The sequence below is a fragment of the Panicum virgatum genome, chromosome 5N (genome assembly GCF_016808335.1).
Source record: "Panicum virgatum strain AP13 chromosome 5N, P.virgatum_v5, whole genome shotgun sequence".
NCBI classification, from domain to species: domain Eukaryota; kingdom Viridiplantae; phylum Streptophyta; class Magnoliopsida; order Poales; family Poaceae; genus Panicum; species Panicum virgatum.
The window spans coordinates 63,067,344-63,124,057 of record NC_053149.1 but is presented as its reverse complement, the minus strand read 5'-3'; the positions used below and the strand labels follow the sequence as shown (position 1 = coordinate 63,124,057).

The window sequence follows — 56,714 nt, the reverse complement described above, 5'->3', positions numbered from 1 at the left end:
ATATATACATAAGACCTGATGCAACCATGCATGACCTGGACAAATTTACTTACTACTCGAGCACCCGTCCGGGTCGTGCGTCGTCATAGACTAATCTTTTTTTTTTTTGAAGAAACGTCATAGATTAATCCAAAGAGAACGAGAGCAAAAGAGTTGGGTGAATCGTGCCGCGCGCGCTTATCGTTGGCGGCCTTGCCCTTGCGTTTGCTGAGTCAGCTGATGAGCCCCAGTCCAAGATCTGGTTCAATCTTTATTAGATCGAGGCACTCGTGATTCGTGGTGTTCGTGTGGAAAATTAAGCGGATGCGTAATTGGAATAGTGGTTGGCGCAGCTCGGACTCGCGCACACGCATGAGTCTTGCAGAGTACTACAAAGCATAGCTTTTGGGGCACCGGATTTCAAGACATGCATGGTAGCTTGTGCTGACCGGCAGCAGCAGTGCCTCAATCATGCTTAATTAGAGCAAGGCTAATGATTTAGCCTGCTGCTGGCTGTAAAAACTTTTGCATCTCATCTCTCAGCACACTTGTATAATGGTTTAGCTCTCCACTATAAATACATGGCTCACTTGTCTATCTCACAAAATTTCTTGATTCTAGCCTCGAAGCTGGCTGTAAACTAACAGTCCACTTCCCCTCTCTCTCCTCTTCTCTCTACTTCACATCATCATTTAGCCTATTTTTAGCTCACCATAATAATTGCTCTTAGTATGACCTTTTTTTTTAGTTTCGGGCGCCTTTCAAAACCAAACACCTGCTACGAAAACGTGCACGTGTTTTGATTTGATCACATGTAGTACGTACTACTTTTAAAAGTTTGGCCAAGTGTGATTGGAGAAATATGTAATGGGGAAATGCACAGGGATCGATCGAGCCATTCCCTGGTCATCTTTTTTTCAGTTTCGTCCCCAAAATAATTGGTCAGATCGATCAAGACCCGGGCTGCACTCTCTAGTCTCTACCTAACGATGGGTGCGTGATGCAAGCGTCAGCACTCCTGTTTCAGTATACCACGCACTGCGCTACCGAACTCTCGTAGTCGTCGTAGCTCTCGGGTTCAGATTCCCCGCGTGCTTAATTATCTACGTGGCCCAGATTAGTTGGCCCAAATACAATTAGCGTCTGGACTCTGGAGAATGGAGTTTAATTTGGTGCCTCACCTACTACTGATCTTCGCAACTCCGTCCCAAGGTTGATTTAGTTTTACGACTGTTTTAGGCACCTGGTGGCCGGTAAAGTTAAACACGACGGCTAGCGCGTTGACATTTGACTCGACCGGCTACCTTTTTTGAGCTGATGGTCGATGCAAAAAACAGAAAAGAGAAAGGATTGCACATTCGCGGAAGCAACTGGCTGGCTGCTGGTTGCTGAAAGGCTGCTTTTTTTTTGCGAGGAAATGGGGGAGGGCTTATAGATCAACCTGCTAATGGTCCAGAAATTGAACCGAAACCACCCAACTCTAAATAAATAATTATCTCTCCATGGAACCACACCTATCCACTTCGTTTGATGCACCAAGAACCAAGCCAATGCATTAACCTCAATCAAAACCAACAAACCGCCTTCTCAAATGGTTTTTACCAGTTCACCGCAGTGACCAAGGCTACAACCCTACTAGCATGCGTGGGCAAAGACAGAACACATGTACACTGCACGATCCAGTTGTCGATGTCCAGTTAAGCTAATCACTTCTGAGCATGGTGATTGGCGGCATGTGACGACAAATCGGACGTAGTGCCGTGCCAACGAGCCACGTAGACCGACATCTAGCATCCGGCGCCGCCGTTGGGGCGTTGGCGAATCCTCGAATAGGGCCGCGATGGCGATGAGCCCTCAGGACAAGACTTTAGATGCGGTAGCCAGCATGTGGTTTGAAGAAATTTATAACAGAACCATTCAAACCCAATTCAAATTGGTCCAAACTGTTTTTACCTTGAAACCAAACTATTTTCTAATGCTAGCCCATTTCCAACGGACCGAAGACCAACTGGATGAAGCCCAAACCAGTAAAACCAGTTGCAAACTAGACCATTACCAGCTTGACTTATAGGTTGGAGTACGCTCAAAAATACGATCACTACTACATAAGTACTACGTTCATTTTCCAAATAAACAACCCCGGGCCAACGATGAACTGATAAATTAATCAAAGTCCGAACGTGTGATTGATTACGGATTGGAACAAAACTCCGATCCCTGTCAAGCGAAGTTAGTTGAAAGATATTATTTTCACCCAAATTCTTTTGCCTCACCTTTAGACACATGCATGGAGCATTAAATATAGTTAAAAAATAAAACTAATTGCACAGTTTAGATGTATACGACGAGATGAATCTTCTGAGCCTAATTAGTGCATGATTAGCCATAAGTGCTACAGTAATCCACATGTGCTAATGATGCGGTCAAAGGCCTCAAAAGATTAGACTCGTAGTTTCCAAGCGAGTTTTGAAATTAGTTTTTTAATTAGTGCCCAAAAATCTATTCCGACATCTGGTCAAACATTTAATGTGACATTTGTACCAAAAATTTTCATCAACTAAACACCCTCTATATAGTCATATTAGAAGATGCCTACAATTAGCCGGCATCCCATTCAATGAAAGGAATTGAACAGCAGTAATAATGTAATAAACTCGTGGATCATGACAGGAGGATTATCGCAGGCGCAGCACATGCAGTCTGTAGTCAGACACTGACGCCACCCGTACGTTCTAGACGATCACGATTCCGGCTGCCCCGGACAGCCGACCCAATAAATAATGGGATTGAATTGAACGGCACTGTACCCCCAGTAGAGGAGTCACCGTGACACCATCACCAACACCAACCGGCCCTCCCATAATAAAAAAAAGAAAAGAAAAAAACACCAACCGCCCCGATCGACGGAAGTAAAACATGCATGGCGAACGGAAGGGACGCGTCCGGCAGGTCGCGGACGCCACCCACGTACTAGCGCGCACGTCACTCTCGCGGCGCAGCCTCATCTAGAAAGAGTCACTACCGGAAAACCGACATATGCCGAGTGCCCGGATATTTGCCGAGTGCATAATCTCGAGCACTCGGCAAAGATACTATTTGCCGAGTGCCAAAAAACATGCACTCGGCGAATAAATAACACTCGGCGGACTATCTCTTTGCCGAGTGCCAGCCATATGGCACTCGGCAAAGACACACTTTGCCGAGTGCTAGTCAGTTGACACTCGGCAAAGAGCGTCACTTGCACCAATAGACGACCCGCAGACGACCGTTACGGTGGCGATGCTTTTGTTTGCCGAGTGCCTACATGGGGACACTCGGCAAAAAGATCTTTGCCGAGTGCCTACATGGGGACACTCGGCAACAAGATCTTTGCCGAGTGCCCTACAGTCGACACTCGGCAAACGCTGTCACGTGCACCGCACCCACCAGCTCCCCAAGGCCGTTACGCTGTTGCCACGAACGTTCCCATTTTTCCACGGCCGTTACCATTATGCTTCGCCGAGTGCCAAATTGGGGCACTCGGCAAACATATTTTAATGCCGAGTGTAATGGAACAGGCACTCGGCATTTAATAAACTTTGCCGAGTGTCGTCTTTGGCACTCGGCAAACAAATACAAAAACTTTCTCCAACGACCTCCAAACTTTTTCCTCCGTTCTCATACTATGTGAAAGACATCATATTTAAATTTGGCAAATTATCCTTTATGTTTACTATATTTAGATTATTTACTTGATTACAAGAATATTTTGTGTATAATTCAAATTTGAACTGCCAAATGTTGTCAAAAGTGTTGATAATTAATGGAAAAATTATATTCATGTTATTGAGTCAAATTTGAGGGTTTGTACAAGAATTTAAAGGAAAAAAATCAAATATCTTATTCAGGAAACATAGCAATGAATTTGTGGCCGAATAGATTTTAAATTCTATAAAACACAAATGAAGTCCGAAAATTATGAAATTTGTAGTGAAAGCATGATAACATAAGTAGAGGCTGTGGAAAAAATTTGAGAAGATTTCAAAAAAGTTATCACATACGTTGGTTACAGGATGAGAAATCCTGAAGAGGATCCAATGACATTTGAATGAGTCAGTTAAGTTTTTGAGTCCAACGGACCATCCAATTGAGTTTTGACTTCAAAATTTTTTGTGTAGGCAATGGACATGATGGATAGGTTTATGGTAAATATTCATTATTTTTTGAGCCCATTTGATAATATTAAAGTTTTTTTAGTACTATGTAAATTGAATTTGAACTTATACTGCATGAAATAATGGAATTTTTTTGGCTAAAGTATGTTAAATTTTTTATATACGCAATAGACCTCATAAATTGGTTTATGTTAAAGTTTGGTTATTTTGCGAAATGTTTTCGTATTTTTTATTTTTTTTTGAAAAATGTAGTGAATTAGTTCATACAAATTGAAATATAGCTAAAAGTGATTGAAATAATATAATTTTTATCATTGAAGCATGATATATTTGTCTGAAATATATGTTTAGTAATGAAATGTTAAATTATAATCAAAGAAATATGTTTAAATAAATTTTGAATTGAAGGATTTTGAAATGAAATCCTGGCTTTGCCGAGTGCTGCAAGCATGGCACTTTGCTCCATCTGGCGCTACACGCACTCCTGTGAGTATGATATATAGATTTACTTTGCTTGCACATATATATTCAAATTTTGAGATACTTTATGTCAATATATCATGTGCTATATCTGAAAGAACATCTAGACTCACTTAGTGGAGTGTTGAGATACTTAGTGGTTGGCTGATCGAACACGTGTGCTACATGATCCTTCCCAAGATCTCTCGTGCTATATACTAGAGATTAGCTAGACTGCCAATGTAATTTCCCACAAATTAGACAGTAAATTCGTGACTATATATTGCTGTTTAATTACATATGATTAGGAGGCACCAGGACTGATCTTTCAGCCACACTTGGAAAATTAGTGGAAGTTTAGAACGATCGTACATGATGGACAAGTAGTATAATCTCAGTACTCCTTTTATTTTTTCCTTCTTTTATCAAGCTAATACTGGTTCAGATGCATTGCAAATAATACTTGTGTTTGATGCAATATATACAGCCTGCATTTTTATTGTATTTTACCTTGTTCAGATAGTGGCTCTATGCATCACCATGCCAAAAGTTAAAATATATTTTTTTTGCAGAATCAATCGATTGGGGGGTCAAATGAGCCTCCGGACGAGCATTCACCGGCACGTGCAGCGTCGTAGTGGCCACCTAGCTGATTTAGAGTTGTTTATGATATTTGTTCTACGGGCTTGTTGTTGTTGGACTAGACTTGTTTAATTAGTTGGATTTGTGCTTGTTGAACGTTACACTTATACCATCGATGTTGGACTTATGCTATTTGTGATATTCATGCGACACAGCGTGAGATATTTGTGTTATTATGTGATGGATGTGCCATATATATGTAACGCTTGTCTGGAATGTATATATGTTTTTTTTTGTGACGATGAATGTGGTTAATACATAAAAACAGAAAACATATAAAAAAACAGCAACAATTTGCCGAGTGTTTTTACCCTGACACTCGGCAAAGCAATCATTTTTCGATTTCCTGGAAAACGTATTTGCCGAGTGTAATTACGTTGGCACTCGGCGAAGTTTCAAACTTCGCCGAGTGCCAGAAGACTGGCACTTGGCAAAGACCCAAACTTCGCCGAGTGCCAGACGCCTGACACTCGGCAAAAACCCAAACTTCGCCGAGTGCGGCCAGGTTGGCACTCGGCGAAGTTTGAATCTTTGCCGAGTGCCGAGCATATGGCACTCGGCAAAGTTTTCGACCCGTCCCGTTCGGCCGTCCCGTTCGCCAGTTCGCCGTCCCGTTCGCCAGTTCAACTGTCCGTCCGTCCGTCCCGTTTCAACTTTTTTTGCCGAGTGCGACTTGGCACACGGCAAAGGTTTGCCGAGTGCCCGAGAAAAGGCACTCGGCAAAGCCGGCTTCGCCGGTAGAAGAAAGGCCGTGTGCGCTTTGCCGAGTGCTACACTCGGCCAACAATTTGCCGAGTGTTTTTCTGCCTTTGCCGAGTGTCTGTGACACTCGGCAAAGTACCTGAGTCCGGTAGTGAGTAGCTCCAGTGTGGCGAGGTATTAGCCACCCACAGGTAGCGCGCGCACAGCTGTGGTCAAAGGTGTCGAGAGCGCCCGGAATAGCACACACAACCACGTCTAGAAACTGAGCAGATGGGAGATCGGGTCGTTTCAGTCGAACGTTCACCATGTGTGGACGCTACTAGCCACTAGGCGATCGAGTAGATAGTCGTGCCCCGTTTCTTTCGCGGAGTACGTGCAGGGCAGGCGGTCTGAAGCGGGCCCGACCGGGCTGCTAGGCTGTTCTGTTGGCATCCAACTCCAACGCCGCCATGCGCTGCCGGCGCGTGCTGCTGCTATATATACCACTATACCAGCGCCCTTGCCCCCATGCCCGGCACATTCGCTGCTATATAGCGCATAGCTGGTCATGGCCAAGAGGGACAGAGCGGCGTGGGAGGTGGAGGCGGGCGTCGCGGACACGGCCCGCCTGCTCGTGCTCCTCGCGCAAGCGCAGCAGCAGCAGCGGCGGCGCCTCCTGCAGCTCGGGCACGGGGCGGCGCCGTTCCCAACGGGGATGGTGGCGGCGGGGCGCGGCGGGCACGGGCGCGTGTTCGAGTGCAAGACGTGCAGCCGGCAGTTCCCCACGTTCCAGGCGCTCGGGGGCCACCGTGCCAGCCACAAGCGGCCCAGGCTGCTCCACCAGCCGCCGCCGCCGCCGCCGCCGCAGGATCGACCGGCCGACCACGCGGAGCTCTGCCTCGGGCGCCAGCCGCTGCTGCCGCCGGCGCCACAGCGGCCCGCGGCCAAGCCGAGGGTGCACGAGTGCCCCGTCTGCGGGCTCGAGTTCGCCATCGGCCAGGCGCTCGGCGGCCACATGCGCCGGCACCGCGCCGAGGCCGAGGCCGACACCGAGGCGCACAGCAAGGCGCGGCCGCCGGCGCTGGAGAAGGCCTGCGACGTCGCCGGTGGCATCTGCCTGGACCTCAACCTCACGCCGTCGGAGAACTGCGCCAAGTGCCGGAGCGTGGTGGTGCTGGGCGCCGCCGGCCAGCAGGGTGTACATAAGGCGCTCGCCATGTTAGATTGATCGCTCTAGTTGAGCCTTTGATTTACCTTAGCCAGGCTGCACATAGTTTTTCTTTCATGGTCGTTGTTGACTGTTGAGTTCATCTTGGTATACTGTTCCTTTGTTACTTTCTGGGTGTACCCAAATTCTTTCCAAAAGAGCCATGTTAGATTTTCCCCTAGTTTCCTGTAAAATTCTCGGTTCCTCCCACGTACATGTTAGGTATATTTATAGACCAGGGTAGTTTGAAGGAAATAGAGATGAACTCTTCTTCCTTGGTGTAAACAGTAATAAATCATGCTATGCATTTCATTTGACCAAGCAGTGACAATTTTACCGAAGTAACAGTTCTGTACCGTACCACGTTGTAGTAATTAATGCTGTTTAAACAGCTGTTAATGGCCAAGTTCGATATCAACCTTCTTTTCAATTTTAATGCCCCTTACCCTTTTTTTAACAAATGCTATATATTTTGATAACCGCAGTAGTGCATGCAGACTAATTGCAAGGCTGTCGCCTGTCAGGATTTCCCAGTATCTTCAGCAGGTCAGAATACACCCAAAAAAAACCACAAGAATATGAACCAAACAAAACAGAATGAGTTTAACAGTTTCTACGCACATGGAAGAATAACCCAGCTTGCCTTTATAAACAATTTCACAAAACAAAATGAGATGGGCAAACTAACTACCTCTCATGAAAACAATTACAATAATAGGATGAATGGGAACGTATCAGGTGTAATCAACATTCACGGCACAACCATATATTCCTTCACAGTTTCAACTTAAAAGTTAAAACTCAAATGAAATACTGACTTTCTTTCCACTTTCCTCTTGATTTATAATGTCAGGTTTCTCAATTTTTATAACTACATACGGAATCATATGAACTTAAAAATTTATATAAAGAGTAAATTGAAGAAGTGCATGTGTATACTCCTTCCAGAAAACTTCATGTTGATTTGGTGCTAAAATCAAAGTTGTATTGCAATTCTCATGATGTATTGCCCCTACGAAAAATCCACATCATTCAATTATTATTTCTGATTAACTAGAAAAAACAGACTGTGTATTGGTTGAAACTTGAAAGATATCCCTTTTTTTAAATAAAAAAACTTGTACTAGTTGTTCCATCAGTTGCTACGATCATGCACCATACGCAACTACCAATTGCAAGTATCATTTTCAACAATCATGAAGTCAAAAGTTTTAGCTTGTCAATGGTCCAGAAAACTGGAATACTCACTGCAATAGTTATAATAACTGCTCTTAGAACATGTGCAGTCAAATTATTTTAAATATGACCTGTGATATTCTTTTGTAAACAGTCAGACAAACCATACAAAAAGATGGATCTGACTATATATAATATCATAGAACTTTAGATTTTACAAATGATAACTATGACAGTATGACTATTAATGTTCATGCAAAACTTATTTGCGACTTGACGTACTATTACAATATACCACTAGACCTGTAAACCAGAAGATAGAATTATTTAAATTTGATTACACAGTGTTGCAAAAGTAGGTGTGCCGATTGATTTCAACAAAAATGCCACCCCCACCCCCCTCCAAAAAAAAACACCAGCAGCAACCCAAAAGAGAGGCTGCGACAGTAAACTAAAAAGACGAGCAATCGTTGCACAGACTGAAAACAAGTAACAGAATAAAGACATCACGATTATTTTCTTGACATTTTTCCTACAATATCAAGTAAAAAGGTAAGAAAACATAGCCAAAATAGTTTAGGATAATGAAGACAAAGCATTGCTCATGTGCCACAGCAAGCAGATTTCTGAGACGAAGCCTCGGCACCTTGATCTTTTCTAATATTGACTACCCGATCCTACAAACAATAAGATATTTTTCAAACTCTGAACAGAGTAAATAAATTCACATGCTTATAAACACAAGCCTCTGTGTAACCATACCTCAGGCTTGGAATCAGATTCAGAAAGTCTGCTTAATGTCTCGGGCAATGGAGAAGAAAACTTGCTCCACATTGAGGTTAGTCTTGGCACTCTGAAAAATACAGTACGAAATAAAATCAGAATAAGTTCGTCAGTGAAACAACAAAACAACACAGCATAGGAATTTACAGTCCTGAAAAACTTGATGAAATAGTCATCGGCTAGTGCTTGCCCCTTAGCAGTAGGAACAGCCTACAATAACAGTCGAAAAGTGAAGTGAAGCAGTAATTCAAAACTTACAGCAGGTTGTCTATTAGAGCCAATATTAGAGAAGTAAAAAAATCACATAATAGGGCTAGGGGTGCTTGTATCAATACCCTTTTACTCTCATCCATTTCAGCCTTGTTGCCTACCAATACTTTATTTACATTATCAGACGCATGCTGTTCAATATTGCAGATCCAGTTTCGTATATCTCTACATCAAATGAGCCAGAATATCAACAAGCAAACAAAAAACTGGGCCAAATTATCCAAAACGTAGATTAAAGATATATATAAGGGCTATACTGTTGAAAGATGGCTCATTAGTGACATCATAAACAAGCAAGATACCCATGGCTCCTCGGTAGTACGTATGCTGAGATAAAAGGAAACTTAATTGAAAATATCAGTTTATCATATAGCTTCATAAAACTGGCTAGTGGCCACTAGCATGTATAATGAAACGAGTGTAGCACCTGAGTAATAGTCCTAAACCGCTCTTGACCAGTTGTATACCAAATTTGCAATTTAACACACTTGTCGTCCAGTTCAACCGTTCTTATCTTAAAATCAATGCTGCACGCCATCAACGCGCAAATAATGTTATACTTCCATAAGGAAAACTTTAGGTGGTAGTACAAGAATGCAAAAATATTGATCAGGAATGCTTGATGAGAGATAAATAATATTTCAACATAGAGCATACCCAATTGTAGTAATGAAACTAGTGGTGAAGGAACCATCAGACAACAACCGCAGTCGGAGGCAACTCTTGCCAACACCTATTTATAGGGAAAAGGAAAGGTTCAGGGAATTGACTCGTTTGTAAATTGAAGAAATATGATAGTACTGGTGGATATAAAAAAGTTAGAAAGTGACAGTGCAGAACAAGATGTATAGAGTGACAGTGCAAAATGTAGAGTCAGATATTAATTGTGCCCTAAAAATTGAAGTATACCAAATATTGTGGTTGAGTATATTTATGCTCAAAAACTTCATTTCCTATGCCAATCCATCTGAACTGTACATGGTGTCATTATAGCTTATACATGATGTGTTTGTCACTGATTATGGGATATTCGGATGGTCTGAACACCACACATGTGCATGTATCTGAAGAAAGGAACAGACCTCTGTAAACATTTGCATTCGCAACATATTTTCTAGTACAGCTGGAACCATTTTACAGCCATCCTTTAATACAACGGGCAGCTCTCCTGCCGGTTCCGTTTCAAATTTTTTTTTTACAGCCATCCCGTGCTTCAGGAATGCAGGCATGCAGTTAACTAGATGAGCATGAGCCATTGCCATTGTCCTTGTATCTACATGCTTGGGAACACCATAAGCTAGCCTTGTAGATCATAAATTCATAATCCAAACAAACAGACACTTATTTAAACACGGAATCAAATAATCCGACTTGCATTTGGCAGTTGGCACCCCATATACAAGTCCAGTATTCCTTCAGCAAAACAAGAATACTCTTCTGCGACTCTGAATAATAATGTCCCCCATATCCCTGGTAGCACTTTATCCAATTTCGCATAAGACAACTGCTAACTTCTCTTATCAATATCTCATTGTTATCTTCTGTATCACTCCCTATTTCAACACCAAAATAAGGCGCTCGTAGGCTCGTAGCTGTCACTTAATACAAAGGCAGCAGCTAATCAATCACAGCTACTGACAATCCGGCATGCATATGCTCATGCACCCGCAACTCGTCACCAGCAAGTAAACCAAGCCACACGCTTCTGCTAATCCGCTATAACTCCAAACAAATGAAACAAACAATCCACCAACACCTAGCTTAGCATTTCGTCAGGAGCCACTTTCGAGCAGACTTACGCTCGCACGCAACCAACAGTCCAACACAGACAACGACAAAAAAACAGCAGCGGTGAATCAAAGCGGAGACATCATCGGGCAGGTAGACCGCAACACGCTCACTCACCGCTCTGTCGCCGATGAGGAGCAGCTTGATGAGGTAGTCGTAGTCGGCGCGAGCCCTCGCCGGCGGCGCAGCCATCGCGCTCCCGCCCGACCACCCCGACCTTCAACCGCGACGCGCTGGCCAGAACAGGCAGAGGAGAGAGAGAGAGAGAGAGAGAGAGAGAGAGAGAGAGAGAAGCACGAAGCCACTGATCACACGAAGCAATTGGAGCAGCAACGGGCCGATGCGGGGAATCGAATCGCTTCGGATTGAGTTCGCTGCGGGGGTGGATCTTTGGGAATCGGGGGAACGGCCGAACGGGTGAGTTGTCCCCTTTGGGGGTTTGGGTTGTTCCGGTGATCTCGTTATGATTGGGATGGGATTTGGGAGGTGCTGGCCTTTCGGGGAGTTTGCGCCGTTGTGGTTTGGTGGGTCACTGCAAGGCTTGCAAGTTGGAGTGCAGCCCTTTTTACTGGCTGGGCCAGTGGGCCGTGTGTATACTGGAGAATTGAGATCATGGGCTGGGTAGCAGCACTTCATTCAGATTTCATGTCGCTCGGGCGATATGCAAATTCCAGTGTTGCTCCAGCTACCAAATTGAATTGTATTGTGGTAACGAAAAAGAAAACCAACTTGAATTTACCTGTCTTAGGTGCTCGGCAATATGCAACGTTATGTTTTAGGCTGAATTAACCTTTTTTTTAAAAAGAATATATGGTTAACACTTTTCTTTTGTTTGTGATGTTCGTACTCATTGGGAAACGAAACGAGCAAACGGGCAAGAACATCAAGAGTTAAGGAGGAACAGATCATTCTGCATGTCCTTGGTACGATCTACACGAATAAAGCACCTGGCGACTCTTCTACGTGAGCACAGCTAACCAGCTTTCCAGCCCATGCTTCGTCAAGTCACTCCAACTACACATCCAGAGAAAGAAACGCAAAGGCATGGAATATCCTTTGTTACTCGAAAGCGAATCAAAGATGGAACAGGAAAAAGGAGAAGTTTCCATGTGCTCAAGAATATGCTAGGGAAGATGCCACATTCAGGTCCGCGAAAAGGCCGTCCACCACCTAAAGCTTCCACTCGCCGGAACAAGCCTCAGGCTCTTTATATATGCATCCTCATCCAACATCTTCCATGGAGGACCCTTCACCGGGGTGTCCCTCTCTAGTCTCTACCCCAACATTGTCCTGATCCCGCTGCCATGTAACTCACGCAGAGGCAGAGCTCTCCCTCGGCTCCACGGGCGGCGACCGCGCGCGCGGCGGCGTGTGGCGACGGTGACGGTGACGGCGGCGCCGTGGAGATAGGCAGCTGGTGCTTGGGCATGTAGGGCAACTAATACATCTTTGGCAGATCTTCATCCTCCGCAGGAAGATGGTAATCGAGCGCGTGTATCCCCGGGGTTCTCACAAGTCACGCTAGAAATGCAACATCTTGTATCCGTTTTCGTTAACATGACAGCAATAATACATCAGTATTAGTGAAGTACTCCATCTCCATGTGGTGCAGGTCAGTGTACTCATCTGCAGTGAGCTAGTAGAAACGTTGTGCTCTTTGAGAAGGTTTATCTCAATTGGTGTATCTGTCTATCTGATGCATATGCCCTGCATTTCTGCAATACGTTCGGTGATAACAGTAAATACAAGAGCATTGTAAAATCGCGTGCACTGTAGCAAAGAGTTCTTCTAAAATTCCACGTCAAGTATACTCCATGAGCTACAATTCAGCAGCATCCATATTAACCAAGTTATTCACATCAGTGAAAGAAACTTCACTGGCACTTCGGAACATAAACATAAGAATTACCACGAGTTGAAAGAGCATATTTGGTGATAGGCAACCACGAGAAAGCAGCAAACCTTAATTTGATAAAAATACAATTGCCAACTATATAAGCTGTACTCATTTTGGTGTCTCACAAAGTCACAAGCGAGCCTTCAACTACCCTCACATATCACAAACCAAAACAATATAACAAACATGATGATTCTCCATAAGTTCCTGTCTGCAGTTATTCAGACAAAAAGAAAAACTGATGTTCCTTGCAAAATTTCCTTCTTATTAGTAGAAGAAGCCGAGAACTTTGCCACCAACATTCTTCCGCTGGCTTCCTCATGGTCCATGATGCCAGCAAATGTAGTTAGCACGATATAACCAAACTGCAAATTTGAGTTGTAAGTTAATCAATTTACAACTTCTCAGCAATGTACAAAACCCAGACAGTTCATAATATATGTACATGCAATCAGTAATATCATCAAGCAACTGACCCGACGAGATGGAAGCCTGGCCGTCGATCCCTCAATTTCCTTCACTCCAACATCAAAGCGAGGACTGATGACACCACACTTGTTCAGTCAACCATTCAGTTCAACCACAATTTTCCCTGCCTTGTGATCATCCACATACTCAAACTCGCCTATGTAGCCTACACGGCAGAACAACAATTAGGACCACATCCTCCATGAGAAGCAAAAGGTGTTAGAATAAGCAATCGGTAACTAATAGCCATGCTTCTGCATGACCATAAGAAACTTGATAATGACCTTGGATGACGGCCTAATCAAGGCTTGCCGCTTTCCACACTTTTCAGCATTGTACATGCTCTTCAGAGCATCATTGAGAACACTGACTCTAACCATAATGACCTTACCTGCAGAACACCGCATCAAAAAATTGTAAAGGCAGCTTAGGAGTGGAACCATTCTACTCGCTCCTTCCAGCTTTGATCTACGCCGGAGCCTTCAGCGGCAAGACCAAGGAGCAGTCCATCCTGAGTTAATTCAGTAGCACACATGTCATCATTTATTGCTTTGATGCTTTGTTTCTGTAGCTAGTGCGGTGCTCCACCAATGCATGTGGGGGACCATCCCTGCCGAGCCGTTATGACGCGCCATGGAACAATGCTGTCAATGCACCAGCCCATCGTCGCTGTGTTTTCCAAAGCAAGAATTTGAATGCCCATGCTTAGACGCGGATCAAAGTGGGACAAACCCAAAATGCTCATGCGAAGATCAAAGCCGGACGGAGGGAGTAAATAAGTACAGCCAACCGAAGTGTCAAAAAGTAGTAGATTTAGGGTCAAATAAAACCTTAATAAATTGATAACCATACTGAGCTACAACTGATACTAAAGTAAGTTGACATAAGAGAGTTAAAACCCATTTCTGTTGGCCAAAACCTAAGTAATAAAGAAGAAGCAGACTGCCATAAAACATTAGTATACCAGCACTTGAAAAGAACTGAAATGGAACAGTTGAGGGCTTGAGGCTCATATTCTTTTACTAATACAGAAGTGCCAAAACCACAAACAAGTTTATGAATTGCACCCCAAGTGTCACAGCAACAAAGGGTTATTATGGTATTCATAACTGTTTAGGCAAGAATGAATGCACATTAGAAGTACTGAAACTCATTCTAATCACAGTACATAGACAAATGAGTAACTTGCTAGAGACCATAATTGCAGCAGACCAACTTTCATATGTAATATATTGCACGTGAAACATGGAATGTTACCATTACCACATCACAATCAAATACATTAAGCCAATAAACCATACATGCCACTGATCAACTAGAAGAAACATATATAGCATGAGCCATCAAGCCAACAATGTTGCCACCTATCTATTACCTAAAGGTAACCAGCACAGACTACAGTCCCTACTGACAGGAGACTAGCAAATCATGCATTAAGTGGTGGTCCTGCATAGCTTCCCCGCCGGACCAGCATCGCATACACATTCCATTTCCTTTTCGAATAATCTCTTCCCAAACAAGCCATCCTGTCAACCACAGGATCTTAGATCCAAAGAGCGATATCCCCTTGCAGTCCCAACTGCCATCAAATAACTCATAAGTTGTCCCCAATCTACAGGATACCACATGAAATGGTCCACAGGTCGACAGTCTGACACCCGGCCCTAAGAACCCGCCTGCCTCTACTCGTAACGCCTCACCCGTACGGGCGGCATTTGCCAGCGCAATCGAGCAAAACATGCTAGTCACTAATCACCCTCCACTGCACTGACCCCTTCCCAGCGACGCCGAAAACAACTATGATGCTAAGGTGGAGCATCGGGGCGCAAAGATCTAAAATGGCGATTTTACGGGAAAATGGGTAATTGCAATAGCAGAAACAAAACTAACAGTACAGATCGCTATGTACAACATAATACACATACCTCCTGAGAGTGACTCGAGCTTTGGTCGTGGTGGTGGTGGCGGCGGCGGCGGCGGCGGCGGCGAGATGCGAAGTCGCGAGGAGGAAGCAGCGCAGTAGGGTTCCACGTGGTTGGATATTGATGCAACGGTGAAGATTTGCCTCCGTGTGGACGGGTCCGGTATGTGGGCTTGAAAGGGCCAGAACTATCCGGTATGTGGGCTTAAAAGGGCCAGATTGCCAGAACTTGAAACAAAAGCCCAAGGCCCATTTTAAGCCTATATATGATTTCTTAAATGGGCTCCGGCTCCCTGTCAGGTCATCTTACTAAACGGGCTTACTGGATAATAACTCTGGCCAGATTTTATTCCAAGTTCTGGTTCACTTTGTTAAAATATTTCGATCAAATTTTCTTTGCATTGTAATAATCTTGAAATGGCTGGATTAAATGAGCATTGAATCGAGAGAATAATAACCCAAAGAAAATGAAAAATGTGCATACCTGTCACTGGAAAGTGGTCCTACCAAGGTGACCGTCAAGATCATGAGCGTTTAGACGCTGCTTTACCAAGGTGGTCATCTTTTACCTATGCTCACACATTTTCTGCAAAATTTCGTTCGTTTTAATTTCCGGCAGCAAACATTTTGGCGACGCCCACACAAGCGGAGGGGCACCAATAATTCTGTGTACGAGCGTGGGCTTATCATGCCCCGGTCGGTCGATGGAGCCATGCGAGCAGACCATGTGATGAGGCTGGACACGAGGGACAGGATTTTGGAATCTACTAACGTGCACGGGCGCCATCTTTAACAGTTAAACACTACTGGCCCTCACAATCTTTTTTTCTGGTTGCACAAGCATCCAGCTCGATCAGGCTGTAGCACCTAGTATATATAGAAAACAAAACAACAAGAAAAACAAAAGATTCCGTTTGTGATAATAGAGCATATAAACTGAGTGCAGGACATATTGAATCATCAATTGCAGATTTGCTAGTACTGAAAATCCGGAATAGACGATATATCGAGCTAGTGTTATTCAGGAAAACTTCCAATAAGAAACCGTTAGGGCAGGAGTTCGATCCGTACCGGCATATTTTATGAACATTACTGTTGTGATTACTCTGTGATTGATTCCGTTGGCGGATTCCTTCTTTCGGTTTGCACGTGGGCCTCAGTTAACAAGGCCAGAATGGATCATGAGTGCAGCACTGACCCGATAAAATTGGCGAGCCCGGTCCTAAGATTCCGGTACATACGCTTCGCGAATACCATTTGTTTACCAAGCAGGAAGCTTCCTGGAGACATCGTAGACGAGCAGGAAATACGCAAGAGCTCGTACGCCCCTACGCTCTCCAGGCAAGTCAGCAGACAGCTCGTGCCAAGTTGATCGCAGCGTGCAGGCCCAAGTTGATCTCAGCAGCCAGGGCTGCATAGGCCGCTCGCTGATGTAGATCCTGATGAGGCGCCAGGTGAGCACCCAAGTACCCAACCCATTCAGCCATAACGACCCAATAATCCCTGACGAAATGCGGCAGGGCCATGCGGACGCACATGCATCTTTCGCAAGTCAGCGCCCTCGGGAAGCAGGAACTGTCAGGATGTCGGATCCGTATCCGTATACGCATAGGCCGGAGGTGCGAGCGTACAGATTACTGTACAATTTTTGTACTGGCGGGATGCTCAGCTGGTCGTGGGGGAAAAAACATTTGCCTTCGTTCCGGTCCCGAGCATGCGCCGGGCTGGCTATTTATAGCGGCCAGTTCTTCCTCAGCTCAGCTCACAAGTCACAAGCAGCCTAGCGACCACAGCTGCGCGAGGCCGGGCCGTGTCGTCGTTTAAGCCAGCTGCGGAGAAAAGATGTCGCAGAGGGCGGGCAGGCACCAGCGGCGGGCGTCGCAGAGCGTGTTCGTGCTCCCGGAGAACTTCGCCCTGGAGGACGTGCCGGCGGCCGTGGCCGAGGGCGGCGTCGAGCAGCGGAAGCCCGCGGCGGCGGCGGACGCCCCCGAGCTGCAGGCGGCCAGGCAGGCGGGGCGCCACCGGCGGGCCATGTCCATGGCCGTCGCCTCCAGGGACCTGGAGATGATCTCGGAGGACATCGGGAGCTACAAGTACGGCGCGTAGGGGACGATCTCGTGTGGTGGTACTAGCGGCTGGTGGGTGCGTGCACGCGCTCCTCCGGCGCTGGTTCATTGATTCTCGGGGCGTTCAGCTAGGTGCACAAGGAGGTGGCGGTGTTCCGATCGAGTCCGGTGTCCTGTCCTTTGAGTTCCGCGATGTATCGATGCTTCTTCTCTACATCAATTCGTACTTGCCTTCTTGCTCTTGATCTAGAAGTAAATAAACAAAAATCTTCATCTTCAGCGTCTCAGGTTAGAATGGAGTAACCCACCACAGCCTTCAGACACCGTCCTGTTTGTGCATACTAGCAAGTAGCAACCAGCCTGCGAGCGGACGCTTCAAATGGGCATTAAGCATTCTGTCTGTAGCCATAGCATTCGGCATTCAAGTTAGAATGGAGGAACCCTCTCCGTCTCTCCCTCAGGTGGGGAACCCGCGTTGCGCCTCCGCGAGCAGGAACGCGGCCACGGCCTCGGTCGCTCTGATTTTGCTCGGAACGCAGTTGGCCCTCGGAACGGCCGCCGCGCCGCCGCTCGTGCTGGTGGAAGCGTCCGTCCAGACTCCCGGCAGCGGTGGCCACGGACACACACGGATGCAGCAGAACCAGCGAGTGTGTCCGACTGGCCAGGTCACGAATCACCACTGACGAACCCGCTTAGTTGCAAATCGTAGATCGGCGAGCGTGATGCTTGGACGACCGCTTCTCGCGCGAGATTAGACGGCTGTTATTTATCCTGGTGAAGTGAAAGTGAGACTACATTTTTTTGGGCATTTTCCAGCGAGCTCTGTTTCGCGTTTCTTGCGATCCGTAGCGACTGGTGGTGGGTTCTGAGTTCTGACGCTTCGTGCAAACGCATGCTTGCTGCCTGTTGATGCGGCCGCGTATCACGCATGAGGCGTCGCTGTCAGCTTCTCATGGTGGAAAAGTTCGGCGCGCGTCCTTTTTTCTAAAAAAAAAACTTCTAGCAGCACGAACACACAACAGCTCAAAAACCCTCCAGAAAAAAGAAGTGTTTATTCGCAGAAAGCAATTTCTCGGCCTCGGGCTGGCCTAACTAGCTGACCTTTCGGGAAACGAGAGAACACCGGGTTCTCAGACGCATCGATGCCCAACACTGCGTGCCGGGCGAAACTGGGCGCTGCCAAATGTGCAGCCGCCCGCGCAATGCCGCGGTTTCCCCTTCGATGGCACATGGCACCTCCGCAGGTCATGAGTTTGGCAGCTCCATTCTCCCGGTCCTGTCCAGGGTTCACCTTTTCGTTCTTTTTCCGAATCCCGCCGTTTGTCGGAAACGAAATTTCAGCCGAAATTTCGCCGAAATTCGCTAATTCCGAACGGAAAGGGAATTCAAATTCAAAAAACGAAATTTCGGTGAATTCCGACCGAAATTTCGGTGATTTCGACCGAAATTTCGGTGATTTCGACCGGAAAATGATGTCAGTTGTGATTTTCCTACTGTTCCCGAGGTCAAATGAAAAACTTTTGAATACCAACTTTGTTCAGTTTTTCGAGATCTACAACTTTTGTTTCAGAAACTTTTTCATTTGAGCAATGGTTTGAAAGTTATTTAATTATTTCAAAAACTACCAATTAAAAGTCTTGTCATTTCATGTGACAACTTTCATTTTCTCTCTTAGGCCTCAACTGGACTTTTATTATTCTTGTTATGGCGGATATTCCTATAAATTTTTAGGGACATTAGTTGATCCAATTGAAAGTTGTTTTAAATCTAGGACAAACATGATTTGAATTGGTTATCAATTCATGTGACAGTGTTTGAATTTTTTGTTTGATTCAATTTGTATAGAGAATTGTTAAAGCATTCTGAAAGGTGTGTTTTCCGGCAGTTTTCCAACGGAAAGTTTTTCCCTGCTCTATAGATGGTGACAATTCTCTTGTGGCCTAAGATTTTGGTCACATGCATGCTGTGGATGCAAAAATTTGACCTTCTCTTCTTATCCTCGGGACTGGAATGGCGTCGGAGGAAATTCACTGGAATCAAGGTTACAGTCACCGACCTACTATTGCAATGCAAAGATTTCTTCCACGAAGTGGGGGCAGATCAAAGGCCACAACTGACTTAATCTGCAGTTGCCAATGGAGAAGAATTGCCAATGGAATTTAACACGTATCAGCAATGGCCACAACTTCAAAAAAAAAAACTCCCAAGTCTCCACAGTTACCGGCTACAAAGCTAGAAGAAGAGCCAGATCGAGGGCCTGGTTAAGAATAATAGACTACAACAGACAGAGGGCTTTAGCTGCCATCTCATTCGATCTCACCGCTACATACAAAAGAAAAGAGCTGCTAGATGATAATATAAAAGCAGATGCAAAAGGCAAAAGCGAAGCAAGATTGACGACGAGCCTAATTGGACAGCACGAGGAAACTAGATCTACTAGTCTACTGATGAGAGTATAGTCCACCCGGGCCGGCCGATGGATCATCATCCTAGTTGTAGGTATGCATATGAAATTGAATAGGTACCTCACCAATATCATGATAAACCAAAGTCTAGTTGAAGTCGAGGGGAGAAAATAAATTTTTGCACATGAAATGACGAGTCATTCAAATTACGGTTTCAAATGTTAATTTTAGCCTAGCAAATGATCTTAGATTTGAGTGTGTTCTAGTCCTATTTGCTTAGAAAAACACCTAGTTTTTTATCATATTTTTTATATATTTTTTTACAAATTTTTTTGAATTTTTGAATTTTGAAACGAAATTTACCGAAATTTACCGAAATTCCACTTCCCGGTAACTACCGAAAACGAAAAAAATACCGAAATTTCGCCGAAATTTCACCGAAATTTTGAACCCTGGTCCTGTCACTCGAACGCTCACAAAACGAAACCACGTGGCCAAACTTTGCATAAATCCAATGTTCGACAACTTGCCTGCTTTCAGCTTATTCCAACTTATTGTTCCTTACAAAACACTATTGAATTAGTCGAAATCAGCCAGCTTCTTACCAGTCGGGCAATTTGTTCTGAATTTAATCGCTGTGTTTGCTTGGCTGTGGCTAATGGCTGGTGCTAATTTGCTATGAGAGAACAGTACTGCTGACTGGCTGGTAGCTGGTGGCCGGTGCTGATTTAGTATGAAAGAACAATACTATTGGCTGGTTGGCTGAGAAGCCAAGCGAACACAGTGAATACCTGCACCCAAAATGCCAAAAATGTTACAAAAGCCATTCAATCTGCAATCTATGATTAGAATCCGCAATGAAACTACTAAATGTTATGTTGTGTTTTAGCTTGCACTACGATCTGCAATCTAGGAATCAACTTCTCAGCGGCTTGGGATTGCTGTGAGCCTGTGATCTGAAACTGCAATTCAGAATCAGCAGACTAGAATCGATTGATTTGACCTAAACACGGCGAGCTTTCAAGCAGTGCAACACCAGAAGGAAAACCAGACGAGGGGCGTGCTTAGAATACCAATTTGCCCATGAGTTATCCAGCGCATGCCCCCATGATACCCATCTGTGAGGAACGCTGAAATTGGAAGAAGGCGAGAGAGCAGAACAGGATGCCCAACGAAGCAGTTGCAGAGGTACCGGGTACGGCTGGAAGTTGAAGGCCTTGTTTGGTTATTGTTTAGAATGGACTGGCACGTATTTTGATTGTTAATTATAGTGTCAAATAAAGTTAGTTTACAAAACCAACTTCAGAACCACCGCGCTAGGAACCATAAAGAATTTAATGAAGTCTTTGACCACGCAATTAGAGGATAGTTACTATAGCATCACTGTAGTAAATCATCGATTAATTACCGACATTAGATTCATAGCGAAAAGTTATATTCATCTCTAAAAAATTTTTACAAATAAATTTTATTTAGATCAACATGTGAGATTTTTTTTCGGACGTGCGTGCTAGAAGAGAGGGAAAACCAAAGGGCCGAAACCGTTTCCCACCAACCGCGGAGGACAGGCCCCACCCGAACAGGTCCGAAATTTGACGGGAATTCGCAAGGGCTCATTGCAGAAAGACCCTCGAAATAGGCCCAGGATTTGCACCCGCCCCAGTTCGCATGGAAGACGCGTCTCACGAGACAATAAGAAAATCGAATAAGACATAAACTCAGGGTCTGATATGCAACTGAGCTAAAAATGAACTAGTTAGCGACGCCTCTCCCGCGGGGGTCAGACCAAACCAGGGAGCGCAACCAGACCACCACCACCTCGAGCTTCCCCTCCCCCCTCGTCTGCTACAACCGCTTCGTTTCCTCCTCCACTTTCCCCCCAAATTGAGCTCCGATTCGGCTTCTCCATCCCGAATCGCGCACTAGTTCCACCCGAAAATCGCCGCCGGACTGGACCCGCGGATGGAGTGACCAGTTAGGGTTCCGAAGCCGGCAATGGAGGCGCAGTGGCTCGCCGAGTACCCGCACCAGGGCGCCGACAAGCGGCCGCATAAGCGGCCCCGGCTCGCTTGGGATGTCACGCCCACGGTATTCCAGCCCCCCAAGGTATCGTACTCGCGCTGTTTACCGCCAACTTCGGTTACTGGGCGTGGGGTTGAGGTGGTAGTTTTGGCTTAGATCTAGGCGCCGTTTCCACTAGATTTGGAGGCTGCATGTTCGATCAGGGCATGTAGCTCGAAGAATTGCGGATTTGCGGTGCGGTTGTTGCGGATCATCGTAGGGATTTGGCCAATTAGTGGTGTATTTGGTGGGAGCAGGTCGCTCGTGATAAGAGCTATTTAGAGAAATAAGGGGCAATTTATGACCTAGGCGTTACCTTATTCTGGCTTTTGGAGCCTTCTAACATAACTCTGGAGTTGATAACGGTCCCTTTTTTTTCTAGAATAGAATGTGGAAGTGTTACAGGGTGAATTTCTCAAGTAAAGGCTATAGAGACAAAACAGTTATTAAATCTGGAGAGCTTCACTATTGTTGCACCAATCTACAATTCTAAATTAAATTCTGTGGGAATATGCAAGCTTCAATTAGTGGCTATTTAACGAAATTAATTGCTACTTCAGATAACATCAACTCATATACTGGTTTCTAAACATTACACAAAACACAAGAGGTCAGCCTTCAGTTTTTTGTGTACCATCATGGTCGATTTTAGTTGTCTGTTGTGATGTTGTCAATAAGAAGTTTAAACGGCTTGATATTTTTGTAGGCAATTCCGATGCTATATTGTGGGCAGGAACTAATCAATGGTAATTTTGCGACTGCTTTTGTGCCGCCGCCACCAATTTATTACACCGGACTTCCACGGAATCTTTCACCTCTTTGGAGGCCAGATGACAAGGATGGGCACTATGTTTTCGCAGTTGGGGAGAATCTCACACCAAGATGTATATTTCCACAACTCAATGATATTTCATTTACGCTCCTTGCACTGGTTGCTTGTTTTTGGTTTGAATCTCTGACCTATAGCTTGTTTAGATGAAATTTCATTCAGATGTTATCTATTGCTGAAAGTTGCAGTATTGTCCATGGAGTTTTCATCTCTGTGTTCTGGCTCTACATAGCTTCATGCTTCATGAATTAATCACTAGTTGAATGTAGATTCATGTTTCATCTGCCAATCATTGGTTCATTTCAGTATGATGTAACACATTTTTTTTCTCGAATACGCAGGAGAACTGCATAACATTGAATTAAGAAGTTCAAGTAACACATTCATCAAATGCAGTCAACTAAAACCTAAGAAAGTGCTTTTATTATTCGCTCTAAAGAATCTCAATCCCTGTTTTAAAAAACATTTTAAAACTACGTTTAATCTTGATTAAACTCTAAACTTTGGCCTAGCGTTGCGTTTAATCACAGTGTCGTTTAATCACAAAAGACGTTTAATCACAAAAAACTCTAAACTATAGGCTAGCGTTCACCTAGCGTCTAGCGTTTTTTTAAAACCTTGATCTCAATATTCTGTATTTGTCTTGGCCTCTAGATTTTGTTGACAACTGCTTGATCCTTGCATCTGTTCTAGCAGTTCTTTATATTTTTTGTTCTGTTTCGTATGCTATTTTATAATAGTTACTAACGCTGCTCTCCTGGTCTTGCAGATAGGATACTTAGCAAGATGGGTGAAGGTTAGTGTGCTTCGTCTGATCTACTTCAATCCATTTTCTCGTTCTGTTGTGATCTGGTTCTTAGTTTGAATGTTTAGTTTCCGTTTGAATTGTACAGGATGAGGAGATATGATGTTTTATGCTCTCAGGCTCCGTGCTTGTTTCGATGCTATATTTATCTTTTAATTTTGTATAACAGGGACATTTGGACAAGTTTTGGAGTGCTGGGACTTGGAAAGCCAAGAAGCAGTGGCTATCAAGATTGTGCGCTCCCTCCAGAAATACCGAGAGGCTGCTATGATAGAAATTGACGTGCTTCAGAGACTTGGAAAGCATGATTTTACTGGCAGCCGGTAAGAAATCTTCCTCCCTTATTTCACCTATTGACCCATTTTGTGAGTTGATGGATTTGCATCGATGGTTCTATGCCTGCAGTTGTGTGCAAATACGGAATTGGTTTGACTATCGTAATCATATATGTATAGTAAGTACATATGCATCAAGAAGCCTACCCTTTTCTTGTTTTTGATGTTCAGGTTATGATATCGGATTAATGATCTCTTCAGGTATTTGAAAAGCTTGGGCCAAGCTTATATGACTTTCTGCGAAAGAATAGCTACCGTTCATTTCCGATTGACCTTGTTCGTGAATTTGCCAGACAAATATTAGAGTCTGTTGCATGTGAGTACTCAGTCTACTTTTGCTGCATTTGATGCTATCATCAAGTCTTTTGAATTTCCATCGATGCCATTAAATAACCAAACTACTATAAGTTTGTCTGGCATGATATTGTCAAGCTGGACTTGCTAGTTTTGATGTGTTTGATCCTTCCATTTAGAAGCAGCTGATGTTTGTTTTACCTCTGCAGTTATGCATGACTTGCGACTTATTCACACGGACCTGAAACCAGAGAACATTCTTCTTGTTTCAGCGGAGTCTATTAGGGTGCCTGATTATAAGGTTGTTACTGTACTCCTAAATTGTCCTCTATGTTTCTTTATGACATTTATCGGTTATGGACTTATGGTTCTTTTTCAGAAAAAAAATCTTTGCTATAGAATTTCTTCTGTGATTCCTTATGTGCCAATGCCATTTGGGGTCCACCTGTGCCACTGATAATGAATATGAGGGATTCTGAAATTGCAAAATTAGGAGTTCATCAGATTCTAATGTGGATGGAATTGTTGATAAATGATAACTTAATTTCTTTTGTGCATGGATACATATCTTTTTCTGAACTCCTTTTGATTTGCAATGAAGGTTTTTATACGACCACCCAAGGATGGTTCTTTCTTCAAGAATCTTCCAAAATCTAGTGCAATCAAGCTGATTGATTTTGGGAGTACGGCATTTGAGCACCAAGACCACAATTATGTGGTGTCGACAAGACATTACCGTGCACCCGAAGTTATCCTTGGTATACTTAACGCCTCCTCACCAATCCATGCAAAATGGACAATTCACCTTATTTTATTTTCTCAATGCCTAGAATTGCTTTGTTTTGTATTTTGATCTGTGCTGCTTTCCTTCTTAGGTCTTGGGTGGAACTATCCATGCGACTTGTGGAGCGTGGGTTGTATTTTAGTTGAGCTCTGTTCGGTTAGTTTCCTAAACCTCTCTGTATCTGAGAACTTGATTAATCTTTTATCCATAGCTGTTGCTGCTTTTGCAACTTTGTGGTGTTTGTCTTGATAAGTTCCTCATGCATTTTTGGTTTTGCATGATAATACTAGGGCGAAGCTCTCTTTCAAACTCATGAAAATTTGGAGCATTTGGCTATGATGGAGAGGGTCTTAGGACCCTTGCCAAAGCATATGATTGTCAGAGCTGAGTATGTCTACCAGTCCTTTCCTATCCTTTTAATGTTTTTTTAAATAATCTTAGATGATGTGCTTCTAAGATGAGGCAGCTGATGACTTCCGTTTTAATACTTACCCTGATTAGCTACTCACATTGATTAATGCTATTTCAGTCGACGTGCTGAAAAGTACTTCAAGCGCGGAGTAAGGTTGGACTGGCCAGAGGGGGCGGCCTCACGAGAGAGCATGAAGGCAGTCTGGAAATTGCCTCGTCTGCAGGTACTCTGCTTTCTGATGTAGTTTATCTGTTACTCGTTACAGTTTTTTTCTTTGCTCTACTGGCATGATGGTATGCCTTTTGAAATGTTCTAATCATTCAACCCATGCAGAATCTTGTGATGCAACATGTTGATCATTCTGCTGGAGATCTAATAGATCTTCTTCAAGGACTTCTTCGGTATGATCCTAATGAGCGCCTTAAAGCCCGTGAAGCTCTACGACACCCTTTCTTTACCAGATGCATCAGAAGATGTGGTTTCTGAGGCTATACTGAGATTGAAAATCCCAATGCTGCATTTCTTCATTTTGATGTGTAAGAACTACAAAAAAAAGTGGAGATGTTCAACGAAAAATATGCTAACTTGCATTCTGTTCAATGATGTGAAAGGTAATTGTTGTATATAAGCAGAGTTCTTCGTCAGTTGATCCATTTTAACTGGATGTTATTTACCCGTTCTTACAAATTTCTGTCTTCATTCTAACTAATTTTGACCAGACTCGTCAGTATTAGCAGGTAGCATGCAGAAATCTCTAACTAGGTGGAGTCAATTGAGGATAAATGGGATTCCAGTGGCTTGCATGGAAGACTGGTACACTGTATTTAATGGTGGTATTCGGTGAGCATACTTGTCAACAGGTAATCATTTTTGCGTGCATTTAGATGTTGAGTATTTCTTGACTCTTGTGCAAGGTGGCAAGCCATGGATATTTTGGTTTGTTTGTGTTTCTTTTTTGTCTTCAAATACGCAAATTAGTCCAGACACAAAACAAGTGCACCCAACTTGTTTGGACTCTGCTTGAGATTGGCTGTTGTATCATGGTCAGGCTTGGTTTGCACTGAGCTTGAGTGTGACGCTTGAAAAAAGCTGTCAAATTGTCGGCATAAGACTAGATCTCGATGCTGGAGGTCAATCTAGATAACTTTTAGGCTCTAACCTGGTTCGAGAATACTTATTAGCAGCTGATACTTTCAACTTTCCCGGAGCAGTTTGGGATGTGGGGGTATTTGTATTTCTTTACGCCGTATCCTGTGTGATTTCAGTCAGTTCATTTACATGTTATTGAGAGTCCACGAACAGCTTGAGCATGAAATCAACTGTTTACATGTGATATTGGTCATATGACATATTTATGCTTTTTTTTTCTTTCCAAAATCTCATTTTAACATAATATTATATACTGATTGCTTCTAACAAACAGTTCAGTTCCTTTTATGGATAGCATCTTACACTCCCACCAAGGTTTTCTATGAACTTTGGTAGTATTAAATGTATTGAAATGAAACTTTGATATTCCCTGGGTATTTATTTAGACTTTTTATTTTATTTTATTGTACTGGAGCAATATTACGGCAATTTCCATTGTTCTCTTGCTAACACTTGATGAATTGAAAAGCTTTCATGTAGCTTGGCATTTAAAGTTTTTTTTTAAAAAAAACCTTCACATTGTTCAGCAAGAGTATGTTTTGCGTTGAATAGGCCGGCACAAACACCGGGTATATATAACCACGGCCATAGGAAATCAGGAATCGTGCTATTTAGTAGGAATATTTTATAATTGGCAATTTTCTTGTCTTTCCCCCCAGTGGCGTGTGACTCTACGCTGATGAAACTGTTACGTGTTAACATCAGAGACAGGCGTCTCTTCTGTACTGCAATGATGACTCAGGCAGTCAGGCTGACTTCTGGGGGTTAAAGCTTAGACCATTAGACCACGTGATTTCAGGTAATCATTTGCCCTGAGCTTGGTTCGTCGCCCCGAGCTTGGTTCGAGAGCACAGCTACAGCATTGCCAAGTTTGCACCAGGACTGCCGGGTGTGGATGCGTATCTTCGCAGGACAGGTGCCTGTGGATGTGCTACTATGTATGTTCTGCTTGTGTGACGTGTGGTATCTGGTTTAATCACGTTATGATTACACAAGGATGACGTCTGCAATTCGCTCGGTGAGTGAAGGAATTATATTTTGGGTCAAGAATTCGGAACAAGTCTATCGACACTACTGGAGCTATCGACTCACCTTTGGGTAGGTGCCCCGGCAAAAAAAAAGGGGTGCGCCCTGGGTGCACCGAAGCTCGCGTGCGCCCCTAGCACCGATGCCCTTTGGACTCAGCTTCCGGTTTGTTTTCTTGAGATCGGCTTGGCTCGGATTCACCATAGGAGCTTTTACTATCGGGACGGTATGGTGCACCGGAGCTTCGCAGGTGATGATGTGCTGCTGACGTGGTAAGGTGCTGGATACGGTATATAGAGGTAGGGGTTTGCGTGCTCCGTGCAGCAGTCAAAACTCAGATGAGCTTTACGAAATTTTGTTCCATTCACGCACACCGACCCACGTTCCTTCTGGTTTCATTGACCCCGAAGCTTTTGTAGTTTACCCTCACCAACCCGGGACTCTCAACCATGATCACCTATCAGCGGCCTAACTCGTTTCTCCTTTCTCTCATCCTTAACTAACCCTTTGGATTTGGATTTCTTCTGGTGTGCTACGCTTCTTCCTTAAACACAATCTAAGGGAATATCCACGCAATTCACGTTATTCGCATTGCCAAATGGTATAGCACCCATCCGATAAGATGATCCTTCCAAATCCAATCACCGTCGCTGTGTGCCTGCCCAGACGACCAGACCCGGTGGCCGCCTCCGCTGACTGGCGCGCAGACCAACGCTGGATAATTCCGGCCGCAGCGTCGGGCACCTGTCCATCTTATTCTTATCCACGCTCAACGGCCGCGGCTGAGTTCAAAAAAAAAAAAAACGGCCGCGGCTTTACCGTGCGGCCCCGCCGCCGGGTGCCCGAGACGAGCAAACGGCCGCCGGCCGCGTGCGCACGGCGATAGGGGCGCGTCGGGCTCGGCGCTCCGCAGCCGTGGCGCTCGTGCCAAGCGCTTCGGACGCCGTATTCCGGTGGCCTCGACGTCGCGGAGGTCCGGCGCCACACGGTTCCTTCCGTGGCGGACGTGGGGCGGCGCGCTCGGCTGATGAGCGCTGGGGCGGCTTCGGCTTGGACCCGCGAAAGCTATACGGCGATCTCGACGCAGCGGGCCATTGTGGCCACACCGTACGTCATCCATCAGGAAAATGGCACGACCGGAACATCTGGGCCTTGTTTATTTGCGTGTAAAGTTTTTGAAAGAGAATCTTTCTATATTTGAAGTACTAAATATAGACTAATCATAAAATTAATTATAGAACTTGTTTGTAAATCGCGAGGCGAATCTAATGAACCTAATTAATCCATCAGTAGAGGTTGTTTACTGTAGCATTACAGTAGCAATTTAGCATATAATTACGACCTAATTAGGTTCATTAGATTCGTCTCGCGATTTACAGGCAAACTGTGCAATGCGTTTTTTATTTCGTCTAGATTTAAGTCTCTATGCAGGTGCCGGAATTTTTTTTTGGAATTTTGAATTATGCAACCTCGTGCCCACGCTCCTGACTTCTCGTCAGAGATGTGTTTTTGCCGGCTTGAACCAGCAGTCGATCCAAGGAAGTGGCACTGTACGGTTAGTGTCCGCGTTTGATTCCAAGCAAATCGGCGCTGAAAAAAAAAATGTTTGCCCTACCGTAGTTTCAGAGTTGAATTGGTCTCCAAACTTGGTGAGGAGCTTTGTGGAAAATACGCCGCACTTGGCTCTTTAACTGATACCGAATATGGTGACCGAATCTGATGTATCGAATCATATATTTATTTATTTATCGCAACGTTTAGCACGGCGGCAGTTTCCTGACGGCGAAGCAAGGGTCAGATTCATTTCGTGAAGAAAAATTTGGGGTAATTTCTGCCGCTCGCGCCGCTGTTTCGTGTCCTCCGGCGCGCACGCAACCGCGAGATTCGAGGGGCGCAGCTATTTTACGGTCGCCCGTAAACATAGATGCCGTGCGGTCGGTTTTCGGAAATTTACGTGCAAATGATGATAGCACTCTGTCGGTCCGTCCCATTATCTTCAGGTTTCCGCATGCCAGCTATCCTACATGAATGTGCATAAATTAATCTGCTAGTTCCCACCGAACTATTCTACAGGCATATACAATGTGCAATGGATTCATCTAGTTCCGATTGAATCCCACGCCACGCTTGGTAAGCTCGTCCAATTATATTCCTGACGATTGATCCAGTTGATAAATACAACTAGATAAGTATAAAAAATTTACATAATGCAAATTATAAATAAATTTATATCAAAAAAAGAGATAAAGTAAAAGTTTGAATCAATTTTTTTGTCCAAAAATATTCCGAATAAATTTTGGATAAAAAATTGGAATCAAAATTTGTGGCAGAGCAAAAATTCAAGAAAAAAAAACACACAGAACTTTGTGAAAAAGAGAAAAATTCGAGGAAAAAAGAGAAAAGCAAAAGTTTGAATCAATATTTTTTGTCCAAAAATATTATGAACGCTGAAAATGGAAAAAAGAAATTGGAGTAAAAATTAGGAAACAAAATTTTCAGAAACACATTTTGCACAAAAAAATTGGAATCAAGATTTGTGGGAGAGAAAAAAAGAACACAAAAATACTTGGGCAAAAACTTTTGGAGACAAGCATTGGTGTCAAAAATTTGAAACAAAAAAATCAGGGGAAAAATATAAAGAGAAATCCTAAAATAAAAAAGTTGGAGCAAAACTTTGGAAGGATAAAAAATTGCAAACAAATGTTATAGAACAAACTTTGGAAAGATAAAAAAAAGGCTGGTGAGCTTCACCTCGCCGGCGCATGAATCGGAGTTTGACGGACTAGCGTTGGAGCACTTATCCGGCTCGTCGGAGCATGCCGATCTGCAGCCTCTGCTCGTCGCAGAGTCAAAGCAGCTTCGCACTTTCATGTGGCAAGTATGCAAGATTTGGACGGAGGCAAGATATAGAAATTAAGGGAAACAAAATGAGAGAGAAAGACGGAGGAAAACCAATCACCGGCCAACAGAAACATTGGATGGTGGGGCTCCCAGCTCCGGACGCGCGTCCGCGTCGTCGACTAGAAGCAAGAGAATCACCGGTCGATTGTAAAATTAGCATTGGGAGATTCGAGTCCTCTCAAATCATAAACCCCTATCCACCGGTACCGGTAGAATCCTGGCCCATCAGCCCCGGCACCCCCTACACCGAGTACACTAGGCATGTTTGGTTTGCTACCTAACGCGCCACGCCTAAGATTAGCATGCTGCCGCAGGTGCGGCGCTCAAATCGACCGCCACAGGTGCGGTGTGAAAATTGTGTGGCATGTCGATGGAACCGCGTCTAAGAAAGTGTGGTCGACTAATTTTAGCTGTTCACCAAATGCATGCCTCCGATACTACTATGCGCAACTAAGGTTAGTATGCGGCGCCTTAGCCAGCGAACCAAACACACCCTAAACCCGCCACCTGTCAGAGACCGGTCTTCGACGGCGGCCGCCTCTCCGGGCTCATAGGCTCAGCGCAGCCACCGCGGCGTGCTTGAGGGGCCCCAACTCCGTCGCCCGCCTCGCCTTCGCCTTGGCCTCCCTCTTTATCGCAGATTCACAGGACAACGGGGCACGCGGGGGCGGGGTTCGGCTAGTGCTTTTGGTTGGCCGTCTTGCTTGGCAACTACCAACCAACTGGTCAGGAAGTCCAGTTGCGGCACCTCGTGCGCCGCCGTGCCAACTGACAGGGAAGAGTGCGACGTGCGGCTCGAAGCGCGGCGCGCCAAGCTCGCCGGCTCCTAGGGTTCGGGAATGGCTGCTGCTGCTGCGGCGGCGGCGGCGGGGGCAGACGGAGGAGAGGGGGAGGAGCTCCTCCTGCTCTCGGCCGTGGAGGCTGGCAACGGCGGCGGCGGCGGCGCGCCCGCCGCGGCGGGGGAGTCGTGGCGGCTCAACTTCGAGGGGTTCCGCCCGCCGGAGGGGCACCAGCAGGACAGGCCGCCGGCCGGCGCGCTCCACCATTGCCTCGGCGTCCTAGGTCCTCCTCTCTGCCTCTCTCATTGGTATTGCTTTGCTTCCATGACGGTTTTTTTTCCCTGTGTTGATTTTGGGTTTGATCGATCTGGTCTTATGCGTCCCTTTTCTTTCGTCAACTTGGTTTGTTTCGTGCGATGCAATAGTCGCTTTCCACTACTTCTGCATAGAAAAGTTGCAGTTTTCTTTTTGGGTTGCAGTAAGAGCTAAGTTGATGCCTTGACGGTAGGGCGGACTAGCTGGATTCTTTTTTTAGTCCGGAGCTGTGGATCGAATTAGGATATTAAGGTAGTGTTGGCCTAGATGCGGCCTAGTTCTTACCGATTTGCTATTACACCACTTTGGGAACCCAAAGCAAATGTATGCTTCCGTTGAGTATAATTCTAGCTTTCTGCAAATGCTACTCTTGGATATTGGGTATACATTTTTCAGGGCTGATATGGGGAAGGGTAGTCTGCATCACGTGAGGTACTCATTTCTTGGTCGCACATGCAGAAGTCCTGGGGAAAAAAATATAATTTTTTGGTTGGTGGGTGGTATGTGTTAAGTGGCAACTGACAAATCAGGCTACAAGAGTAAAGGACATTCGGATGGCACGTGAGATGCCCGCTTGTATGTTTCCCAAGTTTTGTTTTCCCCAGATATCTGTAGATTTTTTGCTTTTTTGAATTACACTTTTAGCTAGTGGAGTTGAATGACAAGTCATATTCTCATCTCAGTTCATTTAGGATTCTCCATTTTCCTACATGAGTCCTGTCTAGTCCCAATCTTTATATAAACGGAAAGGGCAACTCAGAATTATTTTTTGATGTGTCAGTTTAGCAACAACAAAGCTACATGCGCATAGTCTAATAATACCTTCATTTTGCTGGCCATAATATGTTTTGGCTGTTTTGACTGACTTGCATTGATGAACCTGACACATATTTTCCTGTTTAGTTTTGAGCAAAAGCAAGTTTTTCTATTAATTTTTTTTCTTCTGTCAACAGCTCAAGGTCCTGAGGATGTTGTTGCTGAGTACTACCAACAACAAGTAGAGATGCTGGAGGGTTTTAATGAGATGGATACGCTTACAGACCGTGGTTTCCTTCCTGGCATGTCCAAGGTTTGTTCTATAAACTTTCTTTTGACATCGGGGAGGACAGCTTACTTTGAATTTAAATGATACAAATTTTTTTTGTTGCATTTACATCCACATTTTTTAAGCGAGATCTCAATTTGTCACTGGTGACCGATTTATTTACCCACAGGAAGAGCGTGAAAAGGTTGCTAGGAGTGAGACATTAGCAATACGGCTGTCCAACATTGCAAACATGCTCCTTTTTGCTGCAAAAGTGTATGCTTCAATACGCAGTGGCTCACTTGCTATTATTGCTTCAACATTGGATTCTCTTCTAGACTTACTGTCAGGGTTTATCTTGTGGTTTACTGCCTTTTCAATGCAAACTCCAAACCCCTACAGATACCCAATTGGTAAAAAGCGCATGCAGCCACTGGTGAGTTTTGTTACAACCTGCACTTCCAAATTTTTGTTGGCTCATTTGTTCTTTATATAGTTCTGTATTGGGTTCGATTGAACATTTGAGAACACAATTATCCAACCATCTCAATATTCAGTATGCTGTACATGTATTTCAGCTACTTATCATGGAAGCACAAGCAGAAATTAACTCATAAAGGAAATATGGAATGCTAAAAAAATACTCTTCTAGAAAGCACATATAGAGGGAAAAGCAAAATATGACACAGCTTGTGATTTATGAAGTATAATAGTTCGAAATCATGTTCTTTGCTTCTAAGACATCTCTAGGTATTAGTCCAATGCTGAATTAAAAACTTTGTTTTGGAGTCCTATCTATCTGGATTTCTTGTGATATATGCAATCACGATTGTATAGTTCATTTCACTCTACTAAAAGATTTTATTAAAATGTTTTGTTCAGGGAATACTTGTTTTTGCTTCTGTTATGGCAACTCTTGGCCTCCAGATCATTCTAGAATCAATGCGCTCACTGGTGTCTGATGTAAGTATCTATGGCATATGTTTACTTCCGTTGCTTTTTGTTGCCTTATTATCACTCTACTTCTGTAGATCATGTTATTTGTTTGCCCTTGGTAATTATCTCTGAACTCATTCTCCAGCAAGATGAATTCAGCTTAACAAGCGAGCAGGAAAAGTGGGTTGTGGACATCATGATCTCAGTGACATTAGTGAAACTTGCCCTGGTGATATATTGCCGCTCATTCACCAATGAAATTGTCAAGGCATATGCACAGGATCACTTTTTTGATGTCATCACCAATGTAATTGGTCTGGTTGCTGCACTACTTGCAAATTATATTGAGGGCTGGATTGATCCAGTTGGTGCAATAATTGTAAGTATGCGAGATACTTCATCTTATTCGCACTGATCTATATGCAATATAAGTAGCACCTAGTGATTAGTATTAGTTTGGTCTAAAAAATTAATAATCATCTACACCTAGTGATGCACCTATAGTGATGACATCTGAACTTTGTTTGGTGACACTGAGCCACTGATTGGTTTTAGTTCCGGATTGGTAGGTTCCGCGGTCTACCTTAGGGCCTGAAATCTTTTTGACTGGTAGAGTGGCAATCGTCTTGAAAAATAGAATGCTTAGCTTTTGATGGAAGAATACAAGAGAAGATTGACTTATCGCTCGTTGCATGACATAGATGGATAAGCAACGACGACTTACTGTAACTCTTCAATGGGAATACTGCATAGGCATAGGCAGCGATTGCACTTGGAACTTACAAGAATTCCATAACCATTTGTGATACGTGAGCAATACTGACAGTAGCCTGTTTATCCATGAATGCAAATTTCAGATACTGACAGCATCCCTCTTTGTTTGCAGCTTGCAATCTACACAATCAGAACATGGTCGATGACGGTGCTGGAGAACGTGCACTCCTTGGTGGGACAGTCGGCCTCGCCGGAGTACCTTCAGAAGCTGACGTACTTGTGCTGGAACCACCACAAGGCCGTGCGGCACATCGACACGGTGCGCGCCTACACGTTCGGCTCCCACTACTTCGTGGAGGTGGACATCGTGCTGCCGTCGGACATGCCGCTGCGGGAGGCGCACGACATCGGCGAGGCCCTGCAGGAGAAGCTGGAGCGGCTGCAGGAGATCGAGCGCGCCTTCGTGCACCTCGACTACGAGTTCACCCACCGGCCCGAGCACGCGCTGTCCCACGAGAAGTAGCCTGCAAGCTATGTTGCCCAGATACGCGGATACGGATACCGGTACGCGATACGGCGATACTCCGATACGCCATTTTTCCAAAAACAAGAATACGGGGATACGCTAATATATATATAAATTAAAAATAAATAAAGGTTCCAGGGACTAGAACGTGAGAAAATAGAAGTTCCAGAAACTATAATGCGTCATAAACTCATATATTCATATGTAAGTAAAAAAGAACCAACCTTATCTTGAACGGATGCTGGTCATCTTCCCCAACCTCTCGCTCTCTCTGGCGGGCTGGCGGCCAACTCCGGCGGCCGCGGCTCCTCCTCTCCGACAGCCGCGGCTCATTCTCTCCCTCTCCGGCGGCCGCGCGGCCCGTCTAGAGGCGCGCTCTGGCAGCCATGGTGGCTCGCCAGCGGCGAGGTCCGGCGGCGCAGCACCACCAAGGGAGCGACGAGCAGCGGGGAAGGGGTAGGAGGCACGGGTGGGTGGCCTGGCGGCGGTGATGGCAAGGGAGCGACGAGCGGCGCGCGGTGGTAGCAGGAAGGAGGAGCTGCTACAAGAGGCGCCTCAGCCTCCGAGCTCCCCGTCCCCGGAGAGGGAGAGGAAGGGGAAGCCGCCAAGCGGGGACCCTCCGTCGCAGCTCCGGCGGGCTCGAGCAGGGAGGAGGGCGCCCGTCGGCGGCGCGCGGTGGCAGCAGGAAGGAGGAGCTGCTGCGAGAGGCACCTCTGCCTCCGAGCTCCCCGTCCCCGGAGAGGGAGAGGAAGGGGAAGCCGCCGAGCGGGGACCCTCCGTCGCAGCTCCGGCGAGCTCGAGCAGGGATGAGCGAGGGAGGAGGGGGCGCCTGTCGGCGGTGGCGGCTCGTTCGGGAGTAGGGAGGGGCATGGCTTCGGGAGTAGGGAGGGGCACAACTGGAGAGAGAGGAGTTTTATACGAAGTGAATGACTGATTAGGGTTGGGAGGTATCCCCGCGTGTCGGGAAGGTATCGGGGAAGTATCCGACTTTCTTTTATTATTTAAAAATCGTATTTTCGTCGGATACGTCTCGAATACATATCCGGCCATATCCGCGACATATCCATATCCGATACGGTATCCGACACGGGTACGTGAGTTTTGCGGAGTATCCGCGTTTCGTAGCCTGCAAGTGTCATTGCTGAAACCATTTCAGAGACCTGGTGCTCGTCTCGTCAGCCGTCGTTAGAAACCATTGGGGTACATGCGATGGGAACTGTGCATTCTAGAGTGCCTGCAAGCGGCGATGCCCCGGTAGATTGCAATATCATTTTTAGTGGAAGATGAGGGCCTCTTTTGTACCGGTCTTCAGCTCTTTTGCTGTGTTATCTGGTTGCCTGAGGGCCGATAACTGAGCTGTGTATTTCTATATGATCATATATACTTTCAGCATCACTTTAGTCAATGCCTGGGATCACCCGGTCAGTATTTCTGACGAGTTGCCCTGCTTGAAAATTTCGTAGTAGTGATGACGATGATGATACCACGAGTGTGGACTCGCAGCTAACATACGCAACGCTGCTAGTAGTCTGCAACCTTTGAAAGAAAAAGAAACCTCGTATGGAGCTTTGCGACTAGCCACCTGTTCCGTTCCTCGAAATCCAAAATCTGTTACTTTTTAACCGTGACTAGACCAAAAATCCCCTCTTATTAACCATGACCAGACCAAAAATTCTCTTTTAGGTCAATATCAGCGCAAGTTTTATTGCTTAATTTTTTAAAATAGAAAACTAGATAATCGTATCAGGTGAGTAGCCCTACACGGCCGCGTTCGCCTCTCCTCTCCCGCCGTGCCTCCTCCACCGCTACCGGGCTTGGGCCTTGCCTCTGTCAAGCCTCAACCTCCCTATCTCTCCTGCGACCTCGTCGGTTGGGGCGTTGGGCCATAGACAGCAAGCAGTAGGGTCCTCTCTCTGACGCGGTTCTTTCTTTTTTATATTTTAAAAAAATAAAATTTTAAAAATATATGTCCGTTTTGGAAAATTTCAAAAATATACCCCGGTCGCCCTATGGGAGGCGACAGGGCTCAAATGTAATTTTTTTTCTTCCAATTTGCAACGAAGTCCCTGGAGAAAAAAAAGGGGGGCCTGTCGCCCACCCCAGGGGGGGGCGGTCGCCCCTCCTGCGGGCGACGGGGGGGGGGGGGGGGCTATCGCCCCCCCGGGCGACCGGGTCAGGCCGCCTATATAAGGCCTCCCCCTCATTCCCTCCTCTCATTTGACCTCAAAAAATCCAAAACAATCCAGAAAAAAGAGAGGGGTGAGAAGAAGGGAAGCGGCGAAGCTCTGCCGAATTCCGCACTTGTGATCTACCGGTAACTTCCGTATAACTTCATTGATATTGTATAACAATTTAATTTAATTAGCTGAATTAGATTTGGTGCTTTAGAACACTGGTTTAGTATTACAATTTCAGTACTATTACAGACTTTTTCAAATAAAATAATTATACATTAGAATAGAATTATGATAGTAACTTATTGATATTGCAGTATAAGACAATACAATTATAACAGTACCTATATTTTCACGCATCGATTTGGTATACGATATGTGCATTGCTTAAATTATTGTTTGTTATTTAGCGCACCACACTATAGCGCCAATGTCTTCGTCAGGATCAACCTACATTCCGTGGAGCAAGTGTAAAGCCACCGTACCCAAAGGAATTGATGTGCCAATGTGCTTCTGCGGTTCGTTATGCAAGTTCATGCAATCTGAGGTTTTAGGAGATGACTACGACATGAGGTTCTTTATGTGTGAGAACTACGAATATGATCCACCTAAGCGATATGGCAAAGACCGGGCCAAGGTAGCAGGACAACATACGCTATTTTTCTATATGACCTAACATTGAGTTATGATTCTAACTTGTGTTGGACAAAGTCTCCTCCGTCTCTTTGTGATTTTATGCAGTGGTTCGACACCGTGCAGTCGCAGCAGGCAAAAGACATTGTGGAACAAAAAGCAAGATGGGTTGCAACGGGTTCTGACATGCCAGTGCATGTGTGATGTGTGTTTCATTATCGTTGTATTATGATGTAAAATTTGGTGGTTCACATTACGTAATGCATTTCTTAGTTCTTATTTCTTATCGTTATATTAATTGCATGTGTGCTTTTTAATATTCTAGTGACATTAAAAGCTCCGAGGGCCATGTCCGTGCCCAGCAGAGGCCTAAGAGGGTCCGACGCCCAGCTGTGGACCACTTATTTATACACTTCAACGTTCGCCTCTGATCACTCTCGTATTTTCCATTACAATCAATAGATGGTATGTTTATACTTCGATGCTCCATTACGACTAAGTACGATTCAAACTCGACATTATGTATATGTCCAGTGAATACAAGTTTGGTACGAGACATACATACAAGCGTAATACAACATTAACAATACTAAATGCGAATACATCTTAAACCGATGAACATCATATGTTATAGATCATGGCATGAAATCATCTAGGTCGTCATCCCAGTTGACAGATGGTGGTGCTGCAGATGGTGTAGTATGGCTCGACGAACCTCTTGGCTTTCCCTTTCTCTCTTTTCTGATTCTAGGTTCATGTACAGGGGGATGAACATCATGTGTTGGAGGCCATGGTTTGGGGGGCATGAAGTCATCCATGTCATCATCCCAGTTAATTGTGCTGCAAGTGGTGTAGTATGGCTCGACGAACCTCTTGCCTTTCCCTTTGTCTCCTTTCTGATTCTAGGTTCATGTACAGGGGGAGGAACATCATGTGTTGGAGGCCATGATTTGGGGGGCATGAAGTCATCCATGTCATCATCCCAATTAATACAAGTTTGTGCTGCAAGTGGTGTAGTATGGCTCGACGAACATCTTGCCTTTCCCTTTGTCTCCTTTCTGATTCTAGGTTCATGTACATGAGGAGGAACATCATGTGTTGGAGGCCATGGTTTGGGGGGCATGAAGTCATCCATGTCATCATCCCAGTTAACACATGTTTGTGCTGCAGGTGGTGCAACATGACTTGACGAACTTCCGGGCATCTGTTCTTGCGTAGGCCAAGTACTATCACCCGAAGATCTTATCCGCCTCCTTCGTCTAGTTTGCGGCATAAGTCCACCACCGAAGATACATACCAATTTACGGAAATTTGGTATCATTTTGTTAATCAACTCCGTGTCCTCGGGGTAATCCTAGCATATAATTAAAAAACAATGTTACTATTTCATAAATATGGATTCGAAATGACAGACGGGATTACAACTGAATGAGAGTTACCTTAATGTGCATCTCATACACCTCTGGCCGCATCCATATCTTACAAGAACTTTGTAAGAATCCAATGATATTAGGATGATTCGCTAGTTCACATACTCTCATGTATATCTTCCGACGTTCTATCAGGTGTATCTTTACATCTTGCGTCGTAATACCTCGAAATAATGTGAAATCTTTAAACTCTACTACTTTAGACAACACTATCTCTATCGTACCATCCGCTAACGGATCCAATTTCTTACTGATAATAAGATGGGTCATGATATCAAGTATTATACTAGATTTTTCTTCGGTCCATTAAAATCCTCCACAATTTGAGGCAGTCATTGCCTTATGCTGCAATATCAATAAGGCACTTTCATAATTCTATTCTAATTCATAATTAATTTTAAAAAAATTCTGTAATAGTACTGAAATTGTAATACTAAACGAGTGTTCTAAATCACCAAATCTAATACAGCTAATCCACTAATTAAATTAAATTGTTATACAATATCAATGGATTCATACGAAAGTTACCTGTAGATCAGGAGTACGCAATTCGACAGAGCTTCGCCGTTTTTCTTCTCCTCACCCCTCTCTTTTGTTTCTGAATTTTTAGGCTCAAATGACAAAGGGAATGGCAGCGAATGGTGGCCAGGGGACGGGGCGACAGGGGCCTGTCGCCCGTTGGGGGGGCGACAGGCCCCCCCTCTTTTTTTTCTCCAGGGACTTCGTTGCAAATTAGAAGAAAAAAAAATTACATTTGAGCCCTGTCGCCCCCCATAGGGCGACCGGGGTATATTTTTGAAATTTTCCAAAACGGACATATATTTTTGAAATTTTAATTTTTTTAAATATAAAAAAGAAAAAACCGCTCTCTCTGACTCTGTCCCATGCTCCCAGGCCCGGGAAGCAGACGCTGCATCGTCGAACATGGGCTGACTAGCTCACTCACTCGTCCAAGATGAGGTAATTGTCGCCTGCCATGGCTTTCAACTACGTTTGATCGAAGTTGGGAACTTAGCTACAATATTAAGGAAACCTTATTTTGTTGAAGTCCGAATTACACCCTCAAACTATCGCAGAAGTACGATTTTCAACCTTCAACTACAAAACCGGATAACATGGGCCATCCAAGTGTCTAAACCGGACAAATTTGGTCCCTAGGGTGGTTTCCAAGGTGATTTTGTATTTTACAAAGATCTAAAATTCTAATTAGATTTAAAAAATTAAACCTAATTCATTTTAGATTGAAAAATATGAAACTAGTACTAAAATTTTTCTTAAAATGTAACCTATCTATCATTGCTCTATTTGAATCTTAGTTATTTAAAAACAATAGACATAATTATAAGCAACCAAATTTATGAAAATAAAAGAATTGGATCTAAATAACTCAAAAGTGTCGTACCAATAGATAGATTACATTTTTAGAAAACTTGTTATGCCTATTTTGTATTTTTTATTTAAAATAAATTACTTATGAATTTTTTGTTTAAATATGAATATTTTTAATTCTCACAAAATGAAAAACCCACCTAAAAGACCAAATTTGTCCGGTTTTAACAGTTGGATGGCCTTTGTTTTCCGATTTTGTAGTTAAAGTTTGAAATCAAACTTTTGTGATAGTTCAAGAATGTAAAGCAGACTTTTCCCTTTTCTGTGTAACTGCATTTGTTACTTTAATACTTAGCTTCATGCTTCCCCCTCAGTCAAAAAATGTTTTCTTTGCCTAGATCAGTGGAGATCGTTCCTTTTATGTAATCTCTAGCCTTTCTTTGCTTGTTGTTTTTTTTTCCTTTGGCCTCCGGGGCGTCCCTGCTTCTTTAGCAGGTTTTGGCTGTAACTCGAGTTCAGTTTTAATATATCCGTTCAGGCTGACCCAACAGATTCGCCGTAGTTCGCCTAAAAGAAAATGTTTACAGGTTGCTGTTGTCCTTTACATTGAAGATTTATTTTATATGAAACGATCAGAGCATGGCATCTTCAAGTAAGGCAACTCCATCTTTGGGTAAGTAAGAACAGCTCGTCAGATGTTTTTTTCATTCGTTCTTTTCGCATTTTCTTCCAAATGGTATATTGAGCAAAATGTTCCCTAATAAACTTTCCTCTTTTCACACGATCGCGCAGAATCGTTTCTACACATGGCTAGCAACGTAGCATCCCTGGGCCCTGGCTCGTAGGAAACACATGGCACTGGCGTTCACTAATCACTAGGAAAGGTCGCGATCAATTCTCGATCTCCTTTCTGCTCGAGGGCAGGGCCGCCTGGGGAACAACAATACATGCATGATAGTATGCCACATTTTTGCTGCTGGATGCAGATAGAACAGCATGATCGTCGTCTGTGATTACAGCATGAGAAAACCGTGCGTGGAGCTCCCGGTGGCAGCCGAAAAGGAAGGCCCGTCCAGCCGGCAGCGGACAGCGACGTATGCGTACAGCCGTATGCACTGGGGCAGGCGCGATCCGGAGGAAGGCCGCAGCGTAGGCGGCCGGTGGCCAGCAGCAGCCAACGATGCGAGCAACGTCAGCGCCAGCTCCCGGACCCGTCGCTTCCTTTAGCCGCTGCCGACCGCCGCGCCTGTACGAAAGCTCCTCCATGTATATATATACTCCACGTTGCCTAAATACACCTACAGAGTCGTCCCTCCGTACCTACCACCACTCCGTCGCCGTCGCCGTCGCCGGCCGGAGAGGCTGATCGACGGGCCGGACGCGCACGCCTGGGAGCTGCGAACCCGCCGCCATCCGTCTCCACACGGCGCGCGGCCGCCGTAGACGTCCACCTCGACCGGCCGCGCGCCCGGCGCCAAATCAAAAGGGAGCGGAGAAATCTCGCGTGCTAGCTTGGCCGCCACGGCGGTCGAGCCACCACACCGGCCACGCGACAAGATCGACGTCTTTTTTTCAGACAGTAACCAGCTAGCAGTCCTAGGCACAAACGCCTAGGAACTTGCCCTCCGATCGTCCTCGCTGGGTGAAGGTTCGCCCGCCACGTGTGCATCAGGACCCACACGCATGCAACACCGACGCCTTGCTATTGCTAGCCTAGCCTTGCCAGTACACTGCAGTACGGCAGTGCCTGTACAGATCGAGGAGGTCCGGCCGTACGTCCTGAGTCCGAGTGAAGTGATGCAGGGCTGTAAATCTACTACCCAATTAATATAGTACACGCACACATAATTACACTGGTGATGCTGACAGTGATATATAAGCTAGATTATTACTGCTAGCTAGCTACTCCATGCATACAGCTCTGATCTCAATATATATGTATGGCAGGTACCATGCATGCATCGATGGTCCTTCCACATGAGAGCGAGTCGTCCTACTGGTCCGCCGTCTGGTCGTCGTCGTCGGCTGAGCTCTTGGAAGAAGCAGACGACCCACCGTCAGGAGGAGGATTCTCCCGCGTGGAAGGATTCTCCCGCGTGGAATCTTCTCCTCGATCCTTCTTGTACGTCTCGAAGAATTCCCTGTTCTCCTTCTCCAGCTCCTTCCACACTGCCAACCAAAAGAAGAAATCAGCAGTTGTAAGAAATCGATTGCAAGAACACGTACGCAATGGAGATACACATATGCATCAGACTGTCAGAGTATTGGACAGCCGATCGAGGGCGAGAGCTAGAACTAGGAGAGTAGCAAGAAGGAAGGGCATGCAGCTAGTTTACCGGTGGATGTGATGACGGGCATGATCTTGGCGTGCTTCTCCAGCGTCTCCATGCACTCCTCCTTGTTCATGTTGTAGCAGATGCACTTCTCGATCAGATGCTGCACCTGCAGATGCGATGCGATTACTTGAGCAAAAACTTATAACACCATGCTTGCCGTGTACATATATATATCTCAATGCACGGCAGCAGCGGATTGTGCGCTCGCGCGCGCACTTGCATACCAGTCTGATGTACGAAGCCGGCGACGAGGAGCCGCCGTCGTCCATGGCCGCCGCCGAGACGACGACGGGCGCCGCCCCTGCCTGTCTATACGGCCAGAGATCGGAGCGCGGCGCTAGCTTCCGATCACGACGACAGAAGCCGCAGCGTCCCCGGCGCTTCCCAGCCTGCGGGATCGTTCCGAGAAAGCAACGACGGCGAGTGGACGACCGGTGGGGAGCGCGACGGGCTGCGCCGGCGGAGAGGTAGAAATAGGGGGGGGGGGGGGGGGGGGGGGGGCGCGGGCGATCGGCGCTTGTCAGGGTGTGGGGGCGGGGCGCTCACGTGGACGTGGGTGCCGCCTCCCCATTCGCCGGGAGGTGATGGAGGGGATTCTTGCGGGCCCACGCTGCCCCCGCCTTAACCTTTTCGTTTGTGGTGAAACCTTGTTGCCGTCCTCCGCCGTTCCTTTCAGGCGATCGCGGGGGGCGCCCACTTCGCGACCGTCGGATCGGTGGAGGCGAGGCCGCGGTCGCACTAGGCGACGACTAAATTTTGAGCGTTTGCGAGGGGGGCAAAAGAGATCCTGTTCAATCAAAAAAAATTAAAAACGAGTTCGTGTTCGATCCGTATGGATTTGGAATGACAGAAAAGTTTCCTGATTCTTAGGAAAGTCGGTGCTGCAGCATCAGTGAATCTCTACCTTCAATTTTACTGGGGTTGATTATATAAAAAAAATTTACTGAGATTCAAAACATGCCTCTAATTTCAATATGTTTTTTTATTCATTTCTCACAGATGTCTATTGTCTACGAGTGCGGACTGAGTACGGGTAAGAGCTTTGGAGTACGAAAAGCTAACTTTTATCGTGCATGAATAGGGCTGGAGAATATCTGGAAATCTCATCCCCTTTCCAATATTCTCTGGCTTGTCCCTACCTATGCAATGAGAAAGATTCCCTAGTCGACCCAACAACATTGTGCGCAAGAAACGATCAATGTAAAGGCATATAAAAGTGGATACTTCTAAGTAAGCAAATAATGCCGCAGTTGTCTCACAAGGCGAAGTGATGGAAATCGGTAGGACCAAGGCTGCTAGCGAAGTTAACACAGTATTACCGGATCATGTATACTTCATTACAGATCACAAACTAATTACAGCAAACGCCGCCACTACAACAGTGCTCGCTACTGTTGGTCACGTAACGTCGCGGTGCTCCGGCAACCCGGGTGGAGCGCGAACGGCAACTTTGGCCGCTCCCGGAATATGGGAGCGCGCGCCGCGGCCGGGCCGGGTCACGCTGCTTGCGCCCGAGATCGCCGGCCACGCGGCGCGCCCCCGTTGGCCGCCCAAATTGCGCCCGTACAAATAATTGGTGGCGCGCACGGCCACGCCGGGCACAGTGTACCCGCACTGTACTACCGAATAGGGCATCCCGGCCTGCCGGATTCCTTTCACACCCCTGCCGGGGCGCCGCCGCCGCCGCCGCGCCACCGGAGAAGCCGAGCGGGACAAGCGAGCCCGCCCCGGCCGGCCGGCCTCTTTCTCGCCGGAGTTGCATTGGGCGCCGCGCATGCAGCGCAATCATGCGACCCCGCGACACAAAAGCTGCAAACGGACAAGCGCGGCGCGCGCCACATAAAATTGGGGGAGCTGGGAAGAAAACAGAGGCTAAAGAGCAAAGGGACTTGGCACCTACTGTTGAGATATTTCGAGCTCCCTATCCCGATCCCGCAGCGGCATCCTCCAATCCCGATCACACATGGCACATGAGGTCTCGACGCGTACGTCGATCGGGCGCGGGTCGGGACGGACGGGTGGACGCTGCGACGTCCGGAGACAAGCCGGCCCGGGACTTTGGCGAGAGCGATCCGGGAGCGGCAAGGTGCAATGCACCTGGCACTGGTGGAGGGAGCTGTTTGAAATCCTGGCGCCCGCGCCGGTGACCTGCATGCTGTGCCGCGGACGAATCGAAGCAGGAAAGCTAGTGCCATCGGTGGATGGTGGGAGCCCAGTCATGCGGGCGGGAGCTGAGCTGACGATGGTGTCTGGCAGCCAGAAGCGGCGTGCGGCTGTGACGCGGGCCGGCCCGGGCGGGGGTGTCGCGTTGCAGGCGAATTGGTGTCAGCGCGTGCGTCATTTCCGCACCCCCGGCCCTCCCCTCACGTTGTTGTCGACGCGACGCGATCGGCTGCTGATGATCGGCGACGCGCTGCGTGCACGGATGGATCGAGCGGACACGGCCGGAAGCGAGCGAGCGAGCGCGTGCGTCAGGCGTGCGGCGATGCCGTGCGCTCTCTCCTCGGCGTCAGGTGATGAAGTAAACGCTATTGTACGTCGGGGACGCAATGGCCGGTGGTGTAGTGAACAGTAGCGCAGCGCCGCGCCGCATTGAGCATGTGCTGCATTTCACCCCCGTGCTAGCTGGTAGCATGGGTGAAGGTGACAAAGCGATGCACCTCATCGCTCGGCTCGATTCCAGGGGGGATGAGGAGCCGAATGAGCTCCAGTCCCGGGCAACACTTCGCTCTCTGAAAGATGATGAGATGGACAATTCAGTGCCATCATGAGACGGGAGAAAACGCGCCGGTAGAATACAGCGACACCGGAAGGCGTTGTTTGTACCAGAGGACCCTTGCTGATCGATGCTTCGCCTGTCGCAACATCATCGACAGACAGGTGGCGCTCAGGCTCCAAAGAGATGCTTCGCGTTGCCGCAGGAAATCAGGAAAACGATGGGCAAATGGAATCAAATAGTATGCGCAACAATACCAGCCATTTAGAAAAAAATATCAGCCATTTGAAGAAGGAAAAATTCGATTCATGCCACCACAACTCCGTGAAATTGGGTGTCATGTTGAAAATCATGCCACTCAATGGCATGATTTTCAACATGAGATCCAATTTCAAGAAATTAGAGTGGCATGGATCCAACTGACCCGAAGAAGAATAGGCAGAAAAATAATTCAGCGTATGATAGAATGTTTCTTGCAACAAAATGCAGTCGATATTTTCAACAGAACGACCACGTCCTTCTCTCTCTCTCTCTCTTTTGCGAATGTCCTCTCTTTTACATAGGAGACACTAGACAAATAGTACTTCCATGCCTATAGGTTTACTTTGAAACATAATATATTGAAATATTTGTTATTCTTTCATAGGTTTAGGTATTTCAAATAAAGTTTACATTAGAGTTGGCTTCCAGAGATCTTCTCCATGGTCAAAATTCAAAGGAGTTTTTTTTCCATGATCAATGATGGTAAACTGTACTCGTGAGCACACGGAATCTGGGCATTGATTAGCAAGGGTAAAAATACACGACAATTCTTGCACCAATCTAATCTGCCAACAGTATGTGAACAAGCAATATGCCAGAATAGAGTCTTCGCTGGAGACTACAAAGTCCAAAGCAGCCGGTACAAAAATCATTACCCCTCAAATGTGCTCTCGGAGACTCTGCACCTGTGAACAAGACAGATGCAGTATACATGGCTAGAGTCGACAACTACGTTTTTCTCGGGGACTTGCACAACATGAGAAATCTAAGTGATGTATCTTTCTTGTTGCTCCTGGAGCAGACGAGCTGACGATTTGGCATCCAAATAGAGTCCGCTAACTTCCTCAAGATCAGCCTGATAAAGATCACAGGTTCCGAGATATAAGCTTGCAAGCACAAGCAGCAGCTGAGGAAAAGAGAATATTTTAGTGAAAATTCATTAAATATACCTTGCAGATCTTCTCTCTTCCATTAGTCTTTGCAACCACACTGGCAGGTGATAGCAGCTGAATAGCATGTCTGCCGAGGGATTGAAGATATTATTACCATCATTTATTACCTTATGAGTGATGGGAGTGGGGGATTGCGACAATAAACTACAGTGACATCAATTCTTATTTTGTGATGCAAAGCATACCCTAATTTCTGGAGACTAAAAAGTGAATTGAATTTATTTTGAAATCAGCTAATTCCTCTATGAATGTGAATATGCATTGGGAACACCTATGAGGAAACCCAAGGGCCATACCTCAAAGAAGTCTGTTGTCCGATCTCTCCTAAATAAGCAAGACTCTCTTCATCAATATCAATCTCTTCCACTTGTGCTCGGATAGCTAGTATCTGTAATGGGCAATAAGCAAACATTAAAAGAAAATTCTAGACAAGAAAATCTGATAGAAATTAGACCAGAATAAGAACCTGGATCATCTCAGTAGGGCCATATGTTTCTGTTCGAACAATCACCAGCCTATCTAGAAGGTCAACTGGTATACCATGTGGACTTGTCATATCAGTACCTCTGGGTAAAAACATTCCAAGATTCATTAATTAAATGTGTAAAGTGCAATAAACTAGACAAGTGGGGGTGTATGCTGATACTGCAGTTAGGTGCATGGTAACTAAAGTGGCAAAGAAAATTGCTTACCTTACATTACATATTCCCCTATTTGTAGCAAGTATCACAATCGGTGATAATGGGCTCTCCAGTGCACGATTCAGATAAGAAAAGCATTCAATGTCCAACATGTGGACCTGAAAAAATGTTATTATTAATTAGTTTTGAATAACCAGAAAACACGATCGAGTTCAACAAATGTGGCAGTGCTCCACAATAATAATATTGTTAGCAGCAAAAAAAATCTAACTAAATTTTTCTCTAACATGTGAGAACAGTGGATTTTCAATAAAATAAAATGATACCTCATCAACGAACAAAACACCAGGCACAAGCTCTGCAATTCCTTCGTCGATATATCTATTTACCACCTGTCACCATAGATTAAAAATCAGGCGTAGATTCTTGTAAGATTGCCAAAATTTCATACTATTTGACAAAATAGTCCAAAGTTGTCAGTTAAAAAAAGAAAACCTTATTAATTTCTTGGCGTAGTTTGTCAGTGATTTCAGTCTTCCGCGGCTTCATCATTTGGCCCATAAGTGATAAAATATCTTGGCCTCCTTGTGGCTGAGCATTTGCAACATCCAGGTCATGAAGTGTGACATCCTGCATAAATGACGAGAATATTATTTTCTCTTCAGAACAAGAGAATAAGAATACAAGAAGCAAAAAGGAATATTGATTGTTATCAGCTATTACATTAAAAATATCATCCTCCCTGACAAAATAAAAGACCAGGTAATCTTCCAATTGAATTCACCTGTAACTTTGTTAGGTAGTAGTAGTAGTTGCCATGATAGAACAAAGCAAATGGACTCAAGGAGATTCTTATTGAAAGGACTTGGGCAGATGCATGCATGAGCGCACATATCAATTACCTTAGTTTGAAACTATATTTATACATATATCATTCTACCAAGAAAAAATATTTATTATTGGACCATATTTGTTGCTATGGCAGTCTGGTTTGCCCATCTTATATACTGATTTGTCGACTACAAATGCATCTTCCAATTAAAAGAAAAGATGAAGGTGGCATAAAGATTGCAAGGAAACAATCAGAAAAATTTTGCAGATAAAATTCCCATCCACAACATAACAATTTGTAATATGTTCTAATAGCTTTTAACCAACATATTTGAGATAGAAATCGGTCAACATCAATAGAAATCAGTGGTCCAAATTTGCATTCTGGAAAGTGGAGGCCACAACAGTGTCTGAAATATACTGTTTCAATCAGCGGCGGATCCAGAATCAGCAGGAAGGGGGTGTTATAGATGAACCTAGCCACCTAGGATTAGGAACAAAAACACTAATTTTACATGGGACATGCATGGGCTGAGGGAGTGCTACAGCATGCCAAACACCCCCTCAAGATCCACCGCTGGTTACAGTTATGATAACATTCATTTTTAAAATTGTGGAACTTCGCTTCCGAAGGTTAATGAAGTTTAAGGTTAAAATAGCATCAGAATGGTACCTGTACTATTTCCTTTTTCTTATGGACTTCGCCTTTGGGGATTGGAACATACTCCTCAGCTTCAAGATCATATTCTGTAGCAAATGAATCGCACCTACCAACTCTTTTCACAGCACCACTATTTGCTTCAATGTATATAACATCACCCACTGCCACCTGCATTCCATTTGGAGCCAATCAGTAGCCTAAAGCAACAAATGGTGATAGGAGAATATACACAGCAACCCAGAAAGCAAATATAGGGACTGATTTTTCAATGCCAACAGAGCTACTTAGCTCCAGAAGGACCAGTTTCCAACAGGACATCTAGCAGTGGCTTAGCATAAAATTTTCCAAATGTGTAAATCATCAATAAGATTCAACAGAAGGTTAAAATGTGTGTCGATACTTCATTTGAGCAAAATAAAATGCAATTATACCAATCCAATGCTATGAAGAGTAAATGTAATCCAAAGGGGTAGCAGAAGGGGAAGTGGTGTGAAGCAGACATTTACCTTTTCCTTGATTAAAGCGTCATAAATTGAAGGATCTAACTTCAGTTGCTTAGTCCCTTTAACAGTCTTTAGACCTATGATTACATGGCTAATGCTTTTTGCGTATCCACCTGTTGTACTCTCAGCCTCTTCCGGGGAAAGTTCAGTAACCTAGGAGCAGAGCAACAATGATCAATCCATAAAAGCATAAATTGTTGAAGTTGTTATAAAATCTGTTGGTACATCAAGGGTAACATTAATTTAAGCATAACCTGGTATTCAAACTTATTACTTACCTCTCCTTCATAAACCTCTTTGTTTTCCTTTATACGCAGACCTATAGCTCTACGAAAATTTTCCATCAGCACCTCAGTTTTCTTGACCTCTGAGGAGTACACTTCTGATCCTACCATAGGGCAGAAAGGGACCTGCATTGTAGAATAGCAAGACAAGGGAGGGAATCACTGGATGAGGTCAACATAAATTAGCATTACACAAGCATAAACAAAGCCAAAACAAAATTAATATCATTTTATTCGGTAAGATATTCCTCTAAAGCACCAATTCAATTAGTTGAACATGAAATCTAACCAAATGGCTCCAATAAACTGTCTTCTAAAAAGCATGGACTATGAACAAAGTAGACAAACTTTTTGTGAAGTCTGACAAGCAATTCCACATCCAGAGGTTGTTTCACCAAACAGGCTAGTTCACAAACAGATACAGGGAACTCGATACATACTTCCCATAATTATCAGAGCATGACTTCACTCCCACAACCACCCTCTAATAAAGACTTAAGAATTAAGATGGTTACTCCAATTTAGCTATAAAACTGGTACTCCTCAAGTTAATACCGCAAACTAGATGTAAATTCCTACAAAGTATAATTCCGTCAAATCGTCAATTCTAGGCTAGGTGTACTTGTACGAGATTGAACATTATCACCCACAAGGAAGGACAGCGGAAAGGAATAAAACCCTAGCTATACCACCAAAACGAATAGCTGATTTGTGCGAGGAGACGGAGCAATTGAAGCCACGCACCTTGCTGCCGAGCTCCTGGGAGACGCCGAGCGCGAGCGCCGTCTTTCCCGTGGCGGGCGGGCCCGCAAGGAGCAGCGCGCGGCCGGCCATCTTCTTCTGGCGTATCATGTCGACTATCAGGCCGCACGCCTCCCGCGCCCCCACCTGCCCCACGAACCCCGACGCCATCGCAAGCGCCGCCCCATTGGCCTGCTCCCACAGAACAATCACAAACCATACGTTGAGCATCTACACGGACACACAGAAGCTAAAACCCTAGAAAACCCCTCCTCCCCTTGCGGGAAGGGGGGAACAGAGAAGCGGGAGGGATGGGGGCAGCTACGTCGAGGCCGAGGCCCTTGATGTGGGTGTGGGTGGCGATGCGCTGCTTCTTCGACGTCGACTGCACCTCCTCGATCCTCATCGCCGCTACCGACCGCCGCCGCCGCCGGTTTCTACGCGCTGTCTCTCTCTCTCTCTCTCTCTCTCTCTCTCTCTCTCTCCCGCCGCAACAAATTTGGTAGCGGAGGGGAGGGGAAGGACCCAAGGAGGGGGGAAGTGAAATGTTGGGGGCAGGACCTGACTTGAAGAGGTCATGACGGCCCACTGCCCACTGGGCCCGAAATAAAAGTGCGCGGTCGCGCCCAAACTGCAGACTTCCGGAGCTTTCACTTCCTCCTAAAATACGTAAACCATCCTTAAAGGCGTATACTCTGAGGCTAGGTCGGGTAGCTGCTATCCTGCAGGTGGAAGCGAATTTCCACGACCCAGCCCGCACGCTTTCAAAAAAAAAAAGACCCAGACAACACACAGCAGCAGATTCTCAGAGTTGTTTCTGCTACTCCAACAGTCCTAATGGAGTGGTTTGCCACAAACCAACTCACTTTGATCCTGCTTATCCAATCATTTCCCCTCTAGATCACCTAAACCAAGTCTTTGCAGGCACCACGCCCCCATCAAACAGAAAACATTCTCACGACCGAGCCAAGATGCACGCGCCATCATGCTCTCTCGCCTTTAAGCAAGCCTGCGCTGCTCTCGCATTCCTACTGGCCGTGACAAGCACGGCGGCCGCCGGCCGGCCGGCACGTCACAGTCCCCCGCCCCCGTCCCACAGCTCCGGCCAGACGATCACACTGTACACCGCTGGCCACGCAACGCCCAGGGCCACAGCTGCTTCCTCGCAGCACGCTGTGTTCACCAGTGAGGGCCCGATCGGCCACCACGGCAGCTGGCTGCGCGCCCTGACGCGGCCGGGGGCGCTCCGGCCCGGCACGGTGACCGTCGTCGACGAGGAGCTCCGCGGCAGGAAGGAGTTCGGGCTGCCTTTGGAAGGGAGGCTGCAGGGCGTCCTCGTCACCAGCTTGGCAGACAACAGCAGCCACATAGTGGCCGTGAGGGCCTCGTTTGCCGGCGATGGCGCGGAAGACAGCCTCAGGTTCTTCGGCGTGCGCCGCGACGACCAGGAGGAGTCTCACGTCGCGGTGGTCGGCGGGACGGGGCGGTACAGCGGGGCCGCTGGTTTTGCCGTTGTCAGAACGGCAGATGTGCCTGAAACGGGTGGGGATGTCAGCTCGAGCAGTGCGCTCAGTTTCAGTGTGCATCTCAAGTACTACTAGGATGTTATTACAGAATTTGAAGGAACATGTAAGTTGGTTTCTAGTTTTTGGAGAATCGGCTTTTGATGAGAAATAGTATCCGAAACTGTTCATATATACAGTGTAATAAAAAGGGGGAATTTGTAGTTTGACAGTTGAATATATACAACAGAGCTGACAAAACACATTCAATTACATTCTTCACAAAATCAAGAATCCATAATGTCGAGTTACAAAACCTCATGAAATACAGCGTTATATCCTACCTCTCACCGACCAGTCGACCACATCTAGAATTCTCCCACACATGCACAAAAAATAATTGACTACTTCTGTACTGTCTCACCAAGGCACAAATAAATTCCCATAAATTTAATATATAAGTTTCACATGAACATTGCAGCTATTTCACAGGGAAAAGTGCTACTCCCAATAGAAAAACTACTGGATCCCCATAGTTCAAATGGGGCCTACGTGATTTTACAGAATCTATCATGTATACAGTAAATTGTACTGTGTGGCTACAGTTGGTGAAGAGCTTCTCGCAGCATCATTCAGAATCAAATGGGGCACCAATATCACAACATTTCTTTGGTTACTCATCCGAGATCCTTTGACGGAAATCTGTCACCATTAACGGAAGGCCTTCCTTGAGAGAGACCTTTGGCTCCCAATGTAGCAGTTGCTTGGCCTTGGTGATATCTGGCTTTCTCATATGGGGATCATCAGCCGTATTAGGTTTGAACTCAATGGTTGCCATTGGATCAATTGTTTCCTTCACAACCTGGAAAAGGGAATGATGTTCAGCTTTGTACCATTTCAAGAGAAAAAAACAATAAATGAAACCAATTGTTACATACCTGTGCTAGCTCCAACATGGTAAACTCGCCTGGGTTTCCCAAGTTAAACGGGCCAATATGATCACTCTCCATGAGAGCCATCAGTCCAGCAACCTAAAAAGATATGGAAAAAAATATGAAAAACTTAATAATAGGCATGAAAAGTATGTGCATCCATGGGTCTGACTTTATTTATAAATTATGAATGTAAGCAAAGCGCAAGATAAGATCGAAGCAGTTAAAAATTCACTCTCCAAATTGGGAAAAAAGTGGCAACAATATAGCGGCTAATATGTGCTGGAAACCATTACTCCGTACAGTGAAAAAACTGGTGTTAAAAGGAAGCATAATGAAGTTCTGTGGATAAAAATTAATTTTGTGTTGTTTCTTAGGATACACAACTGCATAAGAGAGTGTTGCCCAGATCACTTGCAATAGGGAAAACAGCACAGAAGAATTACAACTAGAGATCACAGACCAAACACATTGCACAATAAGACTGCTTATGCTTACCAGATCAGAAACATATTGGAAACTTCGAGTTTGTTTTCCATCACCATAAACTGTCATTGGTTGTCTACGTAGCGCCTGCAAGTAGAACCAGAGTGATGTTTAAATGTGCAATAACCCATAGCGATGGAAAATAGAACCCACAATATGTGACAAACAGACCTGTGCAACAAAATTGCTGACCACACGGCCATCATCAAGGCACATACGAGGACCATATGTATTGAAAATGCGAGCAATACGCACCTGTGCATATTTCAGTAAGTGAAAGATATTCAACAAGTGATAATGATTACAAAATTGTGGTCACATAAAGCTCCACTGATAACAAATACAAAGCTGTACCATTTTGTTTTATTCATCTTAAGATTGATCAAAACACGATTGCACATACAGAGTGTTAATGCAAATAATAAATATATACTAGCCCTAGAGTAACTGTTAATGAAATAAATCCACAATGCCAATTGGGAAATAAGAACACTTTCAACCATAATAGAACCACATCCTTCCAGATCGTTTCAATAATCAATAAATCCTAAGGCCAGTCTCAATGGGGCTTTCATGGAGGGTTTCATAGCATTAAATATCATCAATTTTGCTGACATGGCAAGGAGAGAGAAGGATAGAGTTTTATGGGATGTGAGGAGAGTTTCATCACCATGAAACTCATCTGGCACGGTTACCTAGTTCCCAGTCTAGGTAACTGGGCCATGAAACTATGCATGGAGACTGGCCTAAAGCAGAATTGATCATTTATGATATGGAGTTTAGATTGTGTTTCACTGAGTTTATTTATTTTGTCGGTCAAGTAAATGTGAAAGAAAAAACTGAAAAGCTTCGAATCCTATACAAGAAATTTCTCATCAAATCACAAGATGCAATATTCGACTACACAGACTAGATTACCTCAACGCCACCACCACGGTGATAGTCCATGGTTAACGTTTCTGCTGTTCTCTTCCCCTCATCATAACAGCTCCTAACACCTGAGAATGACAAAAGATTGATTTTCGGGAGGTCCTATGTGATGCTTTGAACAGAATACAGAGGCTTAGAAGGTAATAAGTAGGTGAGCATGTCACTGTGTACCTATGGGATTAACATGCCCCCAGTAAGTCTCCTTCTGCGGATGCTCAAGTGGGTCACCATAAACTTCACTTGTGCTAGTCAACAAGAACCTTGCGCCAATTCGCTTTGCCAGACCCAACATATTCAAGGTACCCATGACATTGGTCTTGTACTTAATTGTTAAGAAGTTCAATTTCGAAATTATTGACATACAGAACTCTTGTACAAATAATGAACAGATAAATAAATGGTGATGGCCACCCTCGCATACAAAAGTGACTCCCAAAGCCACACACGGAGAAATCAATATCATGGATCTACTCGTCTACAACAGGACTCCCTTTAGATTTATTTTGAAATTACTAAACTGCAATGCCCCAATTCCTAGCTTTACACTACAACAATATTCAGTTAAACAAGAGCAAGAAGATGATGTTCTCCAAATTGATCTTTAACTATACTCAGTCAATGTTATCCAAATTGGTCTTTATTATATCCCGTGGATCTTTTTGCGTGCTTTAAGCAAATCTAGATCGAGAACACTGTGATACTCTCACTAGCAGATGACAAGCCGAATTTGACCAAACTGTTCTATTCTTGACAGGAGCTAACAAAATTTTGTCGGTGAGCACTCCCCAGATCCCCTAATAGACCCGAATTGTTTTGGGGAAATTTACCACCCACCCACCAACAAAAGACAAAAACAAAAGAGAACATGGCGATCAGATCAGGTCACTTCAATGTAAGCAAAATCAAAAGAAGATGCAGATCCTGAAATGAAGGATATGATCGTCTTGATCGGGTTGTACTTGTAGTGCACGGGCGACGCGGGGCACGCGAGGTGGTAGATCCGGTCGACCTCGAGGAGGATTGGCTCGACGACATCGTGGCGGAGCAGCTCGAATCTCGGGTTCCGGAGGTGGTGCGCGACGTTCTCCTTCCTGCCCGTGAAGAAATTGTCGACCACAATCACGCTATCTCCCTGCTCCAGCAGCCGGTCCACGAGGTGGCTGCCGACGAATCCGGCCCCGCCGGTGACGACGACCCGGCGCGGCGGCGGGCGGAACCCGGCGGGGACGCCGGAGCGGGCGGCGAAGGAGAAGAGCGGGCGGGCGTCGGGGAGGTGGGAGGATGCAGAGAGCGAGAGGTAGGGGCGGAGGAGGAAGAAGGTGGAGGCAATGAGCGCGCCGAGGAGGACGAAGAGGAGGCGCTGTTCGCGGAGGAGGTACCCGATCCAGGAGCGCGGGCCGGGGCGCGCCGGCTTGGCGGCCTTCGGCGCCGGAGCGTGCGCCGGCGACGGCGCGTGGGTGGGGGATGACTTGTGGAGCTGCTTCATCATGGCGGGAGAGCGGCCAGTCGGAGGCGGTGGCGGGTGCGTGGTTGGTGACTCGGTGCTCGGTTAGGAGGTAGGCATGGGGAGAAGAAGAAACGAGCCAGCCAAACAGTGTGATCGTTGCAAATTGGCCCTCCAGTAATTTGCTTTTTGGTTGGCCAATTATCCAAATTAGCTCCATTTGCCTACCTAACTATTGCAACCTCCTTATAAAAAACAACCATTACAACCTATATTTTAAAAACCTTTTAAAAAATTGAAAATCAATTGTTGTAACCTGTAGATGTAGCCAATCTATTTTAACATTTCTGCGTGTGACACTGACACACGTGTCAGATGGCTAATGATTATACACAAAATAGATGCACAAACTTATACCACAAAGGCTATAGCAGTTGTTGTGTACTACTTCATTTGTTTTAAATTATTAGTTATTTTAGTTTTTTTTCTGAATACATAGATTTTGTTATACGTGTAGATATAATATATATCTAGATGTATAATAAAAAAAATTTAAAACGACTAATATTTTGAGATGAGGGAAGTACTTACATGGCTAATGACTATAATCCGAATCCTGGTGTTTTGTCACTGTCGAGAGAATCGAGCCATCTTGTGCTTAAAACGAGACGACGCAAGGTGCGAAACGCAAAACATCCCTCTAGTTGGATGGGAGTCGTTGTCCGCTTGACTTGGAAGTGTTCAGAGCCTCAGAGGTTTCAGATCTGACCCATGCATCGCCCCGCAGGCCGCAGCTGCATTTTCCAATTCGCAGTTCGGCCTCCAGCACGGCAGCGCCTACGTACTCCTCGGACGTATGCGCCGTTCGAGATTTGGATCTGAAAACCGGCTGGTTTCACAAAGAGGTAAGCCGGGACGACGGCGACATGTCGCTGTCCCGGCCTCGAGAACGTCTTTCCGTCAGGCCGAAGCAAATCATGGAAGCTGCCGCTCTGCTCTTTTCTTGACCCTTCAACAACCCTGGAGATGTTGATTGGCGCACGCACATCATGCAGCCTCGACGCTCCTGGTTCAATCAGCACCCGTAACAAAAGACGCAACATTGTGTTACCGTGATCCATCGTATCTCCAACCAGGCAAC

At 45.4% G+C, this 56,714-nt stretch overlaps 7 protein-coding genes and 2 long non-coding RNA genes across 18 annotated transcripts; 4 read left to right on the top strand and 5 right to left on the bottom strand.

Annotated features, from left to right (window-relative positions):
- The first annotated feature begins 6,453 nt into the window (after nucleotides 1-6,453).
- Nucleotides 6,454-7,466, top strand: LOC120675195 (zinc finger protein ZAT8-like). The gene has a single exon (XM_039956299.1). It carries the CDS (start codon nucleotides 6,484-6,486, stop codon nucleotides 7,141-7,143), a length of 660 nt encoding a protein of 219 aa, XP_039812233.1. The 5' UTR covers nucleotides 6,454-6,483; the 3' UTR covers nucleotides 7,144-7,466.
- Nucleotides 7,467-8,599: 1,133 nt separating this feature from the next.
- LOC120676232 lies at nucleotides 8,600-11,661 on the bottom strand. Of its 3 annotated transcripts, none has more exons than XR_005675726.1 (7): nucleotides 11,257-11,661; nucleotides 10,009-10,084; nucleotides 9,779-9,878; nucleotides 9,609-9,694; nucleotides 9,417-9,516; nucleotides 9,061-9,291; nucleotides 8,600-8,975 (listed from the first exon to the last, which is right to left on the bottom strand). It is a non-coding gene; the product is annotated as an uncharacterized LOC120676232 (long non-coding RNA). The 3 variants fall into 3 exon arrangements; XR_005675725.1 differs by having other exon boundaries at nucleotides 9,609-9,678; XR_005675727.1 differs by lacking the exon at nucleotides 9,609-9,694.
- A 1,406-nt stretch (nucleotides 11,662-13,067) lies between these two features.
- LOC120674275 lies at nucleotides 13,068-15,581 on the bottom strand. Of its 2 annotated transcripts, XR_005675037.1 has the most exons (4): nucleotides 15,430-15,581; nucleotides 13,789-14,173; nucleotides 13,513-13,670; nucleotides 13,068-13,401 (listed from the first exon to the last, which is right to left on the bottom strand). It is a non-coding gene; the product is annotated as an uncharacterized LOC120674275 (long non-coding RNA). The 2 variants fall into 2 exon arrangements; XR_005675036.1 differs by lacking the exon at nucleotides 15,430-15,581 and having other exon boundaries at nucleotides 13,090-13,401; nucleotides 13,789-15,423.
- A 1,619-nt stretch (nucleotides 15,582-17,200) lies between these two features.
- On the top strand, nucleotides 17,201-17,772 carry LOC120674412. The gene has a single exon (XM_039955601.1). The coding sequence runs from the start codon at nucleotides 17,268-17,270 to the stop codon at nucleotides 17,529-17,531; it is 264 nt and encodes an 87-aa protein (XP_039811535.1). The 5' UTR covers nucleotides 17,201-17,267; the 3' UTR covers nucleotides 17,532-17,772.
- Nucleotides 17,773-21,636: 3,864 nt separating this feature from the next.
- Nucleotides 21,637-27,596, top strand: LOC120676683 (serine/threonine-protein kinase AFC1-like). 6 transcript variants are annotated; one of them, XR_005675956.1, is made up of 14 exons: nucleotides 21,675-22,002; nucleotides 22,664-22,841; nucleotides 23,556-23,582; nucleotides 23,761-23,914; nucleotides 23,997-24,045; nucleotides 24,128-24,242; nucleotides 24,430-24,521; nucleotides 24,822-24,978; nucleotides 25,096-25,160; nucleotides 25,295-25,392; nucleotides 25,534-25,639; nucleotides 25,750-26,027; nucleotides 26,154-26,276; nucleotides 27,271-27,596. XR_005675956.1 is itself a non-coding variant. In XM_039958012.1 (12 exons), the coding sequence occupies exons 1-12, from the start codon at nucleotides 21,892-21,894 to the stop codon at nucleotides 25,900-25,902; spliced, it is 1,305 nt and encodes a 434-aa protein (XP_039813946.1). In that variant the 5' UTR covers nucleotides 21,637-21,891; the 3' UTR covers nucleotides 25,903-27,015. The 6 variants fall into 6 exon arrangements, 1 of the variants encoding a protein (XP_039813946.1); XR_005675955.1 differs by having other exon boundaries at nucleotides 25,750-26,276; XR_005675957.1 differs by lacking the exon at nucleotides 27,271-27,596 and having other exon boundaries at nucleotides 26,145-27,017.
- A 3,416-nt stretch (nucleotides 27,597-31,012) lies between these two features.
- Nucleotides 31,013-36,191, top strand: LOC120676685 (metal tolerance protein 5). Of its 2 annotated transcripts, XM_039958013.1 has the most exons (7): nucleotides 31,013-31,554; nucleotides 32,540-32,655; nucleotides 32,801-33,046; nucleotides 33,493-33,573; nucleotides 33,692-33,925; nucleotides 34,433-34,779; nucleotides 35,908-36,191. In XM_039958013.1, the coding sequence occupies exons 1-7, from the start codon at nucleotides 31,332-31,334 to the stop codon at nucleotides 35,909-35,911; spliced, it is 1,251 nt and encodes a 416-aa protein (XP_039813947.1). In that variant the 5' UTR covers nucleotides 31,013-31,331; the 3' UTR covers nucleotides 35,912-36,191. The 2 variants fall into 2 exon arrangements, with proteins under 2 accessions (XP_039813947.1, XP_039813948.1); XM_039958014.1 differs by lacking the exons at nucleotides 31,013-31,554; nucleotides 35,908-36,191 and adding an exon at nucleotides 31,557-31,579 and having other exon boundaries at nucleotides 34,433-34,958.
- A 5,951-nt stretch (nucleotides 36,192-42,142) lies between these two features.
- LOC120676767 lies at nucleotides 42,143-43,144 on the bottom strand. Its single transcript, XM_039958104.1, has 3 exons — nucleotides 42,913-43,144; nucleotides 42,689-42,794; nucleotides 42,143-42,521 (listed from the first exon to the last, which is right to left on the bottom strand). The coding sequence occupies exons 1-3, from the start codon at nucleotides 42,955-42,957 to the stop codon at nucleotides 42,346-42,348; spliced, it is 327 nt and encodes a 108-aa protein (XP_039814038.1). The 5' UTR covers nucleotides 42,958-43,144; the 3' UTR covers nucleotides 42,143-42,345.
- A 3,005-nt stretch (nucleotides 43,145-46,149) lies between these two features.
- LOC120672270 (ruvB-like protein 1) lies at nucleotides 46,150-50,754 on the bottom strand. Its single transcript, XM_039952587.1, has 12 exons — nucleotides 50,605-50,754; nucleotides 50,283-50,471; nucleotides 49,533-49,664; nucleotides 49,258-49,407; nucleotides 48,764-48,919; nucleotides 47,755-47,889; nucleotides 47,586-47,651; nucleotides 47,311-47,417; nucleotides 47,085-47,184; nucleotides 46,915-47,006; nucleotides 46,616-46,685; nucleotides 46,150-46,521 (listed from the first exon to the last, which is right to left on the bottom strand). Exons 1-12 carry the CDS (start codon nucleotides 50,683-50,685, stop codon nucleotides 46,432-46,434), a joined length of 1,368 nt encoding a protein of 455 aa, XP_039808521.1. The 5' UTR covers nucleotides 50,686-50,754; the 3' UTR covers nucleotides 46,150-46,431.
- A 1,280-nt stretch (nucleotides 50,755-52,034) lies between these two features.
- On the bottom strand, nucleotides 52,035-55,680 carry LOC120672271 (UDP-glucuronic acid decarboxylase 1-like). The gene is made up of 7 exons (XM_039952588.1): nucleotides 55,067-55,680; nucleotides 54,301-54,448; nucleotides 54,118-54,197; nucleotides 53,371-53,454; nucleotides 53,212-53,286; nucleotides 52,720-52,812; nucleotides 52,035-52,643 (listed from the first exon to the last, which is right to left on the bottom strand). Exons 1-7 carry the CDS (start codon nucleotides 55,616-55,618, stop codon nucleotides 52,455-52,457), a joined length of 1,221 nt encoding a protein of 406 aa, XP_039808522.1. The 5' UTR covers nucleotides 55,619-55,680; the 3' UTR covers nucleotides 52,035-52,454.
- Nucleotides 55,681-56,714: the final 1,034 nt, after the last annotated feature.

Bases quoted from the DNA above. Each gene is read 5' to 3' on its own strand.
- LOC120675195 (XM_039956299.1), top strand. From the start codon at position 6,484: ATGGCCAAGAGGGACAGAGCGGCGTGGGAGGTGGAGGCGGGCGTCGCG.
- LOC120672270 (XM_039952587.1), bottom strand. From the start codon at position 50,685: ATGAGGATCGAGGAGGTGCAGTCGACGTCGAAGAAGCAGCGCATCGCC. The intron at 49,665-50,282 runs GTGCGTGGCTTC...TCTACAATGCAG, and splicing joins CCCAGGAGCTCGGCAGCAAG to GTCCCTTTCTGCCCTATGGT. The intron at 47,890-48,763 runs GTACCATTCTGA...TCATTTATGCAG, and splicing joins AGAAAAAGGAAATAGTACAG to GATGTCACACTTCATGACCT.
- LOC120674412 (XM_039955601.1), top strand. From the start codon at position 17,268: ATGTCGCAGAGGGCGGGCAGGCACCAGCGGCGGGCGTCGCAGAGCGTG.
- LOC120676767 (XM_039958104.1), bottom strand. From the start codon at position 42,957: ATGGACGACGGCGGCTCCTCGTCGCCGGCTTCGTACATCAGACTG. The intron at 42,795-42,912 runs GTATGCAAGTGC...TCGCATCTGCAG, and splicing joins CGGCTTCGTACATCAGACTG to GTGCAGCATCTGATCGAGAA. The intron at 42,522-42,688 runs GTAAACTAGCTG...TTTGGTTGGCAG, and splicing joins GCCCGTCATCACATCCACCG to TGTGGAAGGAGCTGGAGAAG.
- LOC120676685 (XM_039958013.1), top strand. From the start codon at position 31,332: ATGGCTGCTGCTGCTGCGGCGGCGGCGGCGGGGGCAGACGGAGGAGAG. The intron at 32,656-32,800 runs GTTTGTTCTATA...ATTTACCCACAG, and splicing joins TCCTTCCTGGCATGTCCAAG to GAAGAGCGTGAAAAGGTTGC. The intron at 33,574-33,691 runs GTAAGTATCTAT...CTCATTCTCCAG, and splicing joins TGCGCTCACTGGTGTCTGAT to CAAGATGAATTCAGCTTAAC.
- LOC120676683 (XM_039958012.1), top strand. From the start codon at position 21,892: ATGGAGGCGCAGTGGCTCGCCGAGTACCCGCACCAGGGCGCCGACAAG. The intron at 24,046-24,127 runs GTAAGTACATAT...TGATCTCTTCAG, and splicing joins ATCGTAATCATATATGTATA to GTATTTGAAAAGCTTGGGCC. The intron at 25,640-25,749 runs GTACTCTGCTTT...CAACCCATGCAG, and splicing joins GGAAATTGCCTCGTCTGCAG to AATCTTGTGATGCAACATGT.
- LOC120672271 (XM_039952588.1), bottom strand. From the start codon at position 55,618: ATGATGAAGCAGCTCCACAAGTCATCCCCCACCCACGCGCCGTCGCCG. The intron at 54,449-55,066 runs ATATCCTTCATT...ACAATTAAGTAC, and splicing joins ACAACCCGATCAAGACGATC to AAGACCAATGTCATGGGTAC. The intron at 53,287-53,370 runs GTCTGTTTGTCA...TTCTACTTGCAG, and splicing joins TCAGCAATTTTGTTGCACAG to GCGCTACGTAGACAACCAAT.